We start from the raw sequence: 71654 nt of genomic DNA, 5'->3' as shown, positions 1-71654 counted from the left end.
AGCATCAGATTATGAATAACTACCAAGTCTATAATTGATTAGATAAAGGAAACATAAACTAAGAGCTAAACCCATAATGTGAAGACAAACCGAGTAACCGGGTAAATCATTTTTGAGGTTTGGGTTCTTCATCTGGTGCTGCATGTTTGTGGGCTATTAGATGTCTCATCTCATTCACAGACTTAATCAGATCAGTCAGGGACCTCTGATTAGATCAGTAGTTTAATTGATTATAAATACGATCTGTATTATGGCTGTTGTGAATTCTAGCATCTGTTTTTCACAGATTTCTTTTCTCTTGGTTTCCAAGGTCAGTATCCTACAGCTGTGTCTCAGTGAGAAGATTATTATCATCATCAAAAACTAGTGATGAGTTACTGCATCTTAAGTTCTTCTAATAATATTTAAAATAACTTTATTGTTAAGTGTCTAAAAAGTGACTTAACAAAAAAAAAGCGACATCAATGATTTAAGAGAAGAAAATCTGAGCAGGACAGAAATGAGGTGAGTGAAGAGGATGGATTATACTTGTGATGTAGAATGAGGGAGACTGGGCCTCGTAATCTATGACAACCAAATATAAACTGTGAAGCTGTAGCTGAAAGTCTAGGGATCTATTCAAAGATGAAATGAAGTCTCTTGCTGATTGTATGTTGAAGTAGATTCATATAGTTTTCAAGGGTTTGAATAATCTCTGTTAATTTTTCAGCAAACCCAAATAAATTGGTCTGCTGTCCATTTGTAGCTATTTCCCTCGGTTTGAGCAACAATGATCGCTCAGCTCTTCAGGATTAAAAACACCATGCATCATCCTACACAGCTGGATAGCTTTCTAGATCTATGAATGATAATGACAAAAATGACTTTAAGATGGACATATATGGCTTGTAAGGTCACAGACAGGTGAATGTGGTCTGTGGTCTGTGGTTGCTAGTTGGTTTGGGTGTTTCCTCCAAGCTCTTACACACATTCATCAGGCCACTTTGTGTTTTTCTTAACAGACTGTGTTTACAGATTCAGAGAATGTGAGGGAGGGAAAATGGTGAGATGTTAATATTTATCTGTAGAGACAACACAGTGTTGTACTGGGATCATAGACTGTATATAAAAAGGCCTGGATCCTGCTCAGACACCAGACCTCAAGTGACCCTGACTGAAAGACCAGAATATTCAGAAGGACAGAGGGCTCAAAAGCTCCTTACAACCAAAAAGGTAGATGCTCATGTGTTGTTTGATTATAAAGCAGGTCTAGGTTCTTAATGTCTGAGACAACCTGAGTGCAACCACAGGAAAATGATTCTGAAAAAAGGAAGAAAAACACTTCATGTTGTGATGGATGTGTGAAAGTTCCTGTATTTCTTCAATAAAGCAGGAAAAGAGTTGTGTGTGTGTTTTCAATTTGTCGGCAAGTACTTCATGAATTCTTATCTTCCTGCCTTCAGTTCAACAAGAGACCCCTTATGGCCGTTGTGTGCCTGTAAATGGGCCAGGGGAAATGTTGGACACTGGAATTATATCCTTATTGTGTTTATGTTCCTGTTTATACCTTGATGAGAACTAGATTCAAGCTGATGTTATTATTCCCTAACAACTAGGAGCAGAGCAGGTCACAGATCTGATAACAGGGCCCAGAGCACAATCAGACCTCAGCCTTGACTTCCTGCAGGACGGTACAGGATACTTTGCTTTCTCAATGAGCACTTCCAGGGAAAACCTACTGAACAACAGAAGACTTTTTCCAGAGCATTTACCCCAACTCTCAGAGCCACAGTGCTGCTCCAGTATTTATGTTCATACCGACTCTGCAGAATGCAAATGAAAAGGGATCAGCAAGCACACACACAGGTTAAAGCAATCGATGGGTGCATGATGGCTCGTAAAAGCATAAAAAGAGTAGAAAGGCCAGCTCTCTCAAAATGTCCTTTTGGTGTTTTAATGAAGTATATTGTTATGTTTGTATCTGCAGAGTGCAGCATGTTTGTGGTTGTCCCACCCTTTCCTGAAACCATGTGTGAACCATGTGAAACCGTGCCATGGAAGTGAACTTGTTATAAAATGTCCCCAGATGTAATGGTACGATACAGTCCCAGCTGCTGTGGTGGTGAAACTGTGAAATACTTCATACCGCAGTGACTTTATAGCTTCTGCCAAACTTCAATTAGGTTCCTCGGGGCTGTAGTAGGTAAACTCTACTACTAACTGTGAGAGGCTTTACTGACAAACAGGAAACAGATCTTGGCAGAGATGCAAATAGACAGCATCTCCAGTTCCCTGGCAATGTTAGCACAGAGTAAGTAAATATCTGCTGCATATAGTTTAGCTCCACTCTGCACACCTGCACTATCTGTATCGTCAGTGAGTCACTAAGCTGCCTGGTCCAAAACGCCTATTCTGATGTCCATGTTAAGATGTCTAATTTGTTCCTCTTAAGACGATAGAAATATAATAACACTTTTACTCATCTATTTTGTCTGAAGATAACAAAAAATGCTGTAAAAATGTCATTTCTGTTGCTTTAAGGTCAAAATAGATGTTTTGGACATCAAACCTACATGCAGATCAGTCACAGTTAAGCAAGAGAGGCTCAGGTGTTTCTCCCAGAGTCAAAATGTAGTCTTCATTTGTATTTTCCTTCTATGTCTACCTAAGTTGTTATATTGTCACCTGCTATTTTTGTGAGGACACTTATTGACATAATGTATTCCCTAGCCCCTTGCCCTAACCTTAACTGTCCGAAACAAGTGCCTAACCTTGACCATTACTCTTAACCTAATTTAAACCTAATTATAACCTAAAGTCTTAACTCAAGTCTTAACGCTCAAACAGCCATTGGAAAAAGTGAGGACTGGCCAAAATTTCTCAAAAATATTCTCACTCTGTTGGTTAAAAACTCTCGCCGGTAAAAGAATACACACACACACACATTCATATCTGAATATAATATAATTTATCAAGCCAGCTGGGGATGGCAGACTTGACCTTGACCCCTTGACCTTTGTGGCACCTCTTACCTAGTCTCCCTCTCTGCCCTTTTTGCCCCAAAATCCAAGCAAAAAAAGAAAAGTGGTGAACCTGGCTGCGATCTGTTTCATGACAGACAAATCAGTCACTGACTGCCAGCCTGGTTTGCCACTTTTTAGTGTCTGGAAATGAAGCTTAGCAAAAGTTCAGTCAGGAAGATTATCTCTTCAAGCATGCTCACTGAGTCTTATTTCATCTCTCCCACTTCCACCCCTCATCACCAGTCACAATCTGCCACCTTCTCTCCTTCTCCAATCAGTTTTCAGCTGTCATGTTTAAAAGAGCTCTCTCTCTACTTTCATCCAGCACACAAAAACATTCTTGACCCACCTCCCCTTCACCTCCTCAATCAAGATCCAGACCATCTCCATCTTCATCCAGAGGCGTCATCCCTACCACCACCAGTGTCTGGGCCCAGGGGAAGTCCTCTTCAGATAGAAGCTTCACATCCATCGATCCGTCCTCTAAGCTGATCTACTCCCCGGGGCCTAGAAGCCCCAAAGTCATTTGTACACAATAAATGTCTTTCTGCCTCATTCTGTCTTATTCCATCCTTACGTAATAGTCTGTCCTGATGGAAATGCTTCTCTTGTCTCGTGTTGTATTTGCAACTTTTGTGTGTGTTTTCCTTTAGTTAAAATGCAGTTGTCAGGACTTCCTTAATGAACCATCTGCAGTGGGAACTCGTAAATATGTCTGCAGCTGATTTCAAAGAACTTTCAAGAATGTTTGCATTGACCACTGTGCTTTCAGCTGCAGAGCTTTGCACCTACACCTGACATCAGAGACCAGTGAACACCTGATATACAGTACATATCATATCACCTGATGTTCTTTCAGTCTAATGAAGTGACATCTGGAGCCTTTAAACTGTAAACACACTGACTTTTTCAGTTTCATCACCTCGCTCATCACTACCTCATCCAGGAATGCAGCTCTACTGCTTTAAGGTAATAGTTTGGCATACGAGATGAGGGACAGTGTAAGGTAGTTCTACATAGTCACCTGTGATAAATTCAGATCAGCATGTGAGCTGCTGAAGAGAGACGGCGCCTTTAAAACACCCACGTAAACACTCCATTTCAATGTTCACTTTCACTTATAACTTCCTTTGAAAACAATGCTTTCCTTTGGCGCCACATTTTTTCAGTTGCAAAAAATACCGCAACTGAAAGTACACACACACGTGTTCACACAACACGACAACGAATAACCACAACTCAAGCAGCAAGTACAGTAGTACAGGTACAGCTGGGGGTTGTGTGATAATAGTAGAGAAACTTCTTCTGACCACTGGTGTTTCCTGGCCTTGCAGGTAATACAGAGGAGAGTTCAACACTTCTGTACTTTTATTTCAGAAGCTCTGACAGGATTTCTGCATGTAATGGTTCACAGGACATATTACAGTAAGAATATTTTTACATAGCGGTTTTTGTGCACCACATCTGTTCATCCCATGATGCAAGGCTCCTCCTGTGTGTTGGATGAAACAAGTGAAAGCAAAAGCTCAAAAGTCTCAATTAAACACGGAGAACACAAACCCTGCCATGTGAACAAATGCTGCAGCTGTAACAGTGTAAAGGTCATGAGCAGGTCCATACAGCACAGAGCTCCTCCACCAGGGCTGAAGCACATAAAACAACAAAAGGCAGGATATAAACAGCAGCTTTATAATACTGACTCAGTGCAGTCTTTTTTCTTTATCACACAGGTTGAACACCTTCAGCAACACTCAAATTGTTTTTGCTCTTGCAGCTCAGAGCCCTGGTGACCTCTGTCCCCTGATAACAGTTTACAGTCAGTCTGGTTGTTCATAGCTGCTGATAAAAGGGACTTTGACCGAAGCTGCGGGTTCACAGGCGAACTGACGGGAGATAAATCCGTGGTTCTGCTGTAAATCCCGCCTGAGCCCATCAGGTCGGCGATAGACTGCCGAGCCCGCCGGGTCACGGTTTGAAACTTCGCGAGAAAATCATCGTTTCCAACAATGTAAATGAGCGGGTTCAACGCGCTGTTGAGACACGCCAGGCACCGACCCACCTGGTGCAGGATGTACACGTTGTTGAAAGTGGGGCGGCAGATCCCGCTCAGCTTCAGGATCCTCGTGTTCAGGTTGACGTTCCGGAAAACGTGGTAGGGGATGAAACAGACCGAGAAGAGGATCACCAGGATCACCACCAGCTTCAGGCAGCGCTGCTTCAGCACCGGGTTCACGTTGGATTTTCTGGCGAGAACCACGACGATGTGTCCGTAACACGCCAGGATGATGACCAGGGGGACGGCGAAGCCCGTGACGGTCCAGCCGATGCTGTAGGGCAGGTAGCGGTGGACCTGGTCTTTGGACGTGGTGTCGAAACACGAGTTCGGAGAAACGGAATCGTTCTTATCAAAGAACATGTCTGGGAGGATCTGAACGACCACCAGGATCCAGACCAGCGCGCTGACGACCACCGAGTGCCAGCTGGAGATCTTCCCCATCACCCTCATGGGGTGCACTATGCCCAGGTACCTGTAGATGCTGATGCAGGTGAGGAAGCCGATGCTGCCGTAGAGGTTGAGGTTGAAGCAGAAGCGGGTCACCTTGCAGAAGGGCTGGCCGAACTGCCACGCGCTGTTGCTGGCGTAGTAATACACCAGAAAGGGCAGAGTGAACAGGTAGAGCAGGTCCGCCACCCCCAGGTTCAGCATGAAGATGTTGATGTTCCCGATGTTGTTCCAGCTGCTGTACACGCTCCTCAGCCCCCAGATGTTGGACAGAGTCCCGACCACGAACACGGTGATGAAGACGGGCGGCAGGACGCTGTGCGTAAAGTTCAGGTTGATGGTCCCGCAGACGGTCGCGTTGCCAGACATCTCCAGGGTTTAGATCGCGTTTTCATTCGAGGGGCAAATAATAAAACAGCAAGACAGTGGCCGCAGCACACATCACATCACATCACATCACATCTCATCTCCTCCTCCTCCGGGAACAACTTTAAAGTCAAATCCAAAACCGAAACGAATATGAAACCAAGAAAATTCCCGCCCATCTCCTGTTCAGGGCTGACGCACACACGTTGACACCAGGGGGACGCGCACAGAACAAATCACAGAATTTATTAATCATCATGATCAGAGCAGAGCAGGAAAGACGAGCTACACACACTGCTGCCTAGGTAATAGTAATATAGCCTCTATACTGAATATTAGTAATATAGTACCCACACACACACACACACACACACACACACACACACACACACACAGAGAGAGAGAGAGAGAGAGAGAGAGAGAGAGAGACACTCCCTCCTGTCAAACTGTTCAAACAAGTAATAACATTTACAACTCAGAGAAGATTGCACAAGTATTTAATTACAACCATAAGACATTAATAAATGTCACTTTAATCAGGTTAGAGTTTTTGAAAGTGAAAGGAACATCAGAGCATTATGCAAATGAAACCTATGAACACTGGTTCAGTGTTGTGTAGGCTGCTAACATGTTATTTTCTTTTGGAAAAACCCTACACTTACTGTAAGTTGGCCTCAGTTTCACACTACCCCAGCTCAGTGTGTTGATGTCTCAGGTTGGCACTGCGTCTGGAATGTAGTGCTGCATCAGTTTAGATGTTAATCATGGACCTGGTTTGCTCCCCTGTCTGGATTTCTAAAGAATTTCCATCATGCATAAATATGAAAACTTAAAAATCTAACTTCAACCACAAAGCTGTCTCTCATTTCAGCCTAAACGTTTGTCTACATTAATGTAAGAGCTCCATATTTTCTCTTCTTGTGTGTTTTATTTGAAATGTTGATCCATCGGAAGATATGTTTGTTTTAAGAACCCAAAACATCTCAGTGTAGTTATCTACTCTCACCGGTTTCTCTCGGGAGCTCTGCAGTGAGCCAATCAGAGGAGAGGAAGCTCTCAGAGACACTAAATCGTGCAAGCTTGGATGGTGGCTTAGATAGATATACTTTATTGATCCCAAACTGGGAAATTACAGAGGCTTCAGGTTTGTTGTGACATCACAATATTACAGTTTTAAGTTTTAACACTCAATTTCTGAATACAGGCTGTGTGCATTTCTCTGTGGACTGTGGCTTTGATGCTTTCACAGTATTAATATAGAACCTAAAAATCAAAAAACACATGGGCATTTACCTATAGAGCTTTGATTCCCCTAACATGTAAGCTTCTAGATAATGTATAAATTAATATTTCCATGATTGTTTGAGCAAGATACCTGCCTTTCTTCAGGGACCAAAAACATCTTTGTGTGCCTAAATATTTATTCCAGAGAATGGACAAAACTCATGAATAAATAAACATATAAACTTCAGCTCACTTACAACAACTGCAACATATAAATGGTTATGGTTTACAGATTTTATACAGAAAATGAGGGAAAAATCAAAGTCAGTTTTTTGATTGATTGATTGATTTGATTGATGTTTTGATTTAAGGGATATAAACCTCGACATAGTTTTCTGAGCTTCTGTTGAGCACTTGTTGAAATGATTTGTTTTGTTTATCAGGGTAAAACATTCAGTTAAGAAAAAAGTGTGATTGTGGGCCTCGCTGAAATGAAAAATGGCATATAGATTTATCAGTTATGTTATGGTTTGGGTTTGGCTCTCACCCTCTCCCACCTGCTCTGCTACCAAATTCACTGCCTTAAACAAAAAAGGTTTTAGCAGCTTTGAGCCAAGCAGATGGTGACTGACTGATGTTTTACCTTTTACCTGAGGAGGAACCACAGACTTGGATAGATGAATTGATTCAGTCTGTCTCCAGTTTACTCCCTGTAGATGCCAACCACCGAGGGCCCCTGATGGGACCACATGGATGTTTGGGGGCTCACCAGATACAACCAGGAACGAGACTACACTCCCCTCAACTGCTCAGAGTCTAAACAGGAGGAACAATTAGGGCTCTAATTCAAACTCCCAGGCACTACTCCAGGTTTGTATTCATAGGACAGTTGAGCCATCAGATGCACCGGGACAAAATGGAAACAAACTTGGCTATGAACAGACTGAGTTGTAATAAGCTTCCAACCCATAAGATGCTGGCAGCAGTGCAGCTTTTCCTCAGTGGATGTTTTGAGGCTAAACATGTATTTATGTGGAGATAGGGTTAACCCTTCACAATCTTTTGGGGTCGTGTTGTGTTGTGTTACAAGCTTGTCTCTTATTCAGAGTCACTATCAACCAATGAGAACATTGTTATGGTCACTGACTGGCTTTATGCAAAATTCAGTTTGAAATTAACTGAAGCACTAAGCTCAAGTGTAGACATTTTTGCTACCCGAGGCCAGAGGAGGTTAAGTTGAAACTTGAAAAGCTGTCACATGCAAATGTGTTATTAATCGTTTTGTATATCATACTTGATGAAACACTCCAGTGTTCCCTCTCTTTTAGCTTTGTGTTTGGTCTCCACCGTTCACAGAGTCGAGCACCAGGGGATTTCTGGGGCTTCTTCAAACAAAGCAGACGGAACCAAAACAGTAACAACAGCACACTAAAATGCTGTGAAGAGCTGAGCGGATTGGCTAGTTTTCTGTTGGTCTGCAGCTAAATGGGAAAAGCAGGAACTGCAGGCGAATGTGGGAAAGATGTTAGTTAAGTTAACTTTACCTTGTTGTTGATGGGGAACTAAGGGTCGCTTTTCCGCTGTTTTTTTCCTCTTGGCCATGTGCATTTGTTTTAAACGAAGCTGGTGAGAAAGCAATCCATGGAGCAGTGGGTAATGCTATATATTATTTACGCATTATGTTGTGTGTATTTTTGTAGTGTTATCTGTCATCAACAAGAGATTACGGGTTACGGGGCGCCTTTTGTGTTGCGGTGCCACTGAGCCCAGAGCTAGGACACCGGTTCAGGAAGGCAGAGCGCCTCCATTCTCCCTGTAACAAGTTACAAGTCATTTATTCAACCATCACAATTACTTTGAATCTGCTGAACTAAGGTAAAAAATGAAGCTGTGAAAATTCTGCATAGTTCCTCTTTAAATCTGGATATAGATTAGTACATGGGAACCAAGTATGATGACATTTACACACTCGTTTCTATGCACGTTTGTTGTTGAAAGTCAACTTTCACATCCTGATTGTAGAATTTCTATAATTTTGAAATATTGGCTCAACATCCTGCTCTGCTGCATTAGTCAGTGGGAGTCTGTCTGATCATCTTTGTCTTCTGGTTCCTCACAGACGGGACCTGCCCCTCTGCAGCTGCAACCGGACCTCACAGCCAGGGCAGGACAGTCCGACCGGCTGTGGCTGGGGATTGGCGGCAGGTGGATGTGCTACAGGAGCAGGACTCAATCATCATCACCTGCTGCTGCGTGAGCCTGCCCTGGGGGCAGCGGAAAAGCATCCACACCGTCCTGGTGTGTGAGGGGCTGCAGCAGCCTCCGTCTGGACAGGTCAGGGCACAGAACCTGGGACGGTACGCTCTGGTGCTCCAGCAACCCTGGTGTTCAAGCTGGATGGAAATAGGTGAAGTGTAGCTGCTCTCACACACCCTCAGCAACTGAAACACACAGTGACACAGTACATGCATTACAGTACTTTGTTATTCACTGTAACACGTAGTTAGTCATTGCCCTACGTTATGTGTGGTCACTTCCTGTGGGATCCACAGTTGCCAGATTCCTTATCAAAGATCTTTGATAAAGTTTTGTGTTTACAGCGTCAAGACAAATGTTGTGTGTAGTGTTTTGTTGTGTGTAATTCGATGTAATAGTTGTTAGATTGCCCCAAAAGCTATGTTATTGTTAGTCCAGTACATGTCACAGAGATGATCCAACCAAAGACATGAACCTGTCTTGTGCTGTCTAAATAAAATACATTTAATTTAAATGCTAATTTATTTTGTTTAAAGGGACAACGAGGAGTTTTGGAAAAGCGAAGTACATTTATGAGCCTCCGCACCGTGAAATTCTTTGACCGGCGCAAGACAGACTCATGTTTTCATTCATCAAGAATTAAAGTCAGAGGTTCGAAGACGATCACATACCGTCGTAGTTCCGACCATAAACAGCGATTCGGTGGCGTTATTCTCATGACTCGCCACGAAACCGAAAGTAAAGAAACGCTGGTCGGCTCGCCCAGCATTTCCACCGCCACTAATAATAACAAAATAACGATAGAGACAGAACAATATATTTATCGAAAATGGGCCCATTGACAAGTGTGGGTAGCGGAGATTCATCCACATTAATGTGAGACTTTTTTATAACCAAATAGAAACTCCTCGTTGTCCCTTTAAATGTGTGGTACTATGACACAGCTGTGTTACTGTGTTGTAATTCAGGGGCCCAAACCTTTAAAGTCAGTTCACCATGCTATCTACGTATTTCCTATTTACTGTTTTTGATCTGAACTGATACAATAACAGTCTAACCCATGGGCGGCACGGTGGCACAGTGGTTAGCACTGTTGCCTCACAGCAAGAAGGTCCTGGGTTCGAATCCCGGGCCACCCAGGGCCTTTCTGTGTGGAGTTTGCATGTTCTCCCCGTGTCTGCGTGGGTTTCCCCCGGGTACTCCGGTTTCCCCCACCACTAAAAACATGTCGGCTAGGTTAATCCTCCAGTCAGCGCCCCTGACCAAAGGCACTGGCTCATAATCTGGAGTTGGTCCCCGGGCGCTGCACCGTGGCTGCCCACTGCTCCTCAGGGATGGGTTAAATGCAGAGAAAGAATTTCACTGTACTAGCTGTATATGTGATTAATAAAGTACCTTTAATCCTCGGGCTGTCTGTCAGATATACGATTCTTATTACCGCTGATATGTCTCTTGGGACAGATGCATTTCTCAGCCATTTCTTAGAAGGCTTCAAAATCAGGGTTGAGCCCTCTCAAAAGTTAAATTAAGTATACTGGTGTACTGCCATGCATAAGCATGTTTATGTTGTGTCAACATTAGTTGGACTCAACAGCTACAGTCTACCTTTTGGGTTTGTATTTCATTTAGGCCTAGTGGCCTACTTATGATTTTTACATAGGAACATTTGTAGACTAGTCTATTAATCTACTAAAGCCCTATTAGCTTGTGAGAAAGTGTAATAAAAAATACCATAATTATCTTAATGAAATTTGAAATTTATTTGTGATTATAAATCGATAGTAATTAAGTTCTCGTGAATAAAATGTCTGCTGATGGAAACTAGACTCCTGTGTTAGTGCTGTGCTGTTGTCCCACCGATATCCTCCAGGGACAAAACTTATCAGGAAGAGTGTTTTTTCCCAGGACCAATGTGCATGAATCGCTGCGCTTCTAAGAATTGTGGTGTTAACAGTAACCATAGACAGTAACACTTTTCACTGTGAGGTTATAATGTCACTTGGTATCAGTTTCATCTTGACTTTCCTGCAATGACACAATATTTGCTGTGAACAATGGGTGTTGTCCCCCCCGTCTCAGGAACTATACGCGACAGGACATGAAACATCTTTCACATCCTGCCTTAAAAAACGCACCTTTTCAGACAAGCCCATGATGCTGAACGAGACCTGTCAGGATCAGAAACTGCTCTTTGTTACAGTTGTGATGCTAACATCTGGGTTGGCTTACAAAAATACATCACCTCTGTGGTAATCTATGATATTTTTTATTTCTTAGAAAGGCTCTGTTTATAACTGGAGTTAAATCCACGTGGATGATGCTCAGACACACAGTACAGCACCTCAGTATTTGTATAAAGTATGCACATGTTGTTAGGAGGAACTGTACTTCACATGTGTTGATTATATACTGACCGACTGCCGCCTCTGGAGCCCGGGCAACAGACCCTGGCACGGCCTGACCTGGCAGAGTCTGGTCTCGGTCTGCAGGACACAGGCCCGGTTCCTGTTGGTGGAGCGGGTGGAGACACCTGGGCCGCAGCTGTGGGAGCAGGGGCTCCAGTCTGAGGTCCTCTCAATGCAGTTGGAGATGGAGCCAAACGGCAGGCCAGACAGCCCACCCCCATGATCCTGACGCGCCTGCTCAGCTGGAAAAAAAAAATAAAAAATGAGAGTGGAAAATATTGTGTGTGTGTGTGTGTGTGTGTGTGTGTGTGTGGGTTTGTGTGCATCGGGTTGAGAACTGTTTGAAGTAGGTGTCTTTGATGAGAGCTCATGGGTGAAGAAACACAGCACATAAACAGTCTGACATGTTATAAACTGCCACTCAGATGAAACTAGTCTGCTAAGAATAGTGCTCACGGTTATTTTATCTTCCCGCCACCCCTTTAAAAGCTTTGAAACACATCACAAGCACCATCCGAACCGTTGTGTTAGCGGAGCACGGGTCCATACAGTTAAACAGCTTCAAAGAAATTCACTGAAAATCATCCAAATGCTTCAAATCCTGGCGAGAGATGAAAAAGCCTCAGTCTTCACTGTAGCGTTATTTGATGCATTTTTCTCCTCAGCAGGTTCTCCTGACCTCAATCAATCAATCAATTTGTTTATTTCGGGCATGTCAATTTAAATCATCATCACACTTCATCTTAGTTCAAATAATACAATACACATGGCCGAAAGGGAAAGCGGGAGAAGCAAAAGCTGATCTAGTCCCGCCCCCATTACCCACAGAATAAAAATCTTTTCATAATCAGATCATATAATCTTTTCTTTTGTTTTTTCTTTTTTACATTTTGATATAACAGTCTTTTACTTATGACCTTGTGTTATTCTGATGACTTCAGCAGACTAACATGTTGACATGTGTTTCCAGTAATCTTTGTTTCGTTTCTCAGCTCACTGGCCTGATTACCTGCTGATGGATTTGAAGATATGCTGTTGTCTGTGCCCTCACACACCCACTCTTTGCAGCAGCGGCCCGGCAGTCTGACCAGCTGGGGGCCGGGGCATTTATCAGCAGGAACCTGCAGATCGTCGCTGCACAGGGGCACGCAGGACACGCCTCCTCCCAGGCAGCGGCAGAGCTGGGCACAGGAAGGCTGAAATACCTGTCCTTCCTCCAGTCTCCTGCCGTGCACCTCGCAGCCCAGCTCGTTCTGACCTGTTTGAGTGCGTGGGGGGGGGGGGGGAGTGCAAGTTATGAAGAACATGTGCAGACAAGGCACAACTGGGGGAAAAAAGGGTGTTATCTTCCAGTAATTACCCAAAGAGAATTATCAAGAAATACTGACTATTCACTGAATCACAGACTTTACACAGAACAGAACCATGCACTGGCCTGGAAGTGTTCGTCTGATGATGGTTTGTCATGATTAGAAACAGTGGTATCTACAGAAGAGGTGCAGCTATTAGTCAGAAATTAAACATTTGTTGCCTCACAGAAGAAACAAACACTCACATCAGTGTCCTGACCAAGTGTTGCACGCCTTTATGGGCATTTTATGTTAATGGAATTAGGAATTATATTGTCCGTTTTAGAGTTTTGTTTTTTTTGTTGTTCCATCCATGTTGTCATTTCATAATTTTTTGTTTCGTGCTCAAAATGAATTCTAAATGAAACAGGAAATGCAATCAAATGAAACATCTGTACTAAGACCAGATGTGCTTATACGGAGCACACATCCTCTGGCAACGCACACCAAACAAAGGAGCTGTGGTTACATGTTTGTGCGCACACCGAGAGCAAATCTTACAGCACAGTTTTACACTGGTTCAGACAAAACAGGAAACACTAAAACCTGTGCAGGAAAGCTCACATTAGACAGTTTTTTGCTTTCACCACTGATTCCTTCCTTCATATCATGTCATATGACACTGAGCAGTTTATTGATAAATAAATAATACAGCAGTCTAGTTTTTGCATAGATTAAACAAGGACATGGATCACTTAAAAGTACCATCTAATACATGTGTGCAGCTATTTCATTGTTTACCGGAGCCTGAAAATGAAGACGTTTTAAATGAATCTTACAAATCCATCAACAAAGGTGTATTTCTGATTTTTAGTTGTAATGACTGGTAACTGGTTCAAAAGCAGCAACCAATGTTGTTTGAGCTGTGAAGGATGGTCAGGTATCAACATGTAAAGAATAATGCATGAGACACAGAAACAGGTGCTCTAGTGGCAGCTGAAGTAGCAGTAGCAGTTGTATGTAGGTGCAGTGTTACAGGTGGAGTGGTGTTGTGTTCACACCGACACACTGTCCTGGTCCTCCGGGGAAGCTGGCGCTGTAGTCACACTGCAGGCCTCTCTGGGTGTCGCAGGGCAGCCGGTCGGTGCAGGCCTCACCCTCCTGCCTGGCACACACCTGGCAGCAGCCACAGCCGTCTGACAGCAGAGGAACGCCGACGGGGCAGCGCGGCACGGTGGACGGACACTGACACACACCTGTGCACAGCTGGCACCACACCTGGAGGGAGAGGAAGAACACGACAGTCCCTGTTTGCGCTGTTGAGACAGTAGATTGTTGTGCATACCGTTGGTGTTCAGCTAAGTTGAAGTCTTGGCCATGTTTATGTAAAGGTTATGTGAAGGTAATGCACACGTTTCCCTGACAGTAATGTATAGAGAGGAAATAGTTCCAGGAAGAAACACTCCCAGGTTCAGTGTAATTAGAACATAGCTTCTGCAGAGACATAATCCTCCACCATTAGGGACTCACTTTTCAGTGTTAAAATAACATATTATGTAAATTCAAACCCTTTTAGCAGTCTGCTGTTTGTACACTGTGTTCAGACACAACAAACTGTAAGAGGAAGAGGTGATCACATCAGGTGAAGCTGCACGACCACGCGTTAACCACATACTGCTATCAGAAATACACACGTCATTCATTTTCCCCCACTGCTCACAATAGCCGTCACCTACACACAGACACAAAAAAACCTGCAGTTTGTGCTGGAGTTTAGTCAGAATGTCTCGTGGGACAGTCCCACTGGGAATTCATTGATGATGATCTCACATCATATACAATGTGTTAACAGTTGGTTAAAAGGTTCAGATCTGACTCTGGATTTTTTACTAATGACTGATTTGAACAGCATCATAACCTCAGAAATCCCAACTCTGTACTTTTTGTGATTCCCATCATGCTGATGTCGAGACTCCCCCGACCCAACCAACAGAATAGAACAGAATAGAATAGAATATGCTGTGTCATTTCACAGGTGTCCCATGCAGCTCTTACCTGGGTGATGATACACAGCAGAACTGAACAGACCAGCTGGAAGGCTCTTCTCTCCATCCTCATCACCTCCGTCTCTTCTCTGCTCAAATTCGTTTGTTCACTCTCACCTCCTTCCTCTTCTCCTCTGGAGAGGATGTATCTACTAAAGCTGACCGCCTCAATACATTTATACAGTCTGGTGTCTGGGATATGATGTCACAGGCAGCGGACTGCAAAGTAAATAGTTCAAGGAGAAGGTTCCCATGGTCTATCACCACATTCCTGCCGAACCTTTTCCACTGCCACCGCAGGAGGTGCAGGCTGTAGCCAACATGTGCTGCCTACCAGACTTGAGAGAAAGAACTCATTTGAATGCTAATGTAAGTTAGTTTACAAATCTGTGGTCTCCCAATTGAAAAAAAAAATCTTGTTGTTGCTTTCCACTGGATCCACAATACTAGCACTGCAGTTAGTGTTGCAACAATCTATGTGAAAACACTGGGAGGTGCTGTGCTCTTTGCTCTTTATCTAGAATAATAACTGCTCATGGATGCCCATGAAAAACAACTTAAAACTTTCCTTCCACATGGTCTCTCATCACATCTGCACACAGGCTGGCAACAAAAATGCTTTTAGCTAAGATAGCCTTAATCTAGCTTTAGTAAAGTTGTGAGTTCAGGAGAGGAGCTGATAGCCTATTACCAGCGACAAAAATGTATCTAGGTCATAATAAGCTGCTGCATGGACCTTAACTCCACCTCTGAGTGCACTACATTTCTATTTAAGTAAGAAAGGAATACATTTTCTTTTAACTTTAAAATGTTATATCATTGCACGCAGTGTTCATCACAGGAGAAGAAACCATCACAGAGATTCATCCTATCTTAAATGTATCATACACTGCATTAATTCCCCTGACCAATCCTCATCACTGTCTATGAAAGAGGAAATATGAGAACACAATGGCTTCTTTTGTCAGGTGTGTTTTTGTGGTTGTTTCTCTATGTGCAGCTTTTCATCCTACAGGTCAGTCAAGTCATTCTTTGGGTTATCCCAGACTCATAAGGTTGTGTAAATACTGTGTTCACAAACATGCCGCAATGCATTTTTGTTCTTAAATTGTTTAATGTCAAGTACTAAAAAAACACATTGATACTTACACTTGGGGTCTGTAGTACTACTCTTAGCACTGCAGCACTATAAAGGTTCACACTGTGGTTTCTTTAGTTTCAGACGTCTGCAGCAACCTAAGCAAAACTGAAAGGAGACAGAGGATTTGTTTGATGTTGAAGCTACATGTGGAAACTGTAATGCCCGACTAGTGATCTGAACGTGGCCGGATATCTGTAGTGTGGGATGATGTTTTGCAGGAGCGTTGCAGAGCGAGGGGTTTTTGCCGGATGCAGAACATTTTATCTGAACTGTACGCTCCATGTACTGTAGCAGAAGGTAGCCTACTGTCTGCAAACAAACCTAGGGGAGAGTGGGGTAAAGTGAGACACTTTTTACATTTGCTCCCCTCTAAGCGAGCTAAAATTATTTATCAGTAAAATTTACACATTTCCCATTAATTCAGGATGTTGCCTAGCAATGGAAATTCTCAGAATGTATTCAGGACGAAGGGCAGTGAAAATATGATTGTTTTAAAAAAAGTGGTCTTGTGTCTCACTTTACCCCAGCTCAGGGGTAAACTGAGACAAACCAGAGAAATCAATGGGGTAAACTGATCCACTTACTTTTTCCACTCTGAAACTACCATAACAACACATGTTGTAACAGTTAGAATCCTGACAGCTAGCTTGACAACCACACTTCCCAAAACTAATGTCAGACTAGTAGCAGAATCATGGGGATTGGTCAATTAAGCACTTTTGTTTTCTCAACACAAAGTGACTCAAGAACAAAATCAAATACAACACAGAATGTTTTAATTAACATTCAAATGACAGATAGAACCAGTTAGATAGTCTGGGGGTCAGGTTGTAGGACCCGACAATCGTGACCATTTTGATCAAAAGTCCTCTTGTGTGTGGGGGGAGCCGACAAAGTGAAATGTGACTAAAATTTAGTTAATAACCAATAAAGAAGTGAGCTGACTGAGAGAACATAGCATAACAAAGCAGTGTGGCTACAGATCATTGATCATGCAAGATTTCTGGCTTGGGGGACGAGATTCTAGTGTAAATCTTTGTGTGTGGTGGACCATGGATTTATTATAATACATCCACGGTCTCACTTTACCCCAACACCCCTATTTTAGAAAAAACGACCTCTCTTAGAAATTCAGGCTAATTTTCAGCATCATCACATGGTTTTATGTGTTGGTAGTTCATTATCATGTATCATAGAAGTTTTTTTACATGAATCAATTTGCTTTGGCACAACAGTTGATTAAGTTGACACCAAGAAAATTTACTTTTACATGCAAAAATTATATTTTTGTGAAAAAAACATGCTTTCCACAGCATCATGAGGTCCTCTTCTTCATGGCCATGGGGAAATGGAAGGGGCTTGAAAACATAATGGTCACATGACTAAAAATGTGTTTGTTTTCTAGATACAGGGGGTGTCTCACATTGCCCCACTCTCCCCTACTATGCAGAGAGAAGAGTGGTATCAACAAAACTCTCTGCTGCCCCCAACTGGCTGAAAATAGACATAGATATAAATATTTTATTTATTCAGTACTTATACAGTGTTCATCCATCAGTCCACTGGTGGTATGTGCAGGGCCACAGGCCTTTACTTAAAAGGTTAGAAAATCTCTTACTTCCTCTGCTGCATAACAGGATAACAGGACCAAGGAGACAGCGTCAGTGACTGTGCACAGCCTTTACCACATATGAGTGTAATTCAAAGTCAAATCCATCAGGTTGGAGCATGTGGAGTCTACAAAGCTGCCAGAGTATAAACCTTGAACACTGCATCTAATATACATGCATCTGGTGTACTGGAGATGTCCCACCAGTTGGTGGCAGTGTTGAACATGTATTTGCCTGGCCCTTTTTTCTCAGCTGTTTTGCTGCAGGAAATAAAATTTCATGAAATGTCATGTGTCCGAGAAGGAAGTTCTGACTTCTTGACGATCCACACATGTCACATTTAAGGGAAAAGGGCAGAGACTGAAGCTGAATTTCTCACCAAGTGTTTCCTGTGAAACTCAGCAACAGGCCTTTATCCTCACTCTCCTTGTTTGTGAAGTCATAGTGTCCCCAACCCACAACTTCCAATCTAGGGGCCTGTTGTTCGAAAGTACTTACTTACTTTTACTTTATTACTTTATTAGGCACATATACAGCTAGTACAGTGAAATTATTTCTCTGCATTTAACCCATCCCTGAGGAGCAGTGGGCAGCCGCGGTGCAGCGCCCGGGGACCAACTCCAGATTATTACAGGATTAACCTAGCCGACATGTTTTTAGTGGTGGGGGAAACCGGAGCACCCGGAGGAAACCCACGCAGACACGGGGAGAACATGCAAACTCCACACAGAAAGGCCCTGGGCGGCCGGGATTCGAACCCAGAACCTTCTTGCTGTGAGGCAACAGTGCTAACCACTGTGCCACCGTGCCGTAGAATAAAGATATCCAGGATAAGTGGGAAAGCCAGGTTGGACAAAGTCTCCTAAATTTAATATTATAATAAAATTAATTTATATATCCATCCTGCTTAATTGTTTGTTTGAACGCTGATCATGCTGAGGAGCAGCAGCTTTGGCAAGCCAAGGTGTAACTTATTCGCTTGTCTGTAGACCACTGAGATGATCACAGTTTCAACCGAATTGAGAAGACAGGTGTGGCTACTTTTCCTCCAATCAACAGGAACATAAGCTGACGTCATGACTCACCGCGTAGAAAAAAAAAAAAAAAAACACTGCTGCTGTCGTAAAGCACAAGAGAGCACGGACAACTGTGGACTGATTGAATGTGGAAGTAGCCTAATCCAAAATTATAACACAATTTAGTTCCTTTTCACAAAATTAACAGCTGTGCACTTGGCCCTTAATGAAAGCAGTGGAAGATTGATACATTGCACAAATCTCTATATCATCTAAAGTAAAGTTCCACAAATACAAGTGCCAAAAGTGCAACAGGTGAAAACTAATTAAATATAAAACATCATGCTGTCCTGGTCTCAAATAAATTGCTGATAACAATGTTCAAATGAGGTGTATAAATTATTTTGAAGGTGCCTCTCAAAAACAACTGTATTCTTGTTTTCTTCCTCACAACCAATATTTAGAGACCAATATACTGTATTTTGTACATATTTTATAAAATTAAACATAAATCTATTGCAATTTATGCTCCATTGCTTTTTATGAGAAGCCATGAAATACTAGTGTTCTTAGAAAATACAGAGATGTGTCACAGATATCGAAAAATAGTGAGTATTGACTTGAAGAACAGTGTGCACAATTCGGTGCTCAATGTTTTTTTCCTTCCAGAATATCACAAAACCATCAGACACTGTAGCCATGCAGCAGGCAGCGCTGGCAGATGCAAAGATTCAGTGTAGAACACTAGGCCTAATTATAAAAAAAAAGAAAAGAAAAATTAACCTAATAAATATTCAATATTTCATGTTTTTTGATTATTGTTAAATGTATTTTGTGTGTTATAAAATCAGGCCAATATGTAACATAAGAACATGGAATAACTGCTGAAACACATTGATTTCTGATCAGAGTAACTGCTGACTTCACAGATAAAGACAAACAGTATCAACTTAGCCTGGCTGGACAGCTAGCTGCAGAGAATAAATCACCATAGTAACTTTGACCCAGGATAAAGTATCCACTTTCGAACAACCGACTTGCGGCAAAATTTCAGCCAGGATAACCATACAAAACCCGGCTTAATCCCTTACTAGTTGCGAACAACAGCCTCAGGGGCCCGTTGTTCGAAAAGTATAATAAAGATATCCAGGAAAAGTGGAAAAGGCCTGGTTGGACAAAGCTCATAAATCCATCCTGGCTAATTGGTTGTTGACGCGAGCCAGGCTGAGGAGGGGTGCTTTGTCAAGCAGGTGTAATTTTATTCTCTTGTCATAGACCACAGATAGATCACAATTCACCGATGAGTGGACAGAGTTCTACTTTTCCTCCAATATCAACAACGATCTCGACGTAAGTGAAACACACCTCTTAGAAAAAAAAAAAAAAGCACCACCGCTGTCGTAACTCAAGAGAGTGCAGCGACAACTGCGACTGATTGAATGTGGGAAAGTACCCTAATCAAAATTATAATCACAAATTTAAGTTTCCTTTCACAAATTGTGCACTTCCTATAATGATTAGTCATGGGAAGTGATACATTGCACTCATCTCTTACAACTAAATAAGTTCATACACACAAATACAAGTGGCCAAAAGTGGCAACAGGTGAAAATTAATTAAATATAAGAACATTATGCAGTCTGTGATGCTTCAATAAATTGGTTGTGTGGGGTGTATTGAATTATTATGGGTGTTTGTGTTTTTTGTTGGATTGTAGGTGTTGTGTAGAATTGTGTGGTTGTTGTTTGAGTGTTTTGGTAGGATTGATGTGTGTTGTGGGTGTTTGAATTGTGAATAAATGTTGTGTGATGGATTGATTGTGGGATTCGTGGATTGGTTTATTAGTAATTGGATTTGTGATTAATTGGTTAAATTGTTGTTTGGTATTGGATTTCGTGTTATTGTTGTTGGATTGGATTTGATGCATTGGTTGAGTGGATGGTGTGGTGATTTCGTGATTGGTTTTGTGTAGTTTGTTGTTGTGTGTATTGATTTGGATTATTGATTGTGTTGGTAATTTGGTTTTGTAAATTGTAGTGATTGTGTTGGTGTATTTGAATTGGAATTGTTGGTGATTGTTTGAATGTTAGTATTGTAGTGGGATTTGGTTTTTTTGAATTGTTGGTTTGATTGAGTATTTGTTTGTTTGAATGTGTGTATTGATTTGTGGAATTGTTGGGTTATGGGGGATTAGTAGAATTGGATAAATTATTAGTGATTGAATTATTGAATTGTTATTATTGTTTGTGGTTGTATGTGTGTGTGGGTTGGAAATTGGGATTTTTGATTGTGGTGTGTGTTAGTTGGTGTTTGGAAAATTGGGTGTGATTGAAAAATTGTGATTGATGTTGTGTCAAGGTGTTATTGTGTGGTGGATGGTTTGGAATAGTGTGGTGTGAAATTGATTGATTGATTGAGAAATTGTGTGAATTGAGTGGTGTGTTGTTTGTGTGGGGTTATTGATTGAATTTGATTAATAGTAGTTTCTTGGTTTTATTTTTTTATTTGGATTTATTGATGCATTAATAGGATTGTTTTATTGGGATTGGATTGTGTGATTGGGTGGAATGTGATTTGGGTTTTGATTGTGTTATGTGTTGATTGATTGTTGTTGATTGTGGTTTGGTGTGATTGTTGTATGTGTTAGTATTGTGGGTGGGGGTGTTCCGAAACAATGTTCAAATGAGTTTGTATAAATAATTTGAAGTGCCCTGCACAAACAATTGTATTCTTGTTTTCTTCCCTCAACCAATATTCGGCCAATATACTGTATTTTGTAACATATTTTATAATAATAAAAATAAATCTATTGCTAATTTTGCTTTTTTTTTTTTTTTTCTAGTGGTCATAGAAAATATAAATGTTTCATGTTATTTGATTATTGTAAATGTATTTAGTTTGTTTAGAAATCAGGCCAATATGTAGGGTACATAACATGGAATAACTGTATAAAACATTGATTTCTGATCAGAGTGACTGCTGACTTTTAAATGAGAACAATACAATGATTGAACAATGAAGATCAGATCAAATAACAGACATTTAAAGAGAAGTGAAACTGAATTCAAAACATTCACCGGCTTGTAAGAAGCTGACACCTGGCTGTCCAATCACATCCACAGACACAGTCAGATAGGTAACAGTACCTTATCAGGTGTGATTGACAGGCTGTTTTGTGGCTCATTGATCTAATTTTAACCAGCTCCAAATCATTTGGTTAGAATGAAGATAACAGCTGAGTGATGTCGTACTGCCTGTTGATTAACTAGGGACATGGTGGATGACCAGAGAGAACTGAGTGTGTTGGTGGTAAAAGGCTTGTGGCTTCGGATCAGACCAGTATCTCAGTAACGCCTTGAGTGAACTTCTTCAAATTTGGCAAAAACATTCACCTGCATTCCACGACAAACAAAATTGACAGTAAAAGTCTGAGGTTGTGGGTGACACATGAGTTTGATGAACTGAGTGAACACATTAACCTGACATAATAGAGTAGGTTTATATGAGGTCATTGATGTCAATCAGTTTGGTGTCAGCTGAAATTATTGGAATTGGAACTGGATTTGGACAGAAAATGTGTCGTACAAGTGAAAAAGATGTGCTCTGAATTAGCAGCACATTTGGTATGTATTTTCGTTAGTTTTCTAAAGTTGCATTGCCATTGAGTTTGTAGTTCTGTTCACTCACAGCACACAAAAACATCTCAGCTCGTTTTTGACGAGCCCACTCCCTGTTTCTACACTAACTGTGGAAGGGAAAACACGCAGAAATTGTTCCGACCAAATCCACATTTTCACTAGAGGTGCACACAGGTAATCACAGAAACCAGGTCACACAGATGAGAGGTATTTCCAATCTTTATTGAAACAGAGCTCTGATATGTACAAAGTCAGCATTTTAAAAAAACTAAACAGATTCTCATTCAAGCAAATGGCTTCTGTTACATGAACAACCACGGACTGGAAATCCTGCTGAACTAAAGGGTGAAGTCACCTGAACGCAATCACACATCCAGGTGTCTGGTTCCTGTCGGGATGAGAAGCAGAGGACCAACAGCCATCGGCCCCACCTGGACTGATCCACAGTGAGTCCAGGGGGGCGTAGAGGGTTGCATAGAAGAGTGTTGCAAGTAAAACAAGTGTTTAGTCAGAGCGACAGGAGAGGACAGCGTCCAGCAGCTTACCAGGACACGACAGGGGGGAGGGGGGTCAGCTTACATTACATTCCTCTAATTTAAAGTAAATAAAATCAGTTCTGAATAGTATGTCATCATTTACTCATCTTGACTTCAAGATTTCCACCCAGCACAAATATCTTAGGTGAGACACAGGAGGAGAGCTGAGGTGAGTCCAAGCCAAAGGTGTGTAAACATCTGTATCAGTGTAAACCTAGTTCCCACAATGCAGCAATACAACAGAAACAAAAAAAAAAAAACTGAGCCATGTCGCTGACACATGCCAATACTTTTTAAAACACACAGTGAGAGGGAAAACACACCTGACACACACCAAGCGGCTGCTCTGAGGTTTGCCAGCTCTGGTTTCTAACTGAGGAATGTGTGTGTTGGAAAAAGAGATGATGGCTCAGTAAAGAAAAGGCGAACGTGTAGAAACATGAGGTAGAACAATTAAAACACAAGGATTCTGTTCAGTGACCCAGGTCCCGGTTTAGGTCAACACACAACATTTAAGTTTTTTTGTTTTCTTCAGAACTTTGGTTTGAGGAAAAACAGAAAGCTGTGAAACACACCGACAATGATTTATACAGGGTTTTTTTTTTCCTTCTTTCCTTCACATTCATTTTCTGGCCACATACAATTCACACATCCCTGGAGCTCTTTTAGTCAACATTAGTATCAAAGCAAGAGATAGATCCAAGTCAGAGGCTCGACTGTGACTTTCATTTCCCTTTAAAACCCAACGCCTCTCCATAAACAAATGAACAATTATCAGTATGCCAAATCTCATGTCCAAATTTAACTATTATTTATTTTTATTTTGGAAAGGGGGGGGGGGTGAATCATCACGTCCACATATCCTGGATCAAGCATGTTGAGTGTCACATCAAAGATAAAATAGCAGCGAGCCACATCTCACCTGACTACCTGTCAGTTTCAAGGCACCAGAGGTGTGAAGAGTTATATTAAAGGTGCAACGTATTGGTGACAGATTATCACATAACCTGCATGTGGAAGTCTTCGGTCTCCATAACATTCACTCTTTTCACTCAACAAGAGTCTAATCCAGGACATGTTCATGATTGCAACCTGTATTCATAACTCATGTTCTCACATGTAATGATTGTAGAGTGTTTTAAATAACAATAATAATAAAAAGGCTGCACCACCCCTCCCAAAAAAAAACTTTAAAAAATTAATATTTATTAAATGGGACGTTGCCTTTACGATCCTAATGTTCACATTCAAACAGGTTCAGGACTGACAGGTAAGTTCCATAGAAATGTGTTGTACCTGTTGAGTCTCCATTGATCCTCTGGACAAACATGATCACAACATGAGAGTAAAAAACCCCCCAGGCTGAAAATGTTATCTAGACGCTGATAAATGAAACTACTTCACTAAAAGCTGTTTGCATCATGACGCTGCAGATGATGCTGTGAATGATTGAGCAGGACTTAAAAAAAAAAACACAATACTGAATTTAAATTCCAAAAAGTCGTGATTAAATCTCTGGAAAATGAATGATGTCGTGATTTATACCGTTACTGCAAAAACTACAGATACCATGATGACACAGGATTAGAACAGATCACCCTCCTGTGTCATTCACCTCCTGTAAACCAAAAGACGTCTGGAGAAATCTACACCCGACTGTAGAGGAAGAGCAACGACACGTTTCCTGTCAAATCTCAGCAGGACGACATTGGTGGCACTGATGTTTACCTGAGTGCTGCTGTACCGACAGGAAGGAAGGAAGGAAGGAGGATACAGTCAGCTCAGCGACGCATCCGACACAACACCAGACACCACTGACAAAAACAACGCAACGGATAAAACTTCCCTCACATGGAGGCTCCTAGCAGCAGAGTGTGTACGTACGACTGTGTTTTGTGTTAATGGAGACCACCACCTCTGAACACACACACACTAACTACATCCACGCCACTACGCTTTGTTGGAAAACTGATCTTTGTGCAATGTTTCCGCCTCTCATCTGTGTGATTACAGAGTTTTCCAGCTCCATAGACTGAGACTTTAGGAAACACTGCTGACCCTGTTCTAAGTTTGAAAACTCTAGGTGCATTTAACATGATTATGAATCGCGAGTGTTACTGACCTTGCCGTCTTTAAATGCACCTGTTATTCAGCTATTGACTGTTCCTGGTAACAAACTGACTGCAGAGTATCTGCTTCCTGTTTACACTGGCTCACACAACCAGCAGTGTATGTGTTTGAAGAAGCCATTTATTAAATAAAAACGTAGTAGTGTGGACGTAGCACCTACAGTGTCACTGGGGGGTTCTCCAGACCTCTGTTCTGTGGTGGAGATGTGGCTTCATCAGGTCAAACAACAGGCCTGGTGTTTCTCTTGGGGTGGGGGGGGGGGACAAACGGCCGACGACCTCACTGTAAACAACGTCACAGAAAAACAAACATCCCACCGCAGCCTCCGCGCTGCAGGACGAACCGCTTCCTTTGCTTCTCCGTTATCTTCACAGTCTTCAGGTGAGCACAGGGGACCCTCAGAGGTGTAGCAGCTCCAGGTAGAGACGCGTCTGCATGAAACAAACAGGGAGTCAGTCAGCAACAATCAAACAAACTGTTCAGGATGGAAGGAAACATGAGCCACAGTTTAAAAACACAGATTAGACTGAACTAGGAGACAGCAGAGCGATAGACCTGCTGCATCTACAACCTGTCTGATGACCTGTGTAACCTGTATCACTGTTTGGTTAAGTGACTCATAAAAGAAAAAAGACGACTTTTAACCATTTCTCCACCACCAACATCAGACCAGCGTCCACACATTTAAGGAAACACACAAGCATACAGATAATAGACAGGATTTTCTAGTAGGAATAGATTAATAACGTTCTAGTTTACAACTACATTAGCAATGATTTCCCCCAAGATCTTAGTTTAAAAATTTCTAAAAATATTTCAAAATCAACTGAATTGATTATTGCAGCAGCTGCAGTTTAACAACCCGCTGTAGCAGAATCCTGAGCCAAGTGTGTGACCTTTGTTCCCTCCTGAAAACAAGCCCAGGAACAAAGGTTGCTTATGTTTAATTACAAAAAGGAGAGAGAAACTTGTAATCCCTGTTTACAATATTGAACTGTATCTATCATTTGGATGCTGCATTATCTCTGTTATAAAAAGGCAGTGATAAATACCACGCCTCTAAAGAACGGTCTGTCATGTGATGCAACGCATCAGTAATCTGGTTAAACTCATGGAAACTGAATCCGGAGACTATAATTGTACCATCAAAATAAATCAATAACGGTTGCATAGTTACAGGAGCAGACACTGAGGCTCTGTCACGAATCTGAACCACTGAGAGCGGCTCTGAACGCAGAGATGCTGAGTCAGTGCAGCACCTCCTCGCTGCTGCAGCAAACAGCAGTGCCCACTGCAATGCCCTGCTCGCTGTGTGCGCACTCACACAAGACAACAGACTGCACGCACACACATCCAGTACAGCCGCAGAGACGACACACAGACACGCACATCATCAGCACAGTAAATCTATCTGACAGCAGGTGGACCAGCTGACCGGTGCGCTGCCAGGGGATCATCAACATGTGAGCCAGAGACGGAGTCTCTGTCCTGCAGCTCCAACAATCCTGTTTGGCCTGTATGTCAACACTTGTGTGTACAGCTCATCCTGATCCCACACACCACAGTGTGTGTGTCATCAATACATTTTCCTCATGTTACATAACTGTCTTAAAGGACAATTCCAGGCGAATTCAACTCGGGGTGTATTTTCCTATCATTTTAGGTCTAAAAGAAGGAATCTGAAGATTTTCAGTTTAATCGCTCCTGTTTTGCGGTAGTTGCGTCTGTCCCCGCATCGCCACGGCAGCAATGAATGGGAGTGGATGTAAGTTCCGCTGTTTAGGCTGTTTCCAGCCCTCAAAGCCGCAATTTTTTTCCACAGACAGCGTCAGATGGAGACTCAAACATGCACCGAGAAGTTTATTTACTTCAAGCAAGCCGACATGTTTGTAAAACTAGATCTAATTCAAAGTCTCCCGGAGTCTCGCGCGAGACCCAGTTGCCGTGCGCGGTGTGTTCAGGTGCAGTGGGAGCTACCGCTTGTGTCATAAACACAGGAATATCAACTCTTGACTTGCTTCAAGTAAAAAAAACTTCTCAGCGCATGTTTGAGTCTCCACCTGACGCTGTCTGTGGAGAAAAATGTACACTTGAAGCAAGTAAAGAGTTTGCGGGAGACTTTGAATTAGATCTAGTTTTACAAACATGTCGGCTTGCTTGAAGTAAATAAACTTCTCGGTGCATGTTTGAGTCTCCATCTGACGCTGTCTGTGGAAAAAAATTGCGGCTTTGAGGGCTGGAAACAGCCTAAGCAGCGGAACTTACATCTGCTACCATTCATTGCTGCCGTGGCGATGCGGGGACAGACACAACTACCGCAAAACAGGAGCGATTAAACTGAAAATCTTCAGATTCATTCTTTTAGACCTAAAATGATATGAAAATACACCCCCGAGTTGAATTCGCCTGGAATTGTCCTTTAAGAGCCTCATCCTGCAGATGGAGAGTCGTTTTAATGGATGGAGCCGACTCATCGCTTCATGCAGCATCTGAGTCTGGACCACAGAGTCGTGGTCTGGATTCTCCCAGAGGAAAACAACAACAGCAGCAACATCTGCTGCTGATAACAAGGCTGTTTGACTGAGCCAATGTCCTCTGACTGCTGCTCCTTACTGTTTAGACTAGTGATACCCCAATCGATCTGCCAGTGATCCGCCAGATTTTCATTAAAATGTGATCAGTGGTACATGCTAAGCGGCTGAGTGAAGCTCGGTGTAGCGTTTCCCCCGAGTACCACTGTTGTTCACTGCAGCAGACCACCAAAACAACCCAGAGCATGTAAACCACGTGGAGCTTTCACCAGTAGATGATCAGCAGCATCTTATCTGCAGCAATTACAAAACAAAAACAAACAAAAAACCTTTACACCACAGTTTGTATCAACAAGTTTAAACAAAAGCTAAACAAAAGGTGACTCAAGGAATGTATCTTTTTAAGGTCAACTGAACCACTGCAGGGAGAAATGTCAGCACATGCCCTTACAGAGTACACACACACACATGCCCACACAGATGCAGGTTCAAACAGTGTGCTGCTGGTCAGACTGGTTAACATGGATCTGCACATAATGACTAATAATGACTGTGCATAATCTCAAAACTGCAGCTCACTCTCAGTTGAAGGCGTAGCTGTAGCATTTCTGGTTTAATTGATATATAATCAAATCCACAAATCACAATAAGTGCAATATCCAAAATGTCCAATATCCAAACATCGCTGTATGTTATTAAATTAGCGGTGTATGTGTTGTGTTGCTATAGAAATGTCCTGGCCGACAAATCATATTCCTTAAAAAGGGACATGTTTGTTTGCTACAAGACTTGACAAAACATACCGTGAGAATGAAAATCAAAAATGACCATTTCCAATTCAAATTGCATTCACAACATCTGTACATATAATCACACTGTGATGTTTTCTGTTCACAGTGACTGACAGAGAGGTAAAGGAGGAGACTTATTGTGTGTTAACCTGGGTGTTGTGTATACAGTGGGGAGAAAAAGTACTTGATCCCCTGCTGATTTTTGCCCTGATTTCACTGGACCAAATGTACATTAATTTTATGTGATGATATTACTTCTGGATTTTTTTGTTGATAATCTGTCTCTCTGTTAAAATAAACTCACCATAAAAACTATAGACGGCCCATTTCTCTGTAGGGGGAGCAAACTTACAAAATCAGCAGTGGATCATATACTTATTTTCCTCACTGTATATGAATTCCAGTCAGAGCTGGAATCAATAGAAACCTTTGACTACTGCTGAGTCACTTGTGTGAATGTTGATTCTCCAGTGCTTACAAATTCCTTCCACTAGGAGCAGGTCGGCGAGGATCTCTAACTCTCCAGCTGATAGTGGACTGGCTGATGTAACCCCTGACTCCGCAGAAAGCAGAGTGCAGTTCTGCTGGTTTGTTTGCTCCCCCCCCCCTCTCCCCACTCCCCCACCCCCCAGCCTGCTCATGCACACTAGCACCATCCCCCTTAGAAGAGGAGAGCTCATCATGGAGGCTGGCCAAACAAAAGGCAAAAGGTCTGCAACAATCCTAACGCATCGTAGAGAATGACTCGGCTGATCAAAGAGCACGGAGAAATGTCAAATAGAAACTTAAAGGGATAGTTCACCCTAGAATGATATTTCGCTCATTATCTACTCACCCTCATGTTGACTAAGGGCTGGAAGAAGTTTCAGAGTCCACCGTCCCTTCTCTGAGTTACAGGGGGTCTTGGCATAGCAGTGCATGTCCATATAACGGTTGCAAAGGGACACCAGAGCTCTTCGTAAAAAAACACACACAAAAAAACATCCAAATACCTCCATGATGCTCGTATGTAATGTCCGTCTTGTGCTGAAGCCCCAAATTGCGTAATTGTCCCGAAAAAAAATTAAATAAGTCTATATTTTAAGCTTGTTTGTAGCGGAAGCTTCTTGAAGCTCCTCTTCCTGGTCCGTCCAAATCTCGCGTGATTTGCGCCGGCGTCAGTGCGGTTACTGCGAATCACGCGAGATTTGGACGGACCAGGAAGAGGAGCTTCGAGAAGCTTCCGCTACAAACAAGCTTAAAATATAGGGCGCTTTCACACCTAATAGTCCGGACCAAGGTCCGGACTTAATTTTTTTTTTTGTTACATTGTTTCCATATAGTCCAGTAAAGTTCGCTTTCACACTGCTATTATGACAGCGGACTAAAGGATCTAGCGACGTCATGACGGATGAGCGTGCGTCTGACGTTAGCGCATAGAAAGTGCTCTGAAAAAAATAAAATAGAAATATAGAAAAATATAGCCTACTGCTGCAAAGCACGCTGTGGTTTGTAATCGCGGTGCAGAAGAGTGAGTTTAGAGCTGATGAAAGGAGAGAAAAAAAGAGGATTGTGCCGCGTGCTCTCATTGATCAGAGTGGCAGCGATCAGCGATCAGCTGTTTTGTGTAGTGGAGGGGAACACACACAAACGCTATGCGCACACACGCGCGATCCTCCTGTCAGATGCGGCTGCATCTCTCCAGGTCACTTGTGTGTGAGAGAAATAAAAGCTCTGACTTGCTGGGGCAGACGTTGTTTGGTGTCACCCGCTGATCCGTCTTTTTCAGACTTTTTTCGGCGGAAAAAAAATATATTCAATATATATATAAAAAATAGGCTATATAAAAAAATGCATGTATCGTTTGGGGATTTATATTAAACACTCCACTGTTTAATTCCGTGTAAACGTTTACAAGTGTAGCCTACACTGACACACCCATCCCCCTGACCAAATCTGGATATAATATGATCTCCTCCTCTCCCCAAGTGTTGCCGCCGGTTGCCGCGGCTCCTCTTTCCTTTTTTTGTTTATTTACTTTTTTCGGCACGTGCGAATCTGACGTTATTTCCTGTATTTGGTCTGATAGTTCGAACCTTCCAAAAAATGCTTTCACACTACGCAGCAGCGGACCTTGGTCCAGGATAGTCCGGACCGAGACCACGTCCTGAGGCTGGACCAAAGACTCGGTCTTTAGTCCGGACCGTGGTCCGGGGGAGCTTTCACACCTGTCAATTTGATCCGAACTATCTGGAAAGTCCGAAAGTCCGGACCAAACGAGGTAGGTGTGAAAGCCCCCATAGACTTATTTAATTTTTTTCGGGACAATTACGCAATTTGGGGCTTCAGCACAAGACGGACATTACATACGAGCATCATGGAGGTATTTGGATGTTTTTTTGTGTGTGTTTTTTTACGAAGAGCTCTGGTGTCCCTTTACAACCGTTATATGGACATGCACTGCTATGCCGAGACCCCCTGTAACTCAGAGAAGGGACGGTGGACTCTGAAACTTCTTCCAGCCCTTAGTCAACATGAGGGTGAGTAGATAATGAGCGAAATATCATTCTAGGGTGAACTATCCCTTTAAAGGACAATTCCAGGCTAATTCAACTCGGGGGTGTATTTTCATATCATTTTAGGTCTAAAAGAAGGAATCTGAAGATTTTCAGTTTAATTGCTCCTGTTTTGCGGTAGTTGCGTCTGTCCCCGCATCGCCACGGCAGCAATGAATGGGAGTGGATGTAAGTTCTGCTGTTTAGGCTGTTTCCATCCCTCAAAGCCGCAATTTTTTTCCACAGACAGCATCAGATGGAGACTCAAACATGCACCGAGAAGTTTATTTACTTCAAGCAAGCCGACATGTTTGTAAAACTAGATCTAATTCAAAGTCTCCCGGAGTCTCGCGCGAGACCCAGTTGCAGTGCTGGTGTATTCAGGTGTAGTAGGAGCTACCGCTTGTGTCATAAACACAGGAATATCAACTCTTAACTTGCTTGAAGTGTAATTTTTTTTCCACAGACAGCGTCAGGTGGCTACTCAAACATGCACCGAGAAGTTTATTTTACTTGAAGCAAGTAAAGAGTTGACATTCCTGTGTTTATGACACAAACGGTAGCTTTTCCCACTGCACCTGAACACACCGAGCACGGCAACTGGGTCTCGCGCGAGACTCCGGGAGACTTTGAATTAGATCTAGTTTTACAAACATGTCAGCTTGCTTGAAGTAAATAAACTTCTCGGTGCATGTTTGAGTAGCCATCTGACGCTGTCTGTGGGGAAAAATTGCGGCTTTGAGGGCTGTAAACAGCCTAAACAGCAGAACTTACATCCACTCTCATTCATTGCTGCCGTGGCGATGCGGGGACAGACGCAACTACCGCAAAACAGGAGCAATTAAACTGAAAATCTTCAGATTCCTTCTTTTAGACCTAAAATGATATGAAAATACACCCCCGAGTTGAATTCGCCTGGAATTGTCCTTTAAAAAAGGAGGAGACGACACTTGCTCACTCCTCAACACAGGTGTGTGTGTGTTCACATCTGTGGCTCCAGGGGCTTTGGTTGCATAAGCCGTGTCCTGGTTTGCTGCGGCACAACAAACACTCAACACACTCAATGATTGACAGCACAACACACACACACACACAGCACTGCAGTAACTAAATATGTGCCCTGGGCGAGTGACCGCACCCTCACTCTGCACAACAGTTGCTTACACACATGAGGACAGTGTATGTTGCGTGGAAAGGAGGTGCATCACAACCCAACGTCATGACAACAATGTCAACAACCTGTGTCTTTATCGTCACCCTGTGTTGTTTGACGAGGGACACAAACATTACAAAGACAACAATATAAAGTGAAGGACAATTGTGTGGAGGGATAATCAACAACAAGTGTGTGCGTTGTATGGTTTTTAAGGTAAGACATGGAGGCAAAGAACCACATGACGCGAAGCGAAACTTTGATTTATAATTGTCGCATCTGTCGCACATCTGAAGTTGCCGCCGGTATGAGCGGTTTTGATGTGAAATATTCACCGCCGAATATTTCATTTCATTTCATTTCCGTGTCTTTTATTCATCATGTCCCTGGTGTGTAAGGGCCGACACACCTGTAACACACACCACATTACCATACCTGTACACTGAGCATGTGTGATGTGGTGTAAACAGGAAGCAGGGTTGTGGTTGTGGGGGAAGATTAGTGGTACAAGGTTTGATGTCGACTGTCTGATTGAGTTTCAGGGGATTTGATTAAAAAAAACAAAAAAAAGAAGAACATCATACAGAACATTTGCAGTGACAGCAGGAACCTTGTGTTTGCAGTGTTTCTGAACAGCCAGCGCTCTTTTAATGACGAAGAAAACTACTCTCTAAGGAGAGAGACTCTCACAACCTGGCTCCTCTTTCACCTACAAACCGCCGGGGTGGGCGTGGTCAGAGAAAAGGTCAACGGTCGCAGAGCAGAGTTGGATATAACATGTGCTGAGCTGAGCTGACCCATCCAGGTCAACCACAGACGGAGGGTCAGTCAGGTCTGCAGCTGAAATAGTCACAGATAGCACTGGGCTCCACAGGAGGGTCTGGGGTCCACAGAGCTTTAAAATTTAAAACAACACACCCACACACCAATTGGATAATCAAAATGATGTATTAACGTTAACGACAATAGGAACAAAAACCTACAACTGCTGTTTAGTTTTGTAAGTAAAACTTTTTTGTTTGTGTAACTGATCACTTTGTTCTTCTAATGCGTCTGTACGGGCAGGGGTTGTGGATGGGGGGGGGGGGTCCGGCTTGTCTTAGACAAAAGCAGGGGGGGGGGCTTCAAGGAAAAAAGGTTGGGAACCACTGACTGACCACAGGTGATCAGACCACTCATCACAAGAGACGACGCAGCTCATTCACACAGCAGCAACTGTGAAACTCGCTGACCCTCAACCACATTTGTATTGATAACCAGCTCTGATTAAACTGATCGAGTCACTGATTGACTGAGAAGAGACGACGGTTCACTAGCAGAACAATGGAAAAGGTGTCGTAGAAGACACTTTTAAAAAGATAACCAGTGACACGATCCAATATCTGTTGACATGTTTGCTTCATGTAAAAGATTTTCAGTGCTTTATCTTCCTTGGCTGATCTGACCTGTGGCTCTGGTGTAAAGGAGTAGGAATATGCGGGTTCAGCGGTTGAGTGCTGACATTTAAAAGGATATTAGAGATTAGACTGTTTCTTATACAAGTCTAAAACACATTCTTTCACCGGTGTGAATCTACTGCAGGTGATACACCGACTATAAACGACTGCTGAGCACGACCTCATGTCAAATAACCACAACGACCACTTCAAAGGGGTAAAGGCCATGTGAATACGTTGCTACGGTCACTGAACTGAGAGCAGTGGCACGTTAACACATTGTACCAGTGATTCAGACACGGGGCAGACATGTTTAGATGTCAGTACCTGTAAAAACGCTGCGGCCCGGGGTCACGCCGCACACATCACCTGGTCCATTCTGGCCTGCAGCTGGAAGGCGTCGGGCCGGTCCTGAGGGTTGACGGCGAGCATGTCCTGAAGCAGCTTCTTCACGCCGTCAGACATGCATGACCTGCGTTTCTGCGGGATGCTCAGCACCATCTTTGGGTTCTCCAGCAGCGCCTCGCCCACCGGCACAATGTCCGTTCCCTGTCTCACGTACGTCCCCAGCAGCTCCCGCTTGGACTCGGCGTCTATGAACGTGATCCTCTCCACCATGGCCCATATGATGATGCCCAGGGCGAATATGTCCGCCTTGGCCGTGTAGTGTCCCTCCCACACCTCCGGGGCCATGTAGAAGTCCGAGCCGCACGCCGACGACAACCAGAACTTGTTGACGTTGACGTTTTTGTTCTTGTCTTCGCCTTCTTTGCCGTCGTTGGCGTTGCCCAAACCGGCGCAGACCTTACTCAGGCCGAAGTCGGCCACCTTGAGCACCGGGTTCCCCGACTTCTCCGAGATGAGGATGTTGTCCGGCTTCAGGTCCCTGTGGACGATGTTGTTCTCGTGGAGGAAGGCGACCGCGCTGGTCAGCTGGAGCATGAAGCTGTTGTTAGTCCGCGGGTCGGGCTGCCGGGACAGGATGAACTGGTTGAGGTCGCCGCCTTCGCAGAACTCCATGACGAACCAGAGGTAACACGGCTCCTCTGGAGGACTCAGCACCCTCTCACCTGTAACACACACACACACCTGTTACTCACAGTCGTACAGAGCTACGCAACACCAGATGTTTCCTATAAAAAGCAGAACATGAGGTTATGACCCTAGTGCTGTCACGATACCAACATTTTGGTACCGGTATCGGTACCAACATGTTTTTCGATACTTTTCCAAAAAATAAGAGAACACAAAAAATGTCATTATTGGCTAGCCTAGAAATCTAGACGCACCCTAGCGGCAGCAAAAATATTTGCTCCGTAGGTGGGTCTAGAAACGAGCCGTAGGAACTTTTTGAGTCTCGAACACCGTTTGTGTTGACCAACCACAGCGCTCTATCTGTTTAGAGTCGTTGGGCGGCTTAACGCGATGGCGACGTAGATTTTAATCGGCTTGTCAGGCTAACGACATCCTGCTCTTTGCTCTGATTGGTCGTAGCGCTACCCTATTGGTGCAGAGGCAGTTTGAAAGACAGCCTTCATCCGGCCCCCTGGATTGAGCCGAGGTCTACCGGTCGTTTCCAGACTAGACATTTTAGTGATATAGTCTGGCTTGTCAGGCTAATTATTGGCTTTATTTTAATAGAAAATCTTAGAACTATAACATATGCATCAGTAAATAATCAGTAAATCAGTAAACAGTCACTGCTGCTGCAGGATTAAATTTCCATCTATATTATTCTGAACTCTGCCTAAATTAAAACATTAGTGGTCTGTTTAAAAATGAATATCAACTTGTTTTCTTTGCATTATTTGAGGTCTGAAAACACTGCATCTTTTTTTGTTATTTTGACCAGTTGTAAATTTTGGGAGAAATTGTTATCAGTAGTTTATAGAATGAAACATAAACTTTCATTTTACTCAAACACACACACCTATTGTTTCCCACACGTAGACCAAATTGATTCTTCCCATCTAAGCGCAGTATAGTACCGTTTTAAATGCGTTAGTACCCCGGTACCAATCTAGTACCGGTATACCGAACAACCCTATATGACCCACAGAGGTCACGCTGGACATTTTTCTACTTGGTTCTGTGACGGCGTGATGTCCGAGTTATAGCACATCATCCCTGATATGCGGAATTCTAGGTTTCAGCACAAAGCAGTACGTGACGCAGAAGAGTTAAAAAGGTCATCAGTTATGACTCAGAGTGATGAATTATTCAGACATTACACAGCACATAGGTGCAATGGTTTCCTCCACACTAATATTGTTTTTTGTTACGATTCCTCTTCCCTTCAACACAACTCTGGAGCTTTCAAACACTGACAATGAAACTTACAGGTCTTCAACTCTGCTGAACCCAATTTAACACGAAAACTTGTTGCTGTTGTATTTCCAGTGGACAGAACCTGAGACGTTCGGAAATGATCACATAGACCCCCACAAACGCCCCCTCATCTGTTCACTTCATCTCAGCTACCATTGGTGAATGAATTATGGGTTTTTCTGCCCCTTTTTGTCTTTGCTGTTCCTTGTTTGTTGTATTTTTGGCAACTAACCAACTGCTGAGTAGATAATCTGCTTCCTGTTTACATTGTGATCGATGGTGGAATAGATAATAGATATTCCGATCCTCAGCCTTAGTAAAAAAACAGAAAAACAAGCACACAGTGATGTGAAAATACACCAGTGGAAATGCATACAGGCCTGCATTAAAAATCCTACTGAGGAAAAGGTACCTGCTTATTATGAGTGGCATATAGTTACAGTGTTGATATATGTGATATATGATTAATATATGTTATCATCATTATATTTGATAGATCAAACCATGATGCGACCACACTCTAGAGAAGTTGGTACTTACTCCTGAGCTGTAGTGAAAGTAACATTAAAGAAGAAAAGAAAAATAACAAGTAGATGTGCTTAGCTAGTTAGTGAATAACAGACTTAACCCTGAGCCAACATCTCAGGCAGAAATATAACTCCAAACCAGAGCATACAACCTACATTAAGAGGTCTAAACCTGTGTTTTCAAATCAGACTGACTCATCATACAATTCATTATACAGAAAACACCACTGGACCCAAGCTGTGTTTTCCAAGGACACTGTCCACCATGCAAATACACAATGTACAGGACAATAACCCAAAATATGACAACAGATAAGAAAAGTAACACAAAGTTAGTGTTGGCTTGGCACCTAAAATAAATCACTTTCCTTCACAGTCTGGCTATGTGCTGGACACAGATGATTAAAGACAGACTTTAGAAAGTATAACAGGCTTGTGTTGACGTATTATTATGTGGCACTGGTACTACAGAAACTCCTCTGAACACAGCCAACACTGTGGACTCCATTTTGGCGAGTCTCAGCCTTGGGAGCTCCCTCTCAAAATCGGCCCATCCCCCAACGAGCCAGTGTCATGGCGACATCAGCTCTGACTGAGGGAAATCTAATGAAAACAAAAACTACAGGCACTAAAGCTGTCGGGGAGGGGGGGGAACATCTGCTGAACAGCTGTGAATATCTGCTAGTTACACGTTAACACCACAGACACTTATCATCCTCTGGGTTATCCAAACAAACCGGTGGGCTGATTTATTTATAACCCATCGAAACTGATCATTGATCCGCCCCTGCCTGATAATCATTGGGCCTAAGAAGGACAGCTGAATATAAATATAGTAAACTAACATCTAAATCCGAGCAGCTAGTCTCCTGCTTAACATTAAAAAAATCAGAACTGCATTAGAAATACAAGGTAATCGTGGTTAAATCTAACATATGGGACGAAAAGCAGCGCCCTAGCTCTGCCACAACAGAGGAGTGTGTGTGTGTACAGCTCAGAGCTGCTTCTCCCCCCTCGGCGAACAAAAAGCTGCAGTTCGCCCTGTGTTTATGAACCTGCATGCATGAGACCTACAGGGACTCACTCACTGTATGTGCTTTTATTGTCTATATTTTAATGTTATACTATACTCCCCCTCTCCCTTCCCCTTAGCAGGTCTTTCACCTCCTACTAACCAGGCCATTGCCTTAATAAGAATGTATTCTTAGCAATGCTTGCCTGGTAAAATAAAGGTTTACTACTACTACTACTACCTTTCAGCGAGGTCTCCACCAGCCGCAGGTACTGTTTGGACCGCTTGTTCCCGTGACTCATCTTCTGGGCCATGCCGTTCCTCTGCAGCACGCACTCCTCCAGCTGCACCACGTTTTGGTGCCGCTTCTCCAGGCTGGCCAGCGCCCAGAACTCCTGCAGGGCCAGCTCCACGTTCTCCGGCGCGTCGCAGCGCAGCTTCTTCACGGCCACTTTGGCCCCGGACCTGCGGGCCACCGCCTCGTACACCACGCCGTAGGTCCCCCTCCCCACCTCCCGCAGCAGGCTGTAGCGGGGCGCCAGGACCCTCCGCTCCAGGCCGCCGCCGCCGCCGCCCTGCTGCTTGAAGAGCCCGGTGTCCTCCTCCATGTCATGGTCTCCTTCTCCTTCTCCTTCTCCTTCTTCCGTGTTCCCGACGCTCAACGACCGCAGCACATTGGACTCGTCGTCAGCTCGCGCGCCGGTTTGTCGTCTGCAGTACGACGACGCTCGCGCGCTCCTCGTGCGTCCCCGCCAGTTGTCGCCGCCGCCAACTTTATCCATGCGTCCGCGCGTGAGCTCTGTCTCCTCTCACGACTCAAATATTAGACCGAGAAGTGTCCACATGTTGTCCAGCAGCAGCAGAGCCGTCGCTGCCTCTGATGTGACGGGGAAAACAGAAGAAAGTTACTTACTAATGTAGCTCACAGAGGGGAGGGGGGGGAGTAAAGACCCGCACAGTGCGTGGCAGCAGTTCCGGTTGAGACCTTCAAAATAAAACTCATAATGTTAAACGCGTTTCCTTTTCTATTCCTTTTCTATTCTAAATGCAGTTAATTTCTTAATCTAAATTTTGTAGCTGTGTTTATTTATTCATGATAACTATTCACTGTATTATTCACTGTATTTGTATTATTGCACTTATTGTAACGGTATTCAGTATCTTCTATCCTTCTTTAGCCTGACCAGGGACAACTGCAAATTAGCTGTAGACGTCTTGTATGCATCGCATTTTTCATTCTTTGTGGCAATGTTGTATGTATCGTCCCTGCTAAATAAACATTAAAATAAAATAAATGTTTTTTGTTTGTGTTTTAGGCGATAATTAATTACTCAATATATAACAACTGGCACCAAATTAGTGTAAATAACCGCGTATCAACAGACAGGACAGTCCCATACCAAAAACAGCTTCTCTGGTGGTGTTACTTAGCTACTTGAGAATGTTTTATTGTATAATGGGCTCAACAAACAAACAAGATGTGATTATTATACTTAAGTTAATCATAATGAAGATGACCCCATGGAACTAAATATCTGTTATCTTATTTGTCAGCACATATCTGACTGACAAATATCATATTTGATAGAAGACACAGTAATGATTATCATAATAATAATAATAATATTAGTGTAAAATACATAGGTTATAATAACACCATCAATGATGGCAGTCAGAAGACAATTTAAATTTTAGCCAACCTGGTAGGATTCATGATTCTGTCACATCACATTTGTCCTCCTGGGCAACATTAGCCTTTTCTCTGGGCAGCTAGAGATGTATCAGAGCAGGTGACCATCTATATAAAAATTACCCAAGACACAAACAGGTCTTTTCCATTCCCCTTCTTCATAAAGAAATAGTTCTTAACCTGGTTCACTCAGGGTTCACTCCAGTCATCAGTAGGCCTACTCTTATTCTTTTAACTCAAAAATGTCGTGTTTTCCGACCTCTTTCCGTTTCCGCCTGAAGCCCGTGAAGGAAGAAACGGGTTGGGGAGTTCGGCTGTACCACTGTGAAAGAACAAGGGGTACCAAAACACGTTTAATGAAACCAGAGATGAAACCTCTGTTATGTGTCTGTCGGTGAACAAAGGAGCACTGGAAATATCATCAGCTACAGTGAGTGACAGCTACATTAATCTCTCTACATGATATGTCATGATATGATGATCAATACTATCAGTGACGCCACGCGTGATTTTTACCAGCCGATAACAGCGCCGTGTGAACAGTGTAATTATAATTAATTAAACACGCTTTTTAAATGTATTTTCAGTCACATTAGAAAACGTGTTAGTGGTTTGAGTTGGCGCCGCCTCCCCCCCACTTCTCCCCCGCTGATGGCTCGTCCCCACCGTCTCCTATCCAGCGTGGTACTTCACGTGCTCGTGTCCTCAGCTCCGCGAGGGCACGTGTTCTGCACGCGCTGCCTGCTTGCAGAGGGAACAGGCAAGGACAGATGACGTAACACCAGTCAAACCCATGTTAGACTTATGGTGAAACCGGCATAGACTGTAAAAAAAAACAGGGTGAAACCATAAGCTGTATATCATCGCAGAATGGTTTGAGGTAGTTTATCAGCAGCTACCAGAGGTGATTGATCACACAAGCTAAAATGTGTTTAAAAAAATTCTATCAAAACATCTTGATTTCACTCCAAATCATAGGCTACTATTTGACACATTTTTTGAATTTGCATCAGCAAGCTCCTCTGGGCAGGAACTGTGAAAATATTGCAACCCTCATTCCAAAATAAATGTCAGGGCATGATTTGTATGTAATTGAAAATAAAACAAAAACATATCAACCGAGAAATGTAGCCTAATTGTTGGTGGAAATCTTTGTCCATCTTGAATTTGATGATGCAACACACTGGGGATAACATGATTTATTCCCCATCATGTTACCTGTTGCCAGGTTATAGCCTCATGTTATAGGCTGCATGAAGCCAAGTCAAGTGGAAAGTCCTTTCTCTTCTCTGGAGCTAGAGGTGGGTTCAGTCCTACAGTCTTCAGCTTCAGTCAGCAGGAGTTCAGTTGTGCTGTATTTATGACATTATGAGAAACAGAACAGTCTTCTCTTTGTCCTGACATCTTGCCACTGGCAACAAAATGTATGACGGTCATAATGACCTCATCTGTCTGCTGTGTCTCTGATGAGGGAATGTCTGGATCTAATGTTTATTATAGTCCATACCCACATAAACCTCATCCCCTCTGCAGCACCAACAGCGTCTAGTGCTCTAAATATGATGCTTTCCTTTTCTGTTGCTTCCCATCATGTGTGTTCACAGTGAAAAACACAGATGAGATGTATCACTTTGGTCAGAGCCTACCGTATTCTATAATGTGGCAGGTATTAGTAGTAAACTAGTTTGACAATGTCTGGAGAATGGAGATGTAAGAACCTCACAAGTTGTTAAAGGAAATGTGGGTCACAAGCTAGAGACTCCTGTGGGATGAGCGCTATTTATCATGTGATTAGGAAAGGACAAGATAAAAGTTAATGGGCGCACGCAGGGCTGAAGTTAGAATTGCAATAGCTCAGTTTTTATGCTATGCAGTTCTAACATGGATTTATGCATTTTTTTTCATTATTTTCCAGATAATACTATAGTCTTTCTGTCTACTCCCTGTCTGTCTGGTACAGGATGATTGAGGGGTTGTGAGGATGGACGATGATGTCAGTGATCAACGATTTATCTGATCATTAGCTCGTGCCTTTGCAAATGTCAAGAGCTAGTTTTTGGCAGCTCTCCCTTATATTGAATAACTGGGTTCAGACAGACACAATTATGACCTCAAATAAAGCATTTTAATTGTTCAACTTTTGTACAGACCATTTTTAAAAAATCAAAATCCCTGAGTGTAAGAAAAAATACAATAAAGAACAATAATAAAAAAAAACTACAGTGCAATTCCACCATTGATTAAAAGGTTTTCAAAAAACATTTAAAACTGGACCCCTGGTGAGTGTTAAGACGACCTGTTCAGCTACAAAAAACATCCATGAGTCATTGCTGGTTAATCAGGAACATAATACAGTGGTCATTGTGTACATGTTGGTTAAATCTAAACAAACATTAATAAATAGATCCAAGCAACAGCTCTCAACTCTGTCTTCACAGTTAAAAGTAGCAAGAGCACTCTTGTTTGCTTGTTGTTTTCTTTCTCTTAAATGCAATATTTAAAACTTGTATGAAAAAAATGAAAATATAAAATAAAGAAAAATATTCTTGAACTTGAAAACTTTAAACTTACTTAGCACTTTTATCACCAAAACATATGACAGACTAACTAACGTCTTGTCTCTAGAAGAGTATCAAAACAGAGTACAAGATCAATATCAAACATCAAAAATATTTAAAAAAATATATATATATATATATATAAAATCTGCTTCTAATTTTCAACTAAACTGCAAAAGGAATACAAAAGACATGATAGTGACATCAAAACACTTTTCAAAAATAATATACAGTATATACCAATTTCATTAAGCAATGATTAAGTCTGGAGGCTCTAATCTTCTGCTTGTACGAATCCTGTCTCCAAAAATAGACAGATGAGATCATTTATGTGGTACCATTAACTGAAATCTTGTCTGCATCAGTCACTGCATTGTGACGCCTGTAGTGTTTCAGGAGCTTTCTCCAAGATCCACTGCAGCTCAGCAACTCTTGGTTCCCTTTGACAGGAAAGACAATTTGAGTTATGATGGAGACAGAGTTTTGAGCCTTAAAGGCAGAAAGATGAGAGGGTTTAGTATCTCACCAATGATGCAGAGTCCCTCCTTGGCTCTGGTGATTCCCACATTTATCTGGTTGGGATCACTCACAAAGCCCAGATGTTTGGACAGCCAAGCTCTCTCTGGTTCACTCTCAATCTCTTCACTTGGCAGCGAGCACACTGTAGATATGAGGACGTAGCGCCATTCACTTCCTACAAGAGAAAATAATCTGAGTCACTTGATGAGACATGGAGGATTTTCAGTATTCCCATAGGAGTCACTACTTGTTAAAGGTTACTACATTTGAATGTTCTTTCAAATGAACATTTTAAAAACATTTTAACACTTAAAACATGAAATTAAAAAAAAGAAAGGCTAAGGGACAGACATTGTGCAGATTTTTATGATCCTTGCCTATTGTTAGATTTTTTTGATCCAGTGCCTATTAAAGTCCCTATAGATATGCTTGCTCTACATCTGGTAGCTGACCATATACCTTGGCTTTTAGTGATTGTGGTAACAGTGATGTCATTCATTTTCTTCTTCTTTAGCTCTTCTCTTATTTCTGACACTTGTGCATTATAGGGCGACAGAATAACAATACTCTGCTGCTCGATTTTGGCAGTCTTGACCAGCATTTCAGCGATTTCAATCTGCAAGAAAACCAAAGGAAAACCTGTGATTGGAGGTATTGATAAATGGTCACAAGAAACAAATGAACTGCAAGAATGCCCAGTGACTTACCACTTTCTTCCTCTCCTCCTTGTTTGCTTTGGAGTTCTCGTTGCCCTTAGCTGTGTTGACAACCAAGCGGACTGTCTTTCCTTGGACATGCCCAAAAACGATTGGCATTGTTCGCTTATCAACACGCAGGACACTGCTCCTCTGTTTTACTCCAGTTTTCAGCTTTCCCTCATAATATTCTTCTGATGGGAAAGCGCATATGGCCTCGTGCTATAAGAGTAGATGTTAATGTTAATCGCAGTTTTATATATCCCAATATCTATCCTAAGTGGTCATATAATTTTGCTACAGTAAGTATGTAACAATAATAAATAATATGTGACATGTATTTTATTTGCAGGACAAACACTTTGAGGATGAACAGTTTCATTTTTACTCTCAAAACCAATTATTCACTATGAAGTTAAATGCACATTACCTATACAAATACCCAGAGAAAGCTACTGTATATCCATATGTTTACATGTATACCGTATATGAAAAACAAAGATAAAACTAAGAGCTGGTAGAGCCCAATAAACTGATTCCAGCCTGGTGGAGATGTGTGTTTAAAGGCTTGCCTCCCAATTCATATGTAAATTCTAGGATCAAAGAAAAAAATATTCCTAGCACACCTATACGTATGATGCTATTGTTTGCTACATAACTGTTATCCCAAAATGGACATCAGGGTGCTATTCAGTCCCACATGGTTACATGTTTGGTGGAGGGTCATGAATATGAATAGGGAACGTCAATGGCACCAAAGATGAACCTTTTGGTCCATGGTCTCATGTTTGTAGTGGAAATATAAATGAACAAATTGTAATGTATGTTTACTAACACAATATGTTTGTAGGAGAGGGTAGCTATTAACATATCAACCAACTAATGCAATAAATGGTACACACTGCAATTACATATAAAGCGTGTATGTATCATATTCTCACCATCCTGTACTGGGTGTCCAGCATCACTGTGCTTTTAGATGTAGTTGGTGATGAATAATAGCGCTCAAACAGAGATTTGGCCATCCCCAGCTTCTTCACATGCTCGTTCTTAACAATGGGGCGTAACTGCTTGTGGTCACCAATCAAAACAATCTGAAAGTGATATTGTAAAACATTAGAGTGAATATATCTAGAAATAATAGAGATTAGTATCAGGGACAGGTAGAACACACAGACCATAAATGCATGGACCATTAAGTGAAAAACACACCTTTTCTGGTTTGTTGCAGACTAATGGTATCAGGGCCTGGGGCTCAGTGGCCATTGCACTTTCATCAATGAGGATCTGACGTGCACTGACAGTCTTGGTCAAGCTTGGGGTGGAAGACTGTGTACATGTGCATAATATGATGTCATGCTGTTTAAGCTCATGTGTCCGAGCATCTGTGAGAAGATCTTTGTATCTAGGAGGAAAAATGATTTGTACAGGTAGGACAGAAAGTAAACTTCTTACAGAAAATTACATTAAGGCAAAAATAATAGGGTTGGACATTGACTGTAGTCGGATAATGGAATAAAATCAGAATCAATATATGCTTAAAGGGATGGTTTAGGTGTTTGACATGGGGTTGTGTGATGTAGTCATATATATGTACATTACACATACAGACAAACACATACGGTACACACATCTAAAATATTTTATATCATGATCTGATCTGATATACAAAAATTCATGACTAGTAAAAAAATATTCTGGGATTTACTTTTAAAAAATGTTTTGAAAGTATTTTTTGGGCTTTTTATTGCCTTTAATCGATAGCACAGTGGAGAGAGCGACAGGAAATGGGGAGGCAGAGAGGGGGAATGACATGCAGGAAAGGGCTGCCCGATTCCAGGATTCGAACTGGGGCCCCCTTGGATCTACTTTTAACTGAATAGTGACTTTTGATCACTTTTTTGCAAAATAAAATTTGTCAAATGAGTGGTGCATCTGAACTTACTTCCTCACATCCTGAGTAGTCAGCACTTCTTTTTTCTCAAGGGCAAGTTGAATGCGTCGGTCAAAATCTTTTATTTGTGTTGAAAAAGGGTTTTGGTCCTGTCGCATGCGGTGATGCAGAGTGATGCTCCTGAAACCATGTAAAACGTTCAAGTGTTAGTTATTAATCGCAGGAAATGTTTCAAACCAGTGTCACCAACTGGTGTGTACAGTACCTGAGCTCAGGTTTAGAACGATCTTGGCGAAGTGTCCTCTGGGAAAACTGAAGGGTGCAGTCTGGATAAGGGTAATCAAGCATCTCCACCTGTTGGCTGTAGACCCTGAGGGGCTTTAGTTCTCCCTTAACCCTCAATAGGTATTCTGTGTCACAACAGTAAAAGAAACAACATGGGTTATGATCACACACAAAAAGCTAAAACTTTTGTGAGATAACTTTAAGTTACTTGCCTGCAACAACATCAACAGACTTGTTGGATGGGCCACAGTAGAGAATAACTTGTTTCTTGTCGTCCTTTGGATCAACAAATTTCCTTTGGTTTTGAGAGTTCAGCTCAAAGAAACCATACACGATGTACACGCCGACGACTGTCTTTCCCGTCCCTATATGAGGTGGTGGTTGGGAAAATTGTGTTTCAGTCTTTAAAACAATGTGGAGCAGTTAAATATATGCTTTAACTCTTACCAGGTGGTCCCTGTATAAGTGTGAAGGGGTTATTCAGAGCTGAATGCACAGCATGTCGCTGACTGTGGTTAAGTGGTGGCAGTACATTGGAAAAATCTTTCCTCATGTAGAAATCAACTGGTCTGACTGCAATGATAAAATGATGACAGATATAATAATTAAATTCAAAACAAACTATAGGAATGGATAATGTGTTACTCCGATGAATACAAATAGTTTCAATCTATGCAATCATTTACTGTCAACTAGTGGACATACCCTCTCTTGGAATGTGTTGTCCAAGTGCTATACTCTGAACAAGATCACATGCATAAGTAATGTTGACCACAGCACCTTCTTTCCGGCTGCAAAAAAAAAAAAGGAAACATAAATACACACCTCAACACAAACACACACATTAAAATAAACTATAACCAGAGTTATTTTGGTTCAAGGTGAGGTACGTTTAAACTTACATGTCAGGCAGGAGCTTTGGGATTATTTCAACAGTGAAATGTGTGTTTTTCTGTAAGACACACTCAGGAGTGTATTCCATTGGCTGGTGATTGACATAGAACTCTACCACACTTCCTTCATTTGGAAATTTTTTCTTTGTTACATTTTTTGTAACACCATGAACCACCCATGTGAACTCTCTGGGGTCTACTGCTGCGCAATGTTCCGGGGTTGAAGTCAACTTCAAGCCTCTTTTCCGTATGCACATTAAGCACTTAAAAAGGTTGACTTCAATGGCCCGTTCAACGATCCATTCCTGAGGTAGGAAAAAGCTTCCTGTTAGTGTTCCTTCCTTTCTCCTGAAGTTCACCACCAGCTTCTCAATGACTATGCTGTCACTTTCATCCACTGCAGTTGATGCAGATTCCATCTCACACATTGGTTTCCAGATCCGTATGTACTCCTTTGTGTCACTATACTGAATCCTAGATGGGTCATCTGCAGATTTGGAGAAGCATTTGATGGGACTGTGAACATGATCCACACAAATCTCAAAGTTCGGGTTGATGTGCACCAACTGAACCGCAGGCGTCTGATAAGCTCTTTTTACTTCTGCTGTCAACTGCACCTGAAGTGTGTCACCGGACTGCAACTGGAGGCTGATATCAACTTCATGCTCACTTTGTATCTTGGTGACTTCCTCAGAGATACTTGTGTTGATATTGGAATGAGGCATCTCAGATGGCTTTGGCAGGAGGTTGTATTGCAGAGGCTTTGTAGTTGCATTCATTATTCGAAACTTCGCACGTTCCCAATTTTGTTTGTCAATCGCTTCAATTATGGCTTTCCATTCTGTGAGTGGGAGCTCAATGCAGGCACGACAATCTGGCAGCATCTTCAACTCTCTGTGAAGGTCCATAGTGTCAGCATCATAGATTCGTTTTTTCCATTGAAGATGGATGCAGTGATTTTCTTTATCATAAAATGGTTGGTCCTCTAACTGTAAATCTTTGTACATAATTAAGCACTCTGCAAATATTTCATTAAAAGGAAATGACACCTCAAAGCTATCTTTGTCAGGATCTGCACTGGAAACAAAGGCTAGTTTTGGAGCACTTTGTTTTGTCATGCTCTCTGCATAAGACATTTGCTCAGCTTTTTGTTCATACTCCTTGGCATTCTTGAAGTTTCCCTCAAACTGATTACACAAAGCTGTGATCTCTGGTCTTGTATATTTTACGTTCCTGTCACATATGACAGTGTGTAAAAGTCTCTGTAAGACGATGTCCATGTACCGCCGAATGGGTGAGGTTGCATTTGTGTAAGATGGAACTTTCAGAGAATAATGCCCAATATCTGCTTTGGGAGAGGACTTTGAACGGATGACAAAAGCTTTAGTAGAGCACCTTCTGAACTGATTTACAACTGGCTGGAGGAGCGGATGGATGTCATCAGCAGCAACAAGGTCCACCATTTTGTCTATGTCATCATCTCCGGCAGCTGATTGGATATCTGTCCACACTTTTCTGAGTATGCGGAAGTTTTTGCAGTTTGGGTCTTCTTCTTCCTCATGGTCAACTTGATGCCTCACATGAAAGGACAGAGGTATGAATTCACTGTATTTCTGCTTGAATTCTTCTACCTTTTCAAGAGTCGGTTTATCCTGACAGCGAAGAGGTGTGTAGTGCCTGGTTTTTTCTGAACTAATCAAAGTCTGAGATGCATATTTGTTGAATAACACACTCAGCTCTTCAATCATCAGATGGGCTTTGCGCTCCCCAGGTAATCTTTGATTATCAGGTTGCGAATAAGCCCAATCCTTAAGTCTGACTTTCCTTTGAGCCTTTGCAAAACAATAAGCCACTACAACACAGTCTTCTACTGTGTCCGATTTCAGTCTCTGTCCATACTTTTTGTTAATTACTTCCTCTGCCTTTTCATAAGAAAGCTGCTTATCTGACCTGATGAGTGACAGCTGGAAGTTTGGCACTCCAATGACCTCATTTGTTGCCTTGTTAACATTGAACATTAATGAAACCACCCTGCGATCTTCACCTGGCAGCAGACTGAAGCATCCAGTGCTCAAGTCTTGGTGGAACATATGTTCAGGTTTTCCTCTACCGCGGTAATACGTAGTCCCTTGGTATTTTGCATCCTCATCTAATTCACTACCTAGTCTCACATAGCTTGCCACATCTGCAATATGGACTCCCACCTCAAAGTGGTTTCCATTGTCTTTGACACTGATGGCATCATCCAAGTCTTTTGATCCTACTGGATCGACAGTGAAAGTAATTACCTTACGTATGTCCTGTCTATGTTGTTCATCTTCATCTTCCCTGTCTGCTTCGTCTGATTTAGATGTATTTCCTGAAATCCTGAATTCTTCATTTAAGATCCTTAGTCCATTGCTCAAAGAACGTCCAACTGGTAGAATTTCAATTACTTTACCCAGTGGATAATTACAGTTTTCTCTCCATCCAATCACTTGCACCATGAATACATAGTTCTGTCTTAGATTTTCATTGAGACGTTTACGTTCTACAATTGTCCACTGCCTGTCCATTTCCTCCCAAATTGGAATGAAGTTGCGTCTTTCCTTGTGGAGCAGTATGCGTATTTTGGGCTCTGATTTTTTAATGGGCATCATCAACCTTTTGACAAACTTGTACCCAGAACTCTGTCTTGGTTTGCTGTAGTCCTCTTCCTCAAGCAGACACGGAAGTACACGGGCTGTTTGAGACTCCTTGATGATTCTGATCACCTTTGCTGTTTGTATTAGCACTTCATCTCCTGTGAAGGTCTTACCCAGGTTTGCCCTTCCCTTGATGGTTATATGTCTGGCGGGGTTATCAGATGGTATGACGAATCCTCTGTTAAATGTCTCCCTGACCAACATTCCTTGCTCTGAATGGTCGTTGTCATCATCAATGATATTGTTTGATGATCTTGACTTATATTGATCGAAACTTTTCATTTCCAAGCTGTTGTCATTGGAACTGTATTCTGTGCTCATCTGTTCATATTCATCTTTTAGCTCTTGAAGAATTGAGTCAGTAAAAATGTTGCTCTCATCCACAGGTTCAGATTTTTGAAACCTTTCAGTTTCTGCAACATCTTTTCCAAAGAAATCTTTGGTGAAATGTTGGGGTGCAGCACTGTTATTACTGATGCAGTGGTCGATGTAGCTCTTCCAGATTTTTGAGCATTTCCCAAAGCAACAAAGGGCAGCAGCATCTCCAATCACAACCACCTGGGACTGAGCCCTGGTCATTGCTGTGTTTAACACACGGGCATCATTGAACAGTTCCAGACCAGGCAGGTGTGACGTTTTCAGACTGTCACGTGTTTGCACAGCGGTCATCACGACTGTTCTGAACTGTTTTCCTGATGAAACATAAAGGAAGCTTTTATGATTTATAATAACAACATTTATTACAGGTAATATCAAGTCAGTTCATAAGAGCTTACCTTGCACGTTTGCGAGATTCTCAACATGCACTTTAGGAAGGCCTATTCTTGAAAGGGCTCTCCGCATTTTACGAACCTATAAACCACGAAAAAGTAGTGGGATAATTAGACTGTGATCATTATTAAGTAATGCCATTGCCTATGATGCAGAAATCTTCACTGTGTTTATGTAAAATATATTAAAAATATATTTTAATTTACCTGAAACCCCTCTGAGAGGACACAAATTGAGCTTTGGTCCTTGGGCCCCCAGGTCGATGGCCACTGTTCCAGAATTCCTTTCACTGCTTCAGCGACTTTGTAAATCTCTTCATCGTTATACCAAGTCATAGACACAGTGTCTAAGACACATTCTCCCCTCACATGATGAAACTTTAGAGCATTACTGTCTTCAGGAGCTGGAATATCTCCACTGGCTTTGATAACATCGTTCTTACCAACATAGAAATGGGTGGATACAAACTCCACAATTTCTTTGGTTGAGCGGTAGTTTTCACTAAAAATGATTCTACTGTTCTGGGCAGCATCACACTTCTGGCCTTGGTAGAAGTGGAACAACCGATTAAGCAGTGTGTGATCTGAACGATGATGGTCATCTACTGAGAAAAGCTTGGGTCCCATTTGCATGTGGTCTCCAGCCAAAACAACTCTGGTGTTGGGCCCAGCAAGACCAACAGCCATCAAGGCCTCACATTCCAGCATCTGAGAGGCTTCATCAATAAGAATATGGGTGAAGTATCCTTTTGGCAGGTTCAGGTCTTGAAAATATCTTGTCATTGTTGTGGTGGTTATGATGGTGTTGTGGTAATCAAGGGCAGCTTTTGTAGGTAGGAGAAAATGTTGTCTATCCTTTGAAAGCAAACAGTATTTTAAGGTGATCTCATCTGTGGCCCCCAAAGCAGTGCCTTGTTTGTTTGCTTTTATCCTAATTGGCCTCATTCCATCATTTTTCGCATCCATGAATGGATGGAAGTGGTCTTTGATGTACAGATCTGCAGAACTGAGGAGAAACAAAATCACCAAGGTTAAACATACATGTTGGTGTAGTTGTAATGTCTCTACAACAGTACAGTTTAAAGCAAAAATATTCATACAATCAAACTATTAATATCTAAAAAACAATGTACTACCTGTTGGTATGGGTGCAAATTAGCACTTTGTTGTGAGGCTGCTTAGCAAGCTCTCTGGCTGCTGTAGCAAGGGTGAATGTTTTCCCAGTTCCAAATGGTCCATAGATGAGAAGTGGTGCCACAGATTTTTGGATAACAGGCTTTCCTGTGATGAAGTCAATTGCTGACTGCTGCTTTTCATTCAGGTTCTCATAGCGGATGCTATTAACAGGAACTTCACACTTTTTAAGGTCTGGCAGCACTATGTTTGTATCAGGAAGGAGGTCTATGGCCTTGTGCATGGAGCAGAAGCTTTGGCGGTTCACCTGAAACTGCACTTCCATTGGATATGATTCGTTGCTTTTGAGTTCAAGATCAGAGCAGCATTTTTTAGACAATTGCAAATACATTTTGTTTTCACTTGTTTGATCTTGCAGAACGATGGCTTCATAGACCTTATGTTGTCGATCACTTGAAGATAAAGGGGCTATCAGCCCAGACTGGATGCTTCGTCTTAGTACCAGTCCCTCGGGAGTGTCTGGTGTGAGATTACAAGGAATTGAGATAGCACAGAACAGTTCTCCCTGAAGAGCTATAAGCATGCCCCACTGTGCATGGTTTAACGTCGCCAGTGTTGTTATTTCTCCACAAACATTGAGCCTATAGTAAACAAGAAAAAAGTCCATTCATTATTTTTACAAAGAGTGAGGAACTGGAAAGCACATTTGCGCCCTAAGAAAAGAAAAATGAAGAGACAACTACATTACCTTGAAACAACCTGGTCCTCCGCATGTTCCTCATTGTACAGGAAGTGGTGCATTCTCTCTTTGTAGTTCTCATTATTCAGAGGTGATGTGCTGTTGTGTGAAGATTTATACTGAAAGCTAATCTGAGGAGGTTTGTACTTCTTCAACAGTTCCTCCTGCTCCTCTGTCCTGGAGGAACATGGTATGATGACCCTATTTCCTCGATGCCATCGCTCCGCTCTTTGAAAGGTGGCGCCATGATTCACAGCTGGTTGTTCAGTGTCATCCAGCGACAGCTGGCCTACTCTTACTCTGAGTTTCCTCAGGAGCACTGGTCTCATATCAAAATCTAGCACTAGCCACTGATCATACAAGCCTGAGTTGATGGATGTGAAAGACACAGTGACGTCATAGGTTTTGTCTTCATTTAGAAAGTCGTCACCAGAGGAGCAGAGGCAGGGATCAGAGCTGATGTCACCAAGGGTGAACAAAGCTCCTGGTTCCTGCTTCAGGAGAGCCACATGCTCGAGCTGTCTCTACATATATACAAAAGTGACAATTAGGCACACGATAACAATCATGTACCATGATGTCTGGGACATGAAAAAAAAGTTTTTATTTCAAGATGACAATTGTGTGGCATTACACTGTCTGACACAGTATTTAAATATGCTGTTGTAACTCTTTTATATATTGTCCAATTTGCCGTTGACATGCCACTTTTAAAACTTAAGACATTTATACACTAACATGACATCACGGTCATAGCCATCTACTGAAAACAAGAAGTAGCCTTTGAATCACAATCATCATTTGATTTGCATCTCATTTTCATGGTCTGGTTTACATACAGGTACATATTGAATGTTTGGTGCTTGTTCTGTTGAGTCACATAAAGAACCCTAATAACTTGTTACCATTTAATGCCTCATGTCCCCCTACCCCCACATGGCTTGTGCTGTCTGTACCAGTCAATTGGAAAATATGACACGGCAGCCCTGCTGTGTTTACACGATGCCGTGTTAAGTTAAATATTTAGATGCTGGACTTTTCTCTAACTTAACACAAGAAAATTTACATCCACACCTTTAAAACAATCCAGATTTGAAAACTTACCTCTGTTTCGACTCGAAAAGTCCATTTTAGCGTTGCACCTGTCTGTTGACACTCCACAGTTAGATCTTCATCACAAGAGATGCTGACATCATCCACGTTTTCAGACATCTGCTCAGAATGACAAAGAAGAGAATAATATATTGATTTAACTTCACTAAAAGCATTTTGTTAATTGGCAAAACTTTCAGTGTTGACTATGTGATAGCACAATGTGTCTTTCAATCTGTCTACTAAGCTATTACAAATTCTTTGCCAATAAAGTGGTTAGAGCCTCATACTCACGATGTACACTTCGTTGCTGCTGTTTCTGTATTCCTCCAATAGCCTTTCATTATAGGACATGAGACCCTGGGCATCGATGTTAGCTCTGATCATCTTCTCCTCTTTAGAGCGCATCAGCCACTCCTTCAGTTCTTCCAGAGAATGAGCTTTTGGGCACCTGATGCCGTACTCACAGGTTTGTGGTCTAGGATGAAATGTCATAGAGATTTTTCAATCAAATACTCTAGAACAGTAAATGCATCAAATTGATCCATTTAGATTAATTCCTGTTTTATTCTGGTGTATGCTCCTGAAGCTTCTAAATTATGGAAGGTCTAATACAATCAAATGCACACTGATATTTTTATCAACTTTTTTCTGTTATACATAAATGACACATGGAGACAGTTACTGACTGATTGAACTGTTTCTTGTTGTGCCAATGTCATATGAAAATCAAATCACAATACTGACAACAAATTGAAGAGATGTAGTACAATTCCAGTCCAGCAGAGGGGAGCAGGGACCAGCATACCGTAACCTTGTAAACCAGTGGTTAACATGCTCTGCCATCTCATTAAAACCAAATGAAAATCTCAAGAATGTGTGACACATCTCAAAATAATGCCTCGGAGTTTATTTTAACAATAATGAATTGTAACCCCCCCTCCCACTCCCCCATAGTGGGACAAAGCTATGATGAGGGACCTGTGAAAATAAACAGGAAGGTTGTAAAACATGCGAAGGGAAGTACAGTAGCATTATTCACCTCTGACACAGCCAGAGCTCATCTCGGCGGTTGTGTGGAGGCGGTCGTCCTGTCCACTTGGTGGTGGTGTCTTCAGAGAGCAACCGGGCATGTTCCAAAGACAAGCAGTGCTTGTAGAAACTGTCTGGGGAGGACAGGTCCAGGAGGCAGACTTTGCAGTGCAAAGTCTGCCTCCTGGGCTTGGTCTGCCGGCTCAGCTGAAGGAGATGAGGCCGTACAGAGAGCCCGCTGTGCTCAGCTTTCCACACTACCATCTCTGCCCTACTCTGTGCAGACGGGCAGGGGTTGGGCCCATGCCAGCAGGGCATCCCCTGCATGACATGATTGCAATACTTAAACTCACAGTTTGGTGGAAGAGGACGCACCTGGCTGTACATGTGCTTTTGACTGTTCTCTGATAGGTGGTGAACTAAGACTGGGTCCCAGCTGTGACCTTCTTCTGCTGCACAATATGAATTCCACCTTTTGATTGTTAGTTTTTGAGGACGAGCAAGAAAGCAGGTTTTACAGAGCTGGATGAATTCACCAGACAACTGCTGAAGTATGCTTTTAGCTGCATTTTCTGGGGATGTACAAACAGGCTCAGACTTAGTTACAAGTTTGATTAATTTGTTTGTATCTATTTTGTTGTCTCTCACATAGTTCCATACAGTGGCCTCCTCATAGCTCCTGGCAAAAGTGCATTCCTGTCCATGTTTTTTACATCCAGAACCTTCATCGTAGAAGCAGCACACTTGGTAAAAGACATTTTGTCCAAAGTTTCCACATTTAGGCCGCTCAGAGACAGGCCTCCACTGGTCAGACGCCTTAGCTTTGGCTAAAAGCAGATTTCTTTTGCACGTGTGACTAACTGACTTAACTGTGTATGTTATTTCTTTGTGCTTGACAGAGCACAGATCACAGGCAGCCTTCAAATTCAGTGATGCCAAGAGGTCATCCAGAGATTCAGGATTGTCAGGCTGATCAAGTCCCCTCTCAGACTGAGCTACTAGACTACAAAAAAGTATGTGGTCTACTCTGTGTCGCTTTACAAAGTTCCACACAGCAGCTTCTTCAGCACTTCTGGCAAATGTGCATCGATTCCTGTGATATGTGCAACCAGAACCCTCCTTAAAGTAGCGACACACCTCATACTGACTCGGAAGTGGAAACTGGGGTCGTCCATTAACAGGTCTCCACTTGCTGTCTCCTTTGGCTTTGCAGAGCAGGAGAGTATGGGCACACTGGTGTTGGACCGACCTCACTCTATAGGTAATTTCTCTCTCTTTGACAGAGCACTGAGCGCATGCAAGTTTGAGGTCATGGGTGGTTGAGAGTGGAGCGAGCATGGACCCACCAGCTGACATTTTGATACATTCATAATGCTCAACGCAGCCAATTGATGAAAAAGCTTTCCTGGCTCTGCAGAATGTAGGAATGTTGTCGAGGATAAGACAAATTGTTTTCAGGCACGTCACCTGTTTATAGTCAGTCACAAAAACAGACCCTGATTATCAGTCTGATTAACTAAAGCTGTAGTATGTCTGACAAAAGTCGGTTGCATCAGACCAACAAAGTCTGAGTAACATCCAAGTTTGCCTGAGAGAGTCTGAAAGAGAAAACAGAGGAAACAATGTGATATGCACCAGCATTCATTTGTTTACTAATCAGTAGACTAGAATCAAGAGTTATGTTACAATTTTTCTCAATCGCTTTGGTGCTTTTCTCACATCACTCTTAACATTTGCACAACAGTTAGTGCATTTCTCAGAACAATTATTGCAAACTGCAAAACCTAGTAGATGACCTGCAAAAGCGCGTCACCTGCTCAAAATGGATCGTCCATCCCTCAAAAGAAAGTACTCATGTCAATGAAACTGTCAGTGTCGTCAGAATGAGAAGTCCTGACACCATCGTTTATGAACAAGATGGTCAAATGGCTTTGTCATGTTTTCATTAGGACACTTTATTCTCTAAGTGTTTTCCAATGCAAAAAGTGATGATACTACCTGAAAATGCTCAAGACAGCACTATACACTATTGTACAGCCATGTGAAAACTACAGTAAAGTTACACATTACTGTATTTAGTGGAGATACTGAAGTTTCACATTTCTACTGCATATGCTCTTTGCAATTCTGATTTGTTCACAGCATCGTGCAAAGGAAAAATACACTACAGTCATCTACAACAAACATAAGAAACACTCTTTGGGTACAACTTTACGTAAACAATGTTGCAGTACATATAGTAACTGAACCTACACGTCTGCACATCCAGACGTTCCAGTCACATTTTCATCTTCATCACTCTGTCAACTGTAGCGATTGAAACAGATTCAATATTCCCAAAGATACAGTAATGTCATCCTTACATTGTATCTCTTTCAACCTTATGCCATTGTTTGTAATCACCATTGCACACATGTCTTGTTCTTGTAGCAGAGTAAAAAGGGCTCAGTGTCTTCCACCTCTGTCAGGTTGTCTTGTGATCCTATGTGATGCAGGGTAAAATTACAGTAATGTACAGTACATATACTGCATCAACCATTATTACTGTAGTGTACAATACTGTAAAAGTGCTTCCTACTTGTAAAATGCTGTAGTACAGTACTGTACTGTAAAGATGGGAAATCTTTACTGTGGTTGCTGTAATTCATTACAATACAGTAAATCTGTTCTCTAGTGAAGCTGTAAGTCTAAATGTAAATGTCCCACTGTATCTTACAGTAATGCCTGACACAATGACAGCAGTGCAGATTGTTTAGTGCTGAATTACTTGTTTACATTACATTGTTCCTTACTGTAAATGTTTGAATAATTGGATTCACAGTGCTTCTCCCAACATTTAAAATTAGTTTGACAGATTTTGAAAACTAGTTCAACAATTATTATTACAATTAATGACTCAAGCAATGAAATGAGGACTATTAGTTTTATAGGGAAAGACTATTCAGCGTTCAAAAGTATAGTTCATTTTGACTTACATGACATAAACAAATGATAATGTTGTAAAACAGCAGAGAATTGTATGAGAGCAGCTGATACATGTCCAAAAGCATTTGCAATTTGTTCAGAGGAAGGAGAAAGCGATTGAGAATCGCTTTGGTGCTATTCTCAGATCAGAATGAAAGTTCTCATAACTATTAGTTCAACCTCCACAACATGTCGTCATTTGTCCACATCATAGTAGCAGTTTCTCCTTCCTCTGAACAAATTGCAAATGCTTTCATGCACTAACTGTTGTGCAAATGTTAAGAGTGATGTGAGAAAAGCACCAAAGCGATTGAGAAAAACTGTAATATAATCTATCTATTAGCTGAATTTCCATCTAAAGTCCAGCAGATGGCGGCATTGCGAGTTTTTAGCACAACAAGAGCAAGCAGAGTGGCACCCGCTCAAACTGAAGTCGACTCTAATGACCAGGGTAATGTTGCACTAGACTTTGAACTTGAAAAAAAAAAAAAAAAGTGAAATGTTCTGCAGTTTATCCTCTGTCAGAGAACTCAGTAACAGCCATTACAAGTATGTCACTGTGACAGAATCTGTTGCTACAACTAGTGAGAGAAAGAGGATGATGAAACTGAGGAAGACTGGCAACAACAACACATTATAATAATCATAATAGTCATTCTTAATTACCGGCTGCACTCCATTAAGGCTGGTATCGCGTATCGAGGACTAGGCGAGGTTATCCATCTTGTCGCGGCCATCTGGTTTGATGGAGTCTCGGTGTACAGTGGAGAATATACGTAACCCCTCCCTGAGCCGGAAAACAGCTGGGAGATACTGTAGGCGGGACGCTGGTCGCCGGGGACAGACCGGGACATAAGTTTCGTTTCTCATGTTTTGCGTCAGCGCAAGGTTAGTATGATAGGCATGCGCTCGATGCCCCCACCTTACCGTGACACACGCACACACACACACACACACACACACACACACACACACACACACACACACACACACACACACACACACACACACGTAGGGAGTTGTGTAGTTGTTAAAAAGCTCGTGCTTCCTCATGTGAACAGTCGGTTGGTGAAGCTGCAGGTTCCTGGTCAGCCATGATGTTCCTCTTCACCTCTCTCCTCCTGGCTGTCCTCACACTAACACTCACATCACACTCACATCTCTGTGCAGGAGGTCTTGTTGCTTTTTGTAGAGTTTTGGTCATACACACACCGTCTACATCCCCCTGCACTATTGAGTGTAACCCCATACAGAAATATGTCACCTTTATTATTATCACATATCCTATGGATATATGAAGATATGCATTTATAACATACTAGAAATAGCTTCTTTTTTTTAAAGGTGCATGCCCATATATTCAAATATCTATAATTAATAACAGTAATCATAGTATCATATATCCACATATTCTCACCATGTGTGTTTGTGAGATTTAATTATTTTAAGTTATTAAACAACACATTGTTAATTACTGTAATATTATCTCTGGGAGGGAGCTCAGACCCACTATAACACACTGACAGGCTGCAGGGTGCATATAGTTATGTGGCATATGTCTGCAGTCTGTAGTGTTGTTGTTTATGATGATTATGTTTTTTGTTTTGTTTTTGACTGACACTTCCTCCATCTGGTTGGTCTGGACAGTGATTAGAAATGGATTATTCGTCATTCTTGACATGTTAGCCAGCATTTCAACTGCTGAAGTTGAGCACGAGCATTGTTGGCACATGAACAGTGACAGTTTCTCCATTTCATCAGAAAGTATTTGTAGTGTAGTAATGTAGTGAGGCTTAGAGTGCAGTGTGCTGCATGTAAACAACACATAATAATGTATTTATTGACCCTCCACCAACGCATGACTTAAGTAACAACATTATGGCAACAAAATAAATTATTTAATTACTGTTTATCTTATCCAACAGACCTTCTTTTCATATTAACCCAATTGCTGTTGTTTCTCATGTAAATAAGAACAACCAGACAGAGATGTCATTTGACCAGAGACTGAACTTTATTTCATCTGTCCTCCACTCTCCTCTTCCAGATGTGTGTGTGGTGTACCACAAATGAAACAGAAGTGTAACTGTATTTGGTGCTGAGTAACTCCATTAATGTGCACTGTGGGATGATGATGGTGAAAAGTTTGAAGAGTGTCAGAAGTAGAACCCAGAGAGTAGAGAAGCTCCTCCTTAGCCGGACAGGTCAACCTGACAGGTCAACCTGACGCTCCTTGTTCCTGCGAACTCCAGCAGCATGGACTTCCTGAAAGAAAAGAAAAGAAAAGAAAGAAAAACCATGAAATTTCAGTAAAGTGAAACCTAACAACTACAGGGACAGAGGGTGGGACTTAAATGGAACATGAAACTTAATGATACCACTTTGGTTCTTTATCTGTGAAGAGCAGAATTAATCATCGATGCCCAAACCTGTTTCTGAGACCAGAACCTGTTTGAACTCACTGATCTAGCTCAGCCATTTCAACCTGAACTTGTGTGAACTGTTGTTGTCTAAAACTTTACAGCCCCAACAACATGCATAAACTCATCACACCAGCATTCAATGCAGTTTACAACCACCATAAATGTCACCAAGTCTATGTAAAATTCTATGGTTATGATGGTCCAGTTAACTTCTCTTTTCCTCCAGTTCATTCTACTGAACCATCCACTGATCAAGGGTCAGCTCAATGCATATCTCACAGACTAGTTATATAGCTTTGATTGCATCACATTACTGTTGTGTTACTTTTCCATATTTGGTCCGGTGTGTTACTGATGACTGCTGCGGTAACTGACATCTGTAATAGGAAAACAAACTGCTGCCCTAGTTCTGAGAGAGACAGTGGTTTTCTGAAAGTGAAACATTATTTCAATCAAACATTCATTTCAAACTGAATTGTATTTAATTCATTCAAAGTCCATGTATGCCCCAGTAAGAGTGACGCTACGACACATTCATTTACTCTGTGCTGGTTGTTGGTTTGAGCTATGATTGAACACGATTATACATATCGGCATCGCTAATGAAAGTGGAAAATTACAGATAATTCACACACAAAGTTTTCATTTTGAGTGTGAAGTGGGGGGAAGGAAACTTGGTATGTCGTTTGAAACTGTAGGGAGTTGTGTGTGTTTCCTGAGAGAGGAAGTGACTTTATTATAAAAGAAAAACAATAGTAAGATAGTGTACACGCTCCACAATCTAGGTTTACTTCTACATAAATGACATATTTATTCATTCTTTTTCTTTTTTTCTACATTGTGCCACTGTTGTTTGTACTGTGGTACATGTGTGACATACTGTAAGACTGCAAACCAGACACAGTGGTGCTGCAAACACACAGCCACATAGTTTACTCATAAAAATGAAGCCTTGGTGTTCACGTGCATTGTTTTTCTTGCTTATGTGTTGTAAATATGCATTGTTTTTCTTGCTTATGTGTTGTAAATATTTAGCTTGTTTAGTGTGCATCTCCTCAGGTCTGGAGTTGCAGTTTTGAAGTAGTCAGGTTATGTCCATTTTACGACATATTTAGATGGAGGCCTGGTCCTATTAGCCTGAAATAACGGCTCCTCTGTGACACCAAGATGCTCTACATGAAAAATAAAATGCTATTATTGTTCATAAACAAACTGAGTTCTTGATGTTTCCTCAGTACATTCACACATGAAAAAAATCACCTGATGTGTGATCACGCAGCTCTCAACAGAACTGAACAGGCCCTGTAAAGAATTTGTCCTATCCAAACTTTTGTCTTGTAAATGCAACACTGTAACCACCTGTTCATTCCCAACAAGAAACTAGGTTCAGTAGCAAAGACAGTTGAGCAAAACAAGAGTTGGTGTTTCTTTCCACCTCTGGAGACAGTTGCTTGTGAATACACATCTGCTCATGCTAATGTTGGCTATGCAGCAATAACAGCAACTTACTTAAAAAAAAAATTAAAAAAAAGTACCTTTAAGAGTCTGTCTGCTTTGCACTGGTCTAAAACGGTGTAAGTAAGAAAGGCAACATGCCTAACAGACACTTGCTACAGTCCTGAAAGCTGCTGATCATAGAGGTTGATGCACATATCAAAGGTGTTAAATCAAGTAACACTGAAATCTGACAGGAAGTTTAAGACTTTGCCAGCTCACTGTGAGACAAGAAGACAGACACCACTCTCTTGAGGCAGGAAGCTAGCAGCAGCCTAACCTACTCTAGTGCATAGAGTGGAAACAGAGGGAGGGAGACAGCCTGTGTCTGTGCACAGTTGACAACACCTACTATGAAGCTCAGACCAAAACATTTTAGATTTTGCCTTGAAGTTATTTGGGCACAGAGTGGTTCTGTTTCCTTTGAACAGAAGATGCCAGATTATTTCATTTCCACTTTTTTTTCTGGTCTGTGTTTGGGTAAAACTCAGATCACTGGATGAACTTTGTAGGTGTTCATTTGGTTTGTTTTAGGATAAGGGCTTAATTACTTTCTCACGCAGCCTCTGCTTGAGGGCACTGAGGTGAGCCTCCCGGTTCTCCTTGTTGACTTCCATCTTTTGGATGAGTTTCTCCTCCGTCTTCTTACTGAAGTTGTTGTTTTCCTCGTGCACCTTGTGGAGCACCTCCTGCACGCGCTCCCTCTTCTCAGCCAGTTGCTTCAGCACCAAGGCCTCCTGGGACTACAGTGGGGATGTCACCAGGTAATGGCGGGGCAGAGAACAGAAAGAAAAACACAGCAGTCAGTTTTTCTTTGAGGTGAAGTGTGTTTGCATGTATATAATCTGCAGGGATGACTTCTACATTTCACAAGTTCTGATGAGTCATGTGGTTGAAAAACCTTGCCCTTTGTCTTTGGAGATCCTGCACACTCCCTCAGATAGTTGTCTGTCAATCATTTCCATTGAATCACACAGTCATTATAACTCATTTAGATTGAAAAAGCAAACATATACAGTACATAGTTGTGCTGCTTGTTTCCAGCCAACCTTTGTATTATGTTTTTGCTTCTCTGTTGTGTTGCTGTCACCCTGCACACCCTGCCCATAATATCAAGGTCAGGTTTAGCTGGTGCACTAAGTCTTCACTGTGTGTGTCACAGGCCAGTTTGAGTCAACATTGTTGTCTGTGAAGCTGAACTCTGAGATCAATGCTGCTACAAGACGTGTGGAGACTGAAACTACCTCTTAACAAATGTCATAATCCAGGATTGAAGTTTCATCTCCCTGTGATGAAACCACTGTCAATGGACAGGTTGCTCATACTGTAGTTATAGTAACAAATAATATGACATGAACACACCCCAAACCAGCTTCAGTCAGTCAGGATACTCCCCTTGTTTCCATCACAGGTTCATGCAAAGAAGAAGAAGCTCTTGATTTTGTAATATTATTCTGATCAAACATGGTATGTGCTGTGTTACCACACAAGGGCGTCTGATGTGATGATGACAGAACTATAAACCCTTTCATATCCCAACAACTGACCACACATCTATATGAACATGACTCAGACCTTTTGAAGGAGCCATTGAAGATCAGCTGTGGTCCTGCTCTGTGTCTGCTCACCTTCCTCCTCTCCTCAGCCGCCTCCAGTCTCTTCTGCAGCTCCTCCAGGGACACCTCCTTCTTCGGGGTGATGCGTAACGGCTGAGGCTGGGCTTTGTCCCCGGACAGACCAGGGTCCTTCAGGATCACCTCGAAAGACTGTCCTGATGCTCGCTTGTTCAGGCCTTTCACCTCCAGGTCTGACACAGAGTAACAGGGTCACAAGTTCTTTCTTTCTTTCTTTCTTTCTTTCTTTCTTTCTTTCTTTCTTTCTTTCTTTCTTTCTTTCTTTCTTTCTTTCTTTCTTTCTTTCTTTCTTTCTTTCTTTCTTTCTTTCTTTCTTTCTTTCTTTCTTATTAAACCATCAGTGGTGTGGTGTGGTGTGGTGCTGAGAGCTCACCACACTGCAGCTATAACAAACACAGGCAGACAAAACACATCTCTGCTTGCTTTGTCACTCATGTGTGAGTGTGTTGATCTCTCAGGGCCACTTATAGATAATGTGAAAAAACAGAGTTGGACAGACAAAGACAGACAGACAGACAGACAGACAGACAGACAGACAGACAGACAGACAGACAGACAGACAGACAGACAGACAGACCTTCATACTGATAGAGGCTGTTTGGATGTGGCTGTGAGTAGAGGCAGGAGCAGAGCAGAGACAGCACGGACATCTCCTTCACCTTGTCTGTGTAGGCTGTTACACAGAGACAGAACATAACATGTTAGTCCACCTGGACACGGTCAAAGGATCTAATCTGACTCACTCCTATACCCCCCCCCCACCCCCCCTTCCTCCAAATACCTCCTAGCAGTTTAAACCTGTGTGTGGACACTATTGGACATGTTATTACTTAATTACTTAAAAAATTAACAAAGCTGGATTTGGGCACTTCTCCCAAAGTGTATCCTTCTCTTCACTTCCTGAACTATGAGATGGTAACTTTGGCACTCGCACCACAGTCAGCACTTTGAGGTGCATTTTATATGTATGAAAGGTGCTATATAAATACATAAAGTTTGAGTTTGGAGGACAGTAGTGTCTCTAAATGGACACTATCAGTGATAACAGAAACCAAACAGTGAGCCACTGTCGACACTGTGATGTCTGTGAGCTCTGCTGTGTTTATTTTGGGCAAACAACTGTGTTGACATATTGATGGTCAAAATACAAGACTTGGCTTGTCTTCACAGAGCGATAACGGACATTAATGTCAACAATATCAATGTTAGCTTAAACAGAACCAACATGGGCTTTTCTACTTACTATGATCATTCTTGTATATTTACCAGCCAAGCTATTTTGTCAAATGATAAATGTTAATGTCCATGGAATTACAGTAATATGATTTGGAAAAAAATATTGCTGTCTTTTTTATTATTGATTGACTTTATACCATGGATGAATAGTTATCAGAAATACTGGCATGAGTGTTGATGACCTATTAAATGGTCTGACACACCCACCAACCTGCTTCATCTGAAAATCATGAGTTCTTGTGTGTGAGTCTTTGTGTATGTGCGAGTAAGTGACAAAACATATTAGACGGAGGATAGTTATTTAAGCTTGAACAAAGGATTTGTTGATATCAGCTAAATTCTGTGGGAAAAGCCCCCTGTGTCTGTATTCAGTCCCAACCCCTCCTGGGAAAAACCTACTCCTCATATGTAGCCATATCTCACGCCAGAGAGAGACGTGGCCAGGTGCTGGTCTCAGAAGACAGAGTCGTTTGTGTTACTGACCATCCAAGGTCTTGTGTTATCTCTGGGTGCTGTGGCGCTATCAGCAGGAAAACGCAGCTATGTCTGGAGGAGGCGAGTGTCTGAGTTTCTACAAGAATTCTCTGTAAGGTCAGTGCATGAAAAAAAAAACTCCCTTACAGCCAAGACAACCCTTATGTGTCTTGTTTTTAATTCCACACCTGAACAACTTCACATCCGAGCTGACCACCTGATGTTATTGACAGGTCTGAGCAGGGATTTGATATTTCAATCTGAGCAGATACTCCTCACAGATCTGATAGTGGAGTGTGTGGAAATCATGTGACCCACCTTCTCTTTCATTTCCCTGGAAGTCCTATTGCAAAATGAACGCAGTATAATGTAATGACACCACATGCTGCAATACTGGCCTCTATCAGAACATTAGGTCAGAGTTACAAAGGTTTAACAGGATCATAAAGGCATGCACGGGTTTAATTGATACAAAGCAGAAATGTCATGGTTTGTCCTCATTGAAATGAACTGATTTAGAGGCTAATGGGCAAACTAAGGCCCGCAGGCCATATACGGCCGGTTGGGCTTGGTACTAAATTGTCCAAATTATAGCAAAGACTGCAAACTTTGATGCACTGGGGGGGGAAACTGTGACAACAAAACTGCTCAAATTGAATGTTTGAAGTTTTCTTTTACTTTTAGGTAATGGACCTGATGATGCCATAAGCCCTCATGGGGTGTATTTGATAGAATAAGTGTGAACCACACAGCTAAAGAGGCTTTAGGAGCAAACTAATATTTCTTTCAAAATCTAAGTAGACAAAGCTGCTTAAGTCCTTTAGTTTCCTGATCTGAAGACAGTAACAGATTTCTCTCTGTGGCGTCAGATTTTGTGATGAGGACAGGTTTTCAGTCACTTCCTTGTTCCTGTGTTGAGTCATTGCGGCAGTGTAGCAGCAGCCCATTGAACAAATGTCCCATGTCACTTCACTCCTACTGACTGTCTAACCTAAATCAGATTCAATCTCTAAAACTGTCTTCTGTCCTGTGGTTCCCTGATGGAGGAACAAACCAAACAAATTCTATCAGAGCAGATTAGTCTCCCTCTTTCCTCATAAATCTGAAATATTTTTGAGTAAATGTATAAACCTATACATCTGAGTAACTGGAGTAAATGAGAGTCATGATTGTGTAAAAATAATGTTATTCTAATTGGTAATAAATGACCAAGTAATTGTAAGTATGAGTTTTCACCATGTTTATAATTTAAAGGGTAGTTCTTGCCTTTATTTCTAAAGATATAGTAAGAGAGAGAGAGAGGAGATAAGGGCTGGACTCACTCTGCTGCTGTACTTGGTGTACCACATCAAATATTCAACATTTCATCCCGTTACACATAAATCCTCAGAGACATGGCAACGGTCTGAGGCTCATGAATCAGGAGCTACAAATCCCTGAATCATGAAAACACTCTCCACTGTTTCATTTTCATTTACACTTATTTTCGGACACTGAAACTGCATACCACAGACATCAATGTACGATCCAATGAGAGGCAGGAAACAGGAAACCCAGCCCAGACTTTCTGCACAACTCTAATGTCACAACAACAACAAACTGGATTAACTGGGTCCAGTCATGAATTAGTGCATATTATCATTATTTATCTAATAGCTGTGTGCTGCCTGCTACCTGCCTTATGACTTTCCTTACAAGATTCACAACATTTCTTGATGTGATTCTCTGCAGTGCATGCAATATACTCGCAATCCAGCCAATGGAATGAATGAATTATAGAAGTCATCCACAAATCACATCTCATCTCACAGCTGGAGAGGTTCACTGACTAAACAAAGTGGCCAGTGGAAAACTGCTGCTGACTGAAAATTGGGTTTTAGTTTGTCCGTTCAGTCCAATCCAGAGTTCAGTCCAGATCACATGGCACAAACCAACAAATTACTACAGGGCACAGAAAGCTCACAGTTACTCATCACAGCTCTTTTCAAAGTGTGAAGGCACACAGGTTGCCATCACTAGTCGTATATCTGACTCAGAATCATACAGTGTGTGTGTGTGTGCGTGCGTGCGTGCGTGCGTGTGTGTGTAAGCTGTTGTTGCGTGACTAAAACAAAAAAAAGCTGCTGTTGCTATTTTTATGAACATGTACTTAAAATCCCCTTTCTGCCCCACTGCCTGCTGGGATATGTGTGTGGTGCTTGCTGCTGCTGCTGCTGCTGCTGTCTGTAAGAGTGTGTGTGTGTGTGTGTGTGTGTGTGTGTGTGTGTGTGTGTGTGTGTGTGTGTGTGTGTGTGTGTGCACGTGCACGCACGCCTCCCAAGTGAGACAGCTAAATGGATGTGCCTGCAGCTGCCCCGGAGTCACGCACACATCTGAGCTGACTCTGCAGCAGCGACCTGACTTTCTAAGGACACTGAAGACAGTCAACAAGGCTGCTGAGTTCTGCTGCTGCTCCACATGCAGTCCTGACTAGTGAAGCCTAAAATACCAAAAACTGCACATCCTCTGATGACCACTATAGAGTCGGATGTCCAACTTTTGTTTGCGGTTTTGGCTCCTTACATAAATGATTGCATCAAAAACTATTAAGCTCATAATTATGTCATCAGGTCTAACCGGTTTAGTCCCCAGAAGGAAGCTGCATCCAGCAAAACCACCTGCTGCGTTTATTTGTCATTCACATTCACCTGAGAGACTGAAGGACACGTGACCATGAGACACTTCACTGCTCAGGCACAGATAGTCACTCAGAAGAGATTCCACTGTTGTGATTATCATACATGCTGAGTGTCAGTCATCACTGAGTTTACACTGTGTGTGTGATTTATACTGTTATTCACCAGGACTTTGGGAGCTGATCCACAATCTGCTGGAGTCTGGACCAGCCCCCCTGTCTCTCTAAACTTAGAGCTTGCAGGTTACTCCAAATGTTGGATGTCTTTTTTATTACCAACCCAGTTTTTTTAACTCATATTATTGTATCTGTGTTGTAAATGATATGTTATTCTATTTAATCTTTTACTTTTGAATTAAGTTTCTTGATTTTCTAGTTGGAAATGTGAATGTAGCTGTTTAAATCTATTTTATTGTATCTGAGTCTCAGCTTTCCAACCTATTTGTACTTCTGTATGGTCTCATTTTGAACTGCACCAACCTGAAGATAATAAAGGACAAATAAAGTTTGACTGATAGATTTATTGGTGATGCATGCTAAGCTTCTCTACATCAAAGGGAAATACAAGGGGAAAAAAACTAATTAAAGAAGAAACACTTTAACGCCTCATCTGGTTTGACGTCATTTTGATTTACTCATAACCACAAACTCATGGACATGTCTCAGTGTTATGAGGCCAGTGTGTCTGTGCTGACAGGATACAGGAGTGCTGGAAGCAGAAAGTAAAAATAAAGACAGGGAAGGTGAAGCACCAGCAGAGTTTCCCTTGTGTCTCTCTTCACAACCTCCTGGTCATCTGCAACACAAACACAATAATGACCAGCGGCCAAGAGAGGCGGGGTTGCCCCGGTGTTCATGTGCAAATATAGATTTATATCAGAGTTTTGCAAGTTAAATGACGGTGCAGGTTGTGTGAAACAGGAAATGTGCAGTGGAAACACACAACGCCTGACAGAGCATCAGCTATGAGTGTGTGAAGATAAACTCTCAGTGTTAGTGTGATTTATGAAATTATCCATTTATTTTTAAAAATAAAAATGTTCAAGGTATATAACACACCTACTACTTTTTAAAATAGATCTGAATATTTCTGCAGATGCATGTGATTCAATTCAAATCCTGAAATAATTGTATTCAAGCGCTTCCACAATTGTTTAAAACTCTAATGTTATTGAGTGTAAAATGGTTTTATTACATAAAAACTGGTCTGTAACTCATCTTCTCTGACCTCCTATGGAGGAGGAGTCTATAAACCCTGAGGGTGTCTGATAGTAGTCAGTACCAGTCGACCCTTCATCTGTCTGTCAAATTGAGATTATTATCTGGGGCTGCACCTGTACTGTACAAAGACACTGTATGTCGTATGTAGGCCTACCTAACCTAACGTAGTTGATTACACAGTGGGAAATAATTCACTGTCCTAAAGAAGGAAGAAAAGACAGTATTTCCTGAGGCAAAAACCCACCACTTTTAACACTGTTCACAATCACCTAATCATCCATTACAGTATATTGACCTTCCTCCCCTCACCTGATCCGTGTTTCCTCAGTGAAAGTGTTAGGGTTAGAACAGGGTGGTGTTTGTACAGAGCACTGTCTTAGAAGGAAGTTATTGAAGGTACAACCTGTACATATGTTCATATGTTGAGAAAACACGTTGCCTTGTTTAAGTGTACCTTGCCCCCAAATGACCCTGCAATTCACTTGTCTACATCAGCACCATGGCTGAAAAACAAACCTGTCCCACAAGGGGTGAGGTGTGTGGTGTAATAAGCCTTAAATAGAAACCAGTTATAACTCCTGTGGGTGTTGCCAAGGTGACATCACCGAAGCTGTATACATGAATAGGCTAGAAATACAACACCTGTTGTAGGACACAACAACAAAGGTACACACCTCTCCCAGTGCAGCCACTTCGCTTTAAGGTCACTAGACGTCCTCATGGTCTCTGACAATGGATTGTCCTTTTAGATCTTAGTGCTGCATTTGCTGCATGACAAAGGTTAGTAATGGAGTTCCACAAGGTTATGTGCTGGGACTGATACTTTTCACCTTATACAGACCTCCTTTATGCAACATTATCAAGAAGTAGTGCATCTTTCCGCTGTTATGCAGATGTATTGGTATTGATCCAGGCTTCAGGTTTATTTGATATCAACACATGCCCCCTGCTGTTCAAAAGGTGACAGTTAGTTGGGTAGTTAATTATTATCCAACATAATGATTGTGTCATTAGGTAACACAATCAAATCCTGAGCTGAGTGAGAGATCAGCAGATTGGATGGATGTTTGTCATGTTAATGTGTTGTTTCCTGTTTTATTTTGAAATGTTTACCATGGCATCACCTGTTTCTAGACAGCTCTGCCCCTGCTGTTGCCATCCAGTGCATACTGTTTACATGCTCTGAGTTGTTTCTTTACCAGGCTGTCTCGGTCAGTCCAGGTCCCTGCGCTACGAGGCAAGATTTAAGATTATTGAGGTAACAGCAGAACTGAATTTACAGGTGATAACAAGCCTCGAAGTACAGTTATCAAGGTAAACAGTGTTTTGCTCAGCTACACCAGATAATGAAAAGTTATAGGCAGCTGGATCTGTTGGACCTGTTATACAGGCTTCAGGTTTGTGATTACCTTTGTTCCCCTTCTGCCTGCCTTAGTGTGATTGCTACCCAATTCCTGTCTGCTGTAGTTTACCATTATTGGACTGACATCCTGGGTATGATGAGTTGCTGGCTCTTTGGTTCCCTATGAGTACCAGTGGAAGATATTTTTGTTGAAAGAAGCTTGTCTTCCAGCTTTAGGATAAATTTAGAAAGTTTTTTTTACAGAGGTAGGCACTAGGCAGGTTACGCTGTGAGGCCTGACTGGCGTGACAGAGTGGGATTTGTGCACTCACCACAACCTCATTTATTATTGAGATGTTCTGCATGGTGGGTGCATTAGTGTCTCACTGTGTCCCAAACTTTTTTCTCCCTGTCATCTCTGTCACAGGCATGCAGCATCATGGGAGGAAACTTTCTCCTTCATAGCAAAAACCTTCCCAGACAAACCACCAAACAAATCATGTCTGCAGATCTGCCTGTTTCACTGCCTTTTACACACATTTTTTTTTTTATAAAAGTCATGCAATAGTAATTTGCCGTCTACTCCATTAACATCAAGCTGGAGAACAGCCAGATACTCTCAAATGGGTGACGCTGCATAAAAATAGGGTCCTGAAACTGCAGCCTCGAGGTTGATTGCTGCTGGTATGCACAAAGTTAAAAGTGTCAAAAAGACATGCATCATATAGCCCAAACTCTCCAGCCACAACTGTCCAAAAATACAGACTCAAAGAGCTTTCTAAGAAGCTAACATGAGCTAATGTGAGCATGCATTAACTAACATGAGCTCATGTGTGCAAATGTAAACTAACATGATCTCATGAGCCGAGACTTCCCAGATATGACGTGAGCTCACGGTTAAACTGCTGCATGATACCAAGACTGCTGCAGAGTGAACCTTGCATGGGACAGTAGGCCTAACATGACAGTGAACACTGGGCTTTAAAGGTCCAATGTGTAATATTTGGCAAGGTTTATTGGTCAAATCTGAATATACTACCCATGAATGTATTTGTATAAGTGTATAAGCGCTATAAAATAAAATTTGTTTGGTTTTCGTCCTCATAATTATTCTTTTATATATAAATAAACCAACAAAGAAGATATCACTGCATTTCAATCAAGTTAACAATGTACAAGAAGAACAAAAATATTGGGACATTGCATTAACACATTCACATCATCTCAAACTGGTTTCATTAACATCAGTTCAATAAACTTCAGTTGCCTCCCCAGTCTTTCTATAGGCTTCAAATTGTCTGCTTATCTGTCACTGTGCCACAATCCTCTGCGATAAAGAGGATTCAGAAAGAATATTATTAAATATTTGTTGTGAATTCCCTTAACAATTACTACAGTGACAAGAAAACAATGCTGCATTCATGTTGATTTTAACAGGGTTTTGAATATAAACAGGTATCTGGGATAATTGCAATAGATGTTAAATATTGCGAAATCTGAGAACTGGTCGAACAAAAAATCTGAACTTGTATGATTAATAAATGTTTTAGTGGTATAAAATATTCACCCACATGTGAGCTGAATTTGAAGTCACAGAGAAAAACGTGACATTACGAACCAATCAGAAATCAGTGGATGAAGCACTGTGTGATGCTGCTTCCTCCAATGGTTAAATCAGCTGTGGCACAGAGTCAAATTAGCTTCTCTAGCACCATGACTGAGGAGGGAATAAACACAAAAAAAATAAAGTTACTGTAAAGACATGATCCTGTATTTGGGTGTATTCTATCCCCCATTAAACTCTGGTGACCATGATAGTAACAGACAGAGTCTAACTGCTCGATTCCTCGGCATAATTACATGTCCTGATTATAAAAGGACACAATCCCTCCCCTGGCTGCTACACACACGTCCGTCCACACACTTTAGACCAGATGACGAGCTGGTGGGGAACGTGCCATCTTACCTGAGACTGTGGTGGTCATTGTTGCTGACAGTGGAAGAGGAGGAGAGAGAGAGGAGTCAGAGGATGCTGCTGGATGGATGGAGAGGAGGAGAGAATGTGACGGAGAAAGAGAGAGAGAGTAGGAGATGGAGGGAGGGAGGAGAGAGAGGGAGAGGGAGAGGGAGAGGGAGTGAGAGAGAGGATGGGCTGGGTGTGTGTCTGTGCCCTGAGTGGTGCAGTGCTCAAGTCTACGTAAACAATAGGCAGTCGCTGGGACTGTGTGTGTGTGTGTGTGTGTGTGTGTGTATGTGTGTGTGTGATGGAGAGGACTGGTGTACTCTGTTGCTGGCGAGGGAGGGGGTGGATGATGGGGCGAAGCAGTATTGGGAGAACAGTCACATGATTCAGATGTGGACTCGTGACAAAGGGAAACCAGGCTGTTGCCATCAGAGCTCCCATCCTCAAGGCAAGGAAAGGCAATTTTATTTGTATAGCCCGTTTTTACAAACAGTTTGTCTCAAAGGGCTTTACATGGCATCGTAACAACATCCTCTGTCCTTAGACCCTCACATCCACTGAGGAAAAACTCCATGGAAACCCTTTTAACGGGGAAAACCAGGAGAAACCTCAGGGTGAGCAACAGAGGAGGGATCCCTCACCCAGGACGGACAGACGTGCAATAGATGTTGTTACAGACAAGAAAACAGTTTAGTTTGTCACAGAATGTGCGAAATATGGAAATGTTAGCAGGAGTTGATGAAGGCAGTCTCTGGTGAGGGGGGGGGGGGG

General features: G+C 42.0%; 5 protein-coding genes across 5 annotated transcripts; all 5 read right to left on the bottom strand.

Moving 5' to 3' along the window:
• Positions 1–4615: 4615 nt before the first annotated feature.
• LOC146987445 (P2Y purinoceptor 1-like) lies at positions 4616–5952 on the bottom strand. The gene has a single exon (XM_085776626.1). It carries the CDS (start codon positions 5872–5874, stop codon positions 4744–4746), a length of 1131 nt encoding a protein of 376 aa, XP_085632752.1. The 5' UTR covers positions 5875–5952; the 3' UTR covers positions 4616–4743.
• A 3014-nt stretch (positions 5953–8966) lies between these two features.
• Positions 8967–15478, bottom strand: LOC146987444 (CCN family member 5-like). Its single transcript, XM_085776628.1, has 5 exons — positions 15101–15478; positions 14107–14323; positions 12766–13014; positions 11766–11998; positions 8967–9536 (listed from the first exon to the last, which is right to left on the bottom strand). Exons 1-5 carry the CDS (start codon positions 15161–15163, stop codon positions 9249–9251), a joined length of 1050 nt encoding a protein of 349 aa, XP_085632754.1. The 5' UTR covers positions 15164–15478; the 3' UTR covers positions 8967–9248.
• Positions 15479–33911: 18433 nt separating this feature from the next.
• LOC146987443 (serine/threonine-protein kinase 35-like) lies at positions 33912–38270 on the bottom strand. Its single transcript, XM_085776625.1, has 2 exons — positions 37715–38270; positions 33912–34676 (listed from the first exon to the last, which is right to left on the bottom strand). Exons 1-2 carry the CDS (start codon positions 38253–38255, stop codon positions 33958–33960), a joined length of 1260 nt encoding a protein of 419 aa, XP_085632751.1. The 5' UTR covers positions 38256–38270; the 3' UTR covers positions 33912–33957.
• A 3000-nt stretch (positions 38271–41270) lies between these two features.
• Positions 41271–57235, bottom strand: LOC146987442 (3'-5' exoribonuclease HELZ2-like). The gene is made up of 20 exons (XM_085776624.1): positions 57089–57235; positions 53469–55056; positions 52721–52904; positions 52439–52546; positions 51344–51858; positions 50598–51236; positions 49669–50467; positions 49468–49543; positions 46017–49383; positions 45820–45905; positions 45562–45687; positions 45327–45479; positions 45095–45239; positions 44881–45009; positions 44148–44340; positions 43877–44029; positions 42948–43157; positions 42700–42856; positions 42248–42415; positions 41271–42161 (listed from the first exon to the last, which is right to left on the bottom strand). The coding sequence occupies exons 2-20, from the start codon at positions 54812–54814 to the stop codon at positions 42049–42051; spliced, it is 8667 nt and encodes a 2888-aa protein (XP_085632750.1). The 5' UTR covers positions 54815–55056; positions 57089–57235; the 3' UTR covers positions 41271–42048.
• Positions 57236–58417: 1182 nt separating this feature from the next.
• Positions 58418–71027, bottom strand: stmn3 (stathmin-like 3). The gene is made up of 5 exons (XM_085776623.1): positions 70887–71027; positions 62551–62646; positions 61968–62146; positions 60891–61082; positions 58418–58687 (listed from the first exon to the last, which is right to left on the bottom strand). The coding sequence occupies exons 1-5, from the start codon at positions 70903–70905 to the stop codon at positions 58628–58630; spliced, it is 546 nt and encodes a 181-aa protein (XP_085632749.1). The 5' UTR covers positions 70906–71027; the 3' UTR covers positions 58418–58627.
• Between the last annotated feature and the right edge of the window lie 627 nt (positions 71028–71654).

This window comes from Trachurus japonicus, chromosome 5 (assembly GCF_045865225.1).
Source record: "Trachurus japonicus isolate A0001 chromosome 5, Traja_1.0".
NCBI lineage: Eukaryota > Metazoa > Chordata > Actinopteri > Carangiformes > Carangidae > Trachurus > Trachurus japonicus.
This window is presented reverse-complemented; position numbering and strand designations above follow the sequence as displayed.

Bases quoted from the DNA above. Each gene is read 5' to 3' on its own strand.
- LOC146987443 (XM_085776625.1), bottom strand. From the start codon at position 38,255: ATGGATAAAGTTGGCGGCGGCGACAACTGGCGGGGACGCACGAGGAGC. The intron at 34,677-37,714 runs GTAGTAGTAGTA...TGTGTGTTACAG, and splicing joins GGTGGAGACCTCGCTGAAAG to GTGAGAGGGTGCTGAGTCCT.
- LOC146987442 (XM_085776624.1), bottom strand. From the start codon at position 54,814: ATGTCAGCTGGTGGGTCCATGCTCGCTCCACTCTCAACCACCCATGAC. The intron at 52,905-53,468 runs GTGAATAATGCT...ATTTCATCCTAG, and splicing joins GAGCTCTGGCTGTGTCAGAG to ACCACAAACCTGTGAGTACG. The intron at 45,906-46,016 runs GTAAGTTTAAAC...TTTTTTTTGCAG, and splicing joins CCAAAGCTCCTGCCTGACAT to CCGGAAAGAAGGTGCTGTGG.
- LOC146987445 (XM_085776626.1), bottom strand. From the start codon at position 5,874: ATGTCTGGCAACGCGACCGTCTGCGGGACCATCAACCTGAACTTTACG.
- stmn3 (XM_085776623.1), bottom strand. The intron at 61,083-61,967 runs GTGAGCAGACAC...TCCCCACTGTAG, and splicing joins CGGCTGAGGAGAGGAGGAAG to TCCCAGGAGGCCTTGGTGCT. The intron at 58,688-60,890 runs GTAATTAAGCCC...CTTTTCTTTCAG, and splicing joins AGCAGAGGCTGCGTGAGAAA to GAAGTCCATGCTGCTGGAGT.
- LOC146987444 (XM_085776628.1), bottom strand. From the start codon at position 15,163: ATGAGGATGGAGAGAAGAGCCTTCCAGCTGGTCTGTTCAGTTCTGCTG. The intron at 11,999-12,765 runs GTAATCAGGCCA...TTTTTTTTCCAG, and splicing joins ATCTTCAAATCCATCAGCAG to CTGAGCAGGCGCGTCAGGAT. The intron at 9,537-11,765 runs GTCAGTATATAA...TGTGTGTTTCAG, and splicing joins GGCTCCAGAGGCGGCAGTCG to TTGCTGAGGGTGTGTGAGAG.